At 38.0% G+C, this 72089-nt stretch overlaps 1 long non-coding RNA gene and 1 pseudogene across 2 annotated transcripts; both read right to left on the bottom strand.

Annotated features, from left to right (window-relative positions):
* Window positions 1-6182: 6182 nt before the first annotated feature.
* LOC309476831 lies at window positions 6183-7008 on the bottom strand. Its single transcript, XR_014198390.1, has 3 exons — window positions 6946-7008; window positions 6375-6449; window positions 6183-6284 (listed from the first exon to the last, which is right to left on the bottom strand). It is a non-coding gene; the product is annotated as an uncharacterized lncRNA (long non-coding RNA).
* A 40616-nt stretch (window positions 7009-47624) lies between these two features.
* LOC309477519 (DNA repair protein RAD50.L-like) lies at window positions 47625-68466 on the bottom strand (annotated as a pseudogene). Its single transcript has 17 exons — window positions 68269-68466; window positions 66835-66963; window positions 65583-65748; window positions 64932-65125; window positions 64331-64537; window positions 63165-63347; window positions 61614-61771; window positions 60817-60992; window positions 58360-58567; window positions 56197-56386; window positions 54801-54927; window positions 53377-53570; window positions 50914-51026; window positions 50646-50738; window positions 50436-50549; window positions 48744-48871; window positions 47625-47986 (listed from the first exon to the last, which is right to left on the bottom strand). The product of its transcript is annotated as a DNA repair protein RAD50.L-like (transcript).
* Window positions 68467-72089: the final 3623 nt, after the last annotated feature.

The following is a 72089-nucleotide window of genomic DNA, read 5'->3' as shown; positions in this document are numbered from 1 at the left end:
GTGAACACTAAAATGTTCAGGAAAGAAAAGAGGCAAGCGAAGTTTGAGGACAGCACCTGTAGTCTATACAGGTTCTAAACAGGCCGACTCCCAGCACATCAAGCTCGGAGAACATTGAGAGCATACAGAGGAACACTTACAGCCCACCCAGGCAGAATTTTCACCGGAGGAAAGGCAATATATGCGCCTGCCACTGCGTTATATGCACCGGCCACTCGACCAGTCACGGATATATGCGCCGGCCACTCGACCAGTCACGGATATATGCGCCTGCCACTGCATTATATGCGCCGGCCACTCGACCAGTCACGGATATATGCGCCTGCCACTGCGTTATAGGCGCCGGCCACTCGACCAGTCACGGATATATGCGCCGGCCACTCGACCAGTCACGGATATATGCGCCGGCCACTCGAACTTACACAATTTGTAAGGTTTAAAAAAACAAACAAATGCAGCGCGAGTCTCGTGGCTCTATTAGCATCGCGCCGGCCACTACCAGCCACACGATCTCTCACTGTTTACATCTATCAGACACTCCTATTGATACACAAAAGCACACATACAGTGCAATACATATCTTATTTACCTATTTCTCATCTTATCGTTTTTTTTATTTGCTCTTTTTACCCGTATGGGAGCGCGCTCGTGGCTAAGCGAAGCGTCGCACCAGCCACACGATCTCTCGCTGTTTATGGCCACTACCAGCCACACGATCTCTCACTGTTTACATCTTTCAGACACTCCTAATGATACACGAGAGCACAAAGACAGTGCAATACAGATCTTATTTACCTATTTCTCAACTAAATCTTATTTTTTTATTCGCTCTTTTTACCCGTATATGGGAGTGCACGCTCGTGGCTCTATAGCATCGCGCCGGCCACTACCAGCCACACGATCTCACTGTTTACATCTATCAGACACTCCTATTGATACACAAAAGCACACATACAGTGCAATACATATCTTATTTACCTATTTCTCATCTTATCGGTTTTTTTATTTGCTCTTTTTACCCGTATGGGAGCGGCAGTGGCAGGCGCATATATCCGTGACTGGTCGAGTGGCCGGCGCATATAACGCAGTGGCAGGCGCATATATCCGTGACTGGTCGAGTGGCCGGCGCATATTTAGAGTGTCCCAGTCATGAGTCACACCCTATGGCGTTATTTTTTAGTCAAAAGTTATGAGCGTGTAAGACATGCTCACGAGCACATTATGTTATTTCACACGCGCAAAAATGAACCTTCAGCTGGCATGATAAAAGTACTCGCGCACAAATTCAACAACCGAGAGGTGTACAGGTAGCTGCAAGCGAGCGCCTGGCATACTCTCATAGGTTAACTCTGCTTGTACAGTGGAATCCTGCTCGCGCGCAGCGGGCTTCTGCTCGCGGAGTGCTGTTTTGCTCGCGCAGTGGATTTCTGCTCGCTCGAGTCTACATGACTTTTGACAATTTGGGGGCGGAAACCAAGGAGGGCACTGACCCTCTTATGATTGGTCACTTTCATCATGGAAAATCTTGGGAAATCCTAACCCCGCCCACCTTCTGACGCAGCGCGCGTCACTCAGCTCGCTCTGCTACTCCAGCTATCTCTGTGTATATTTTAGACAACGAAATATGTGATAAAAAACATGATAGCCACACAAATGTGGTTCAGGCAACGCGTATTGATTATATTCACTGCACATAACGTTTGCCTATTTATAAAAAAAATATATATATAAAACACAAACCTGCCTCTTTTCGTTTTAAATATAATATAAAACCATTAAACATTTTAATATGGTCCAGGCAATATGTGCATTTGTACCAAACAACAGATTTTGCAGTAAACAAAATTTTTTTACATACAATTATTACAATTTAAAATGACACAACTCAACCCAGTCTCTTTTTGTTAAATTTCCGTTTTTATCAATAATAGCCATAATATTTTTTAAAAAGCGCTGACTTTGTATGTTTGACTGAATTGTTTGCTTTATTTGTATAGCTTCTTATTCCTTTTATAAGAAGCTATACAAATAAAGCAAACAATTCAGTCAAACATACAAAGTCAGCGCTCTAATCTAACCATACAACGGTAAAGATAAATAGCTTATATGTATAGCTTTATTTGTATAGCTTCTTATACCTTTTACTTATACTTTTATAATGGCTAATATTGATAAAAACTGAAATTTAACAAAAAGAGACTGGGTTGAGTTTTGTCATTTTAAATTGTAATAATTGTATGTAAAAATTAAAAAAACTGTAATGTTGTTTACTGCAAAATCTGTTGTTTGGTACAAATGCACATATTGCCTGGACCATATTAAAATGTTTAATGGTTTTATATTATATTTAAAACGAAAAGAGGCAGGTTTGTGTTTTATATTTAGTTTTTTTTTATAAATAGGCAAACGTTATGTGCAGTGAATATAATCAATACGCGTTGCCTGAACCACATTTGTGTGGCTATCATGTTTTTTATCACATATTTCGTTGTCTAAAATATACACAGAGATAGCTGGAGTAGCAGAGCGAGCTGAGTGACGCGCGCTGCGTCAGAAGGTGGGCGGGGTTAGGATTTCCCAAGATTTTCCATGATGAAAGTGACCAATCATAAGAGGGTCAGTGCCCTCCTTGGTTTCCGCCCCCAAATTGTCAAAAGTCATGTAGACTCGAGCGAGCAGAAATCCACTGCGCGAGCAAAACAGCACTCCGCGAGCAGAAGCCCGCTGCGCGCGAGCAGGATTCCACTGTACAAGCAGAGTTAACCTATGAGAGTATGCCAGGCGCTCGCTTGCAGCTACCTGTACACCTCTCGGTTGTTGAATTTGTGCGCGAGTACTTTTATCATGCTAGCTGAAGGTTCATTTTTGCGCGTGTGAAATAACATAATGTGCTCGTGAGCATGTCTTACACGCTCATAACTTTTGACTAAAAAATAACGCCATAGGGTGTGACTCATGACTGGGACACTCTAAATATGCGCCGGCCACTCGACCAGTCACGGATATATGCGCCTGCCACTGCCGCTCCCATACGGGTAAAAAGAGCAAATAAAAAAACCGATAAGATGAGAAATAGGTAAATAAGATATGTATTGCACTGTATGTGTGCTCTCGTGTATAATTAGGAGTGTCTGAAAGATGTAAACAGTGAGATCGTGTGGCTGGTAGTGGCCGGTGCGATGCTATAGAGCCACGAGCGCGCACTCCCATATACAGGTAAAAGAGCGAATAAAAAATAAGATTTAATTGAGAAATAGGTAAATAAGATCTGTATTGCACTGTCTTTGTGCTCTCGTGTATCTTTAGGAGTGTCTGAAAGATGTAAACAGTGAGAGATCGTGTGGCTGGTAGTGGCCATAAACAGCGAGAGATCGTGTGGCTGGTGCGACGCTTCGCTTAGCCACGAGCGCGCTCCCATACGGGTAAAAAGAGCAAATAAAAAAAACGATAAGATGAGAAATAGGTAAATAAGATATGAATTGCACTGTATGTGTGCTTTTGTGTATCATTAGGAGTGTCTGATGGATGTAAACAGTGAGAGATTGTGTGGCTGGTAGTGGCCGGCGCGATGCTAATAGAGCCACGAGACTCGCGCTGCATTTGTTTTTTTGTTTTTTAAACCTTACATATTGTGTAAGTTCGAGTGGCCGGCGCATATATCCGTGACTGGTCGAGTGGCCGGTGCATATATCCGTGACTGGTCGAGTGGCCGGCGCATATATCCGTGACTGGTCGAGTGGCCGGCGCATATATCCGTGACTGGTCGAGTGGCCGGCGCATATATCCGTGACTGGTCGAGTGGCCGGCGCATATATCCGTGACTGGTCGAGTGGCCGGCGCATATAACGCAGTGGCAGGCGCATATATCCGTGACTGGTCGAGTGGCAGCTCCCCCTGCCACGCAAAGATTTTACCCCTACAGCTATTTTCTTTAATCTTCATGAATCGCAACGGAGCAACTGTGTCTAAAGTGCTGGAAAAGAGAAAGTTAAAAGTTTCTGTCGCAATATCTAGTTCTTCTAAGCTATCCGGGATGCTGTGATGATGAAACTGATTAGGAAGATTATTAATAAAGCAATCTTTAGTGGCAGAAGTGATACGTCTAACATATTTGTAACACGGAGTCGGCTTTGCAGCCTTGGCTAAATGAAGTTTACACGAGACTAGATAATGATCTGAGATGTCATCGCTCTGCTGCAGAATTTCAACGGCATCAACATCTATTCCGTATGATAATATTAGATCTAGAGTATGATTACGACAATGAGTGGGTCCTGACACGTGTTGTCTCCAATAGAGTTAAGAATGTCTTTAAATGCCAATCCCATTTTTCATTATCCACATGTGTATTAAAATCACCAACAATTAGTACTTTATCTGCAGCCAGTACTAACTCTGATAGAAAGTCAGCAAATTCTTTGATAAAGTCTGTATGGTGCCCTGGTGGCCTGTATACAGTAGCCAGCACAAATCTCAAACGTGATTTATTATTTACACTATATGTTGCTACATTAAGCACCAACACTTCAAAATAATTATATTTAACTAGACTTCTTAGTAATTCTGAAAATATTACTATAAATTACACCAACACCTCCTCCTTTGCCTTTCAGACGAGGTTCATGTTTATTACAGTAATCTTGCGGGGTGGACTCATTTAAAGTAATGTAATCATTTGGTTTTAGCCAGGTTTCTGTCAAACACAGCACATCTAGATTATAGTCTGTAATCATATCATTAACAATAAGTGCTTTTGAAGTAAGGGATCTAATATTCAGCAACCCGAGCTTTATCATTTGCTGTTTTGTATTATATCCGTTTTTTATTTGATGAACATCAATTACATTTTTACCCTTAGATGGGTTTGGAAGTTTAATGTCCTAATTCGGGGAACAGACACGGTCTCTATATGATGATAGCTAGGTGAAAGAGACTCTATGTGTCGGGATTTATCTGACCTTGGTGACGTGAGACGGCTAGCAGACGGTCGGTTTAGCCAGTCGGTCTGCTTCCTGACCTGAGCCCCAGATTGTCATGTTTGAGCTCTAAGACTATGTGCCATATTACTAGAGAGAAGAGCAGCACCATCCCAGGATGATAGAATTGTGAAACCATGATATTGTTACTGTGAAGTAAAATTGAGATTTTGGTCATATCACCCATCCATATTCTTTGCTAGATAGCAGAAAAGGTTCCCCCAGTTTTTCATACAGTATGGATTTTTTAATAGTGTTCACCACAAGTAATATTGTGTCCGCTCAATTGTGCTCTTTCTTGCAAGAAAATGATATCTATGAAAAATTTCAGTCAGGATTCCCCTAGTGAAAAAAAAGTATGCTAAGTATACTTGCAGCCAGACTAATTGTCAGTATACTTCAAGTGTGTTAATAATTAGTTAACTTGAAGTGTGCTATTTTGGATACATTTTTTTTGTACTAAGTGTATTTTAGTTATAATTAAATTATACTAAAGTATAACTTTAAGTGTATTTAGTGTACTTTTTGATGCTAAATTGAGACAATTTTAAGTATACTTAGTACACTTTAAGTACATGCGTATTTTCATGCTTGATTAGTGATATTAAAGCGTACTTTTTTGTATTACAAGTACATTACAAATTAATTAAGAGTGTCTTCCAAACAAACAAGAAATATACCATAAATATATTATTTTTGAGTAAAAATATACTTTCTTCCCCAAAGCTGAATGCACTTGTCAGGGTCATTACAATAAATATGTGACTTGAATCAACAGTGTTAATAAATGGTTGTTGAGTATTCTCATGAAACAAGATAGAGTAGAGGCTTCGACCCGGAAACAGTATTAAGGTGCAGTAAAATTATCTGTTGTTCTGTGAATGTTCACTGGTGAATTCCAGTCATTTCAATAAGAATCCACATGATCAGCAATTTCGTTTGTGGTCAAATGTCACTATGGGACCAAGTTGGTCACTGGAATTCGCTAGATTTGACCAACAGAAAGCAGCTTGAAAGTGACTCCTGTGTGAGCTGTGCTTCATACATTACATCACTACACTGCTGACAATGGTCAATGGACTTTTTTGCCCGTGTAATTTCACAAAATTAATCAATAATAAAATCCTCACAAGGGACATGTTACAGGAATCATACTTAAAGAGTTAGAAAAGTGAAAAGGTAAAGGAGATTCATTTTCCGTTTATTTTTCCTCTTTTCTGGTGGATGGTCTAGGCACTTCAGTGATTTTCAGGTCTACAGGAGGATTTTTATTCTTGTTCAATCTTGTATTTCAGCTTACTGAGATCCCTGCAAAGTACAAAATGTACAGTTAGTAAGGTTATTAAAGTGATAGTTGTGACATTTAAATAATCTCTTCAGCCTTGTGACGTTCCAAACCTGTTTGACTTTCTGTCTGTGGAACCCAAAAGCAGATCTCAGGCATAATGCAACCCCTGTCACCATTCAATTTCACTGCATGAAACACAAGCAGAACAAAATTGTGTAAATCATTCATTAAACCATTCTTATGTACACTTGTCTAGTTCAATTCAATGCAACAATTTATGTAAAAATGGTTAAGCTCCAAAAATGTCCCAGAAAAGATCCTAAAAATAATCAATGAGTTCACAACTCATGTGTTATGGGTTGTGTTGTAAGTCTTCTGAAGCCATATAGCTTTTTCCTTTTTTTTTTTTTTGTCGAAAAAGACTAAACTTGAAGTTGTAATTCAGAGTTAAAATGTCTTACATTCAAATGCAAATGATAAAGATATAAGAAAAAATGCATAGCATTATTGGCACCAAACCTGTGATTAACATAACATTGACATACAGTAACATTAATAATATTTGAGAGCATGAGGGAAGATTTTCAAAGAATAACTGATTAAAAAACACAAGTACACAGTCAAACAATACAATTTCACACGGAGAAAATTCATAGTAATAAGGTAATATAGGTAACTTACTGTAATTCAATGTTGCCACTGAAATGTTCAGATTATTTTAGAAATGTACTGGTAGTTCTGGGGAAACAAAAGAACAAAGCTTTCCTGTAGCTCAGTGGTAAGAGCATTGCGTTAACAACGCAAGGTTGTGGGTTCGATCCCAGGGGATTGCACATACCTATGTATAAATATATAGGATAATGCAATGTAAGTAGCTTATCCAAAGCGTCTGCCAAATGCATAAATGTAAATGTAAAGCTGATTATTCACAACATAATATTTATTGACCAGTAAATGGCTTTAAAATGGTATTCGAGAGGATGAGGACACCTGTAGTAACGTTAAGTTAGGCTAACGTTAAACAAAAACAGACCAAACTATATTAACCTGCTTTTGTTATAACAAATGCCAATGACGACAACAGGAATCATCTAAATTATAGGCTATATCAGCAATTTGAAGACACAGTTGTACAGAATATGTTGAATTGAATGACTAAATCAATCTAAGACAATAAGTCAGTAATTTCCATTTGTTCATTGACGCCCGTGAAGAGACGACTCGACGCCCGTGAAGAGACGACTCGACGCCCGTGAAGAGACGACTCGACGCCCGTGAAGAGACGACTCGACGCCCGTGAAGAGGCGACTCGACGCCCGTGAAGAGACGACTCGACGCCCGTGAAGAGACGACTCGACGCCCGTGAAGAGGCGACTCGACGCCCGTGAAGAGACGACTCGACGCCCGTGAAGAGACGACTCGACGTCCGTGAAGAGGCGACTCGACGCCCGTGAAGAGACGACTCGACGTCCGTGAAGAGGCGACTCGACGCCCGTGAAGAGACGACTCGACGCCCGTGAAGAGACGACTCGACGTCCGTGAAGAGGCGACTCGACGCCCGTGAAGAGACGACTCGACGTCCGTGAAGAGGCGACTCGACGCCCGTGAAGAGACGACTCGACGCCCGTGAAGAGGCGACTCGACGCCCGTGAAGAGACGACTCGACGCCCGTGAAGAGACGACTCGACGCCCGTGAAGAGACGACTCGACGTCCGTGAAGAGGCGACTCGACGTCCGTGAAGAGGCGACTCGACGTCCGTGAAGGGACAACTCGACGCCTGTGTATATTTCTGAAATGCACTTTCTGTAAAGCTGCTTTGAGACAATGTATTGTGAAAAGCGCTATACAAATAAATTTGAATTGAATTGAATTAATTGACTACATTATAACCAGAAATAAGTATATAAATGGCTGCTAGAGAAAGACAGAGAGACAGAAAGAGAGAGAGAGAGAGAGGGTAGAGAGAGAAAGAAGAGAGGCGACTCGTGAAGAGGCGACTCGACGCCCGTGAAGAGACGACTCGACGCCCGTGAAGAGGCGACTCGACGCCCGTGAAGAGGCGACTCGACGCCCGTGAAGAGACGACTCGACGCCCGTGAAGAGACGACTCGACGCCCGTGAAGAGGCGACTCGACGCCCGTGAAGAGGCGACTCGACGCCCGTGAAGAGACGACTCGACGCCCGTGAAGAGACGACTCGACGCCCGTGAAGAGACGACTCGACGCCCGTGAAGAGACGACTCGACGTCCGTGAAGAGACGACTCGACGCCTGTGTATATTTCTGAAATGCACTTTCTCTAAAGCTGCTTTGAGACAATGTATTTTTTCAACCGAGTGAATCTAGGCCTTCAGAAGTCATAACTTCAGGGGTCAACGGTTTAGGTCAGTTGGCGAAAACACTGCGTGTTTAAAAATCAAATACTGTATTATAGGGGTGTGCATTGGCACTGCCCTCACAATTCGATTCGATTACGATAACGTACAATTCGATTCTACGATGCATCCTCATCTTTGACGTCGATGTTTCGTAGAAAGATGTTCTAAAATAAATATATTTTGTTTAGTCTTAAACACTCTCATGTAGAAGGACCGTCATTTAATTCTCTTTATGCAATATTTGTTCATGTTTTTCATACATTCCTATATGAACATGTTTGACCACGCTCAGAGACTATATACTTTTTGCAAACTGTACAAAAACAAGATCAATTACAGACATTCAAAAGCTAAAACTGATCACTATAGTGGCTTTTCTTATTTGTTTTAAAATGCTCATTTACTTTTAACCCAGTTGACCTCTAGAATTTACTTTTGTGCAATTTTATCAGCAGGTTTTACCAAAGTGTGGAACTTTGTTTAACAGCCTCAAGCTTTGATGAATATGCCTCTCTCGGTGCCATAGTCGGATGTGATTCTGTTGTAAAACAGCATGCACTAAATGAAGTATCAATTTAGTCAAACAGAAAGACTATCACTTAAATTCTTAATGGTCATTTTTTTCTATAAACACTGAATGTTGACGGCTCTCAAAGAAACGTCTTCACCTAAAACACATACAGTCCAACATATAAAATGTGAAACAGTGTCGTCTGAACAAGATGACTAAATCTAGCGAAGTAATAAAACCATCATTTGGAAACTTTTTATTATAAACGGAGCTTTTCTTAGTGATTTGGTCTTTTGAATCTTAAAGATAAAGAATAAGATGATGTTTTAAAGTTAGTTCATAGAATGTGGAACTTTGCATCACTATGGTGTGTAAAAATACACCCAAAGATTTAAGCACAACTATTTACACACATACTAAGAAGGAGAATATCTAACTGTATATTGTAGATTGTGAACATTCCACTATCAATTTATTTGGGGTCAGAGGACATCCTTAGCTCATATATCTCTTTAATTTTGTGCTGGATGTTGAAGTGTTAGTTAAAAGATAAAGGTATTAGTTAATAACAAACAAACAAAAACTTTAAATCATCATGAAGCCATAATATTAATAAATAAAATATGGTATAATTACAGTTTGAAAATGACTTCCATGATATTTTATTTAGTAAAAGTATGCCTGGATCACCCAACACAAAGTTGTGCGTTGGGGGTGAGACCTCGCAAAGATTACACCAATATTAGATTTCTCAAACATTGCATGCTTGCACTATGCCTGAAACTTGCGTTGTTGTTGCTTTTGCCTCTTTATGATGACTCGCTGAATTTTGTCCTAATCTGTAAGTCGCTTTGGAGAAAGGCGTCTGCTAAATGACTAAATGTAAATGTAAATGTAAACTTAGCAATCAACATGCAATCATCTGTTATCATGGTTTAGTTGTATTTTAAAACACTGTTTTTCTTAAGATGTTGTGTCAGACGTATTGGGTAGCATGATTATCTTGTTTACCATATTTATCAGGTTGATATTTGTAGAAATAAGCAAAATACATTTATGAAACAAAAAGAACAAGTTAATGGCCTTGTGTCAGAACACAACAGGTATGAAGATATGTTTGGTTTTTAACTTTTTATTCTAACTTTATAGCTAGATTATCCTTTGAAAAGTGTAATACAGTAGTGGTGTCAACAATAATCGATTCGGCGATGCATCGCAATGCGGGGCATGCACGATTCAGCATCGATGCGGCAAAGTGCCATAATCGATTATGTCACTGTTTTAGGGGTGTAACGGTACGCGTATTCGTATTAAACCGTTCGGTACAAGGCACGCATTTTCAAACCGAACGGTTATTTCAAATGTAAGCGCGTCGCGAGCGCGCTCATAATGTAGACGCTGGCGCGACCACAACATCAAATGGCAAACGCAATGTAAGCGGAACGAAACTGAGCTACTCGTGACGGACTGTTTATCAGTTTGGACCAAAGCAGCGCGAGCCGATCTAATACTACACAGCGCTAAGAGATCCAGTAAAGAAAGCATTTGAACTCGCCGCTAAAGTAATAATATCGCTGCAAGATCTAGTGAGAAACATTCACATTTCACCGTTATTAACGGATCAAACAGCGCTGACGTGGAAACCAGGAAGAAACATTGTGACATGAATGAACTATCCAGTGTCCACAGATCAGCAACATTCACCATGGATTTACTGTAGTAACACTAACTGCAACCATGGAAGTTTGGCAGGAATAGTGGGCTATAATGCTTTCAAGTAACGGTATGTCGGATTTATTTCGACATTATGAATAACATTGCTGCCCTCAAATGTTAATCTGAATTAAAATAAACATTTGTTTATAAGCACAAAATATTACATTTCATTTTTTCCAAGGAGCTGTTTTGTTTTATATGCTCATAAGAAGAGTCAATTATAGCTCCATCATTGCTCAAAGTAAAAAATATCACACTTTATGATGTTAGTTTTAATAAATAAAATATATTTTTTTTAAATCAAGGAAATTTCTCTGGCATTTCTTTCTTTTTGCTGTATCGAAAACGTACCGAACCGTGACACAAGTGTATCGTATTGAACCGAACCGTGAATTTTGTGAACCGTTATACCCCTACACTGTTTATTTTCTGGCCTCGAGTTGGACAATAAAGTTGAAATTTAATTTCAAATGGTTCTCAAGCAGAGAGAAGAGAAACATTTCTCATTCAAAGCACTGAAAGCAGTGATTTATGTTTTCTTTTTCAGGTTTGAAAATGCCATATCCAATACCCTGTACCATTCAATTTTATTTTATTTAATGACATTTATGTCAAAGATACAGGAGAGTGATAATACACACATAGCAGCCAATAAAATCTGTTGTTCAATATCTGACTGCTTGTATTGCCTCATGACTGATGAAAAATTTGCCTTGTTGTGTGCAGTAGAATTTTGATGCATCGCGATGCATCGTAGAATCGAATTGTACGTTATCGTAATCGAATCGAATTGTGAGGGCAGTGCCAATGCACACCCCTATAATACAGTATTTGATTTTTAAACACGCAGTGTTTTCGCCAACTGACCTAAACCGTTGACCCCTGAAGTTATGACTTCTGAAGGCCTAGATTCACTCGGTTGAAAAATGGTATTTTGTAATTTATAACTGTTATATTATATTTTACTGTTATTAAACTGTATATTTATATTAACAGGATATATTAATCTGTTATGTTATATTTATAACATTAAATAAATCAAATCAAACAGAGGTATATAGTAAATAAAGATAAGGACAGTAAAATGTAGTCAAGTATCATAAATGTACAACTAAGCACATGTATGATAAGGACAGCAAAATGTAGTCAAGTATCATAAATGTACAACTAAATAAAGACATTAACATTTCTTCCTCCCCCGTGCAATTCCCAGCAAATGGTATGTCCGGGCAGAACCAATAATGCTAAAATGTTGTTCCTGTCCGGACTCTAATCCTGCAGCGGACCATGTCTGAAGTTCATCACTGTAAACTTAATCTCAAAATAGAAACAAATATAAGTAACATTTACAACGTAACTAATTTGTGTGCACTTCAAATCAGTAACAATGTATATAAAAATGTGCTGTAAATGTAAACATATGAAAACCTAACAATAAATAATTAATATTGTTTTGTGTGGTTCTTATAATCCATCATTATACTGAAACAAATGAATGTGAATAACAAAATAAGAGTTTAAATAAAGATTATTCTTAAATACATGTCCTTCGTGTAAATGTACGCGCAACAAATGCTAACATTTTAAACTTCTACATATATTTTGAGTAGATAACCGATAGTATATTCTCAGTAAAGGGTTTCACCCTGTGTGTTTCCACACTGATTAAGGATAGTTCGGGAGATACAAGTAAAAATTATCTTATACGTGTAAAAGATCATAGCTACAAGTAAGGTCATGATTTGAATTAAGACGGGTAAAATTAAATATTCGCTCAAGACAAACTTTACTTATGCCACGCCAGTGGCGCCACGGACCACCAGCATCTCTGAAAAATGTGTGGTGATTTTCTAAAAGATACAACTTGATCTAAATAAGAGCAATGTAGAGTCCTCGGATTTCTTAAAACAAAACAACAACAACAAAAAACATTGTGACAAACTTTGATAACATGTTGTATGGACAAAACTACTGTTTGAAATATTTTTGTATAAATAAGATCTAAGACGCCTAAGCACAGTTTTTCAACATTCTAAAGTTTTTGAACAGACGCTGTTTAGTAACAATTATACCTTCGGTTAAAATCGAAGCAAAATCATTTACATCATACATAAGTCTTCTAAGAAGATATGATTTTAATAAAACTTTAAAGATTTGATTTAAACAGTCTTTTAATTTTAAAATATCTTATTGAAACTTTTAAGGTTATGCTTTTAAATGATTTATTTCGCACTGTAGTTTATCTCTGAAGGATCTGGAGCTGTTTTGTTTGACAACCTAAACTATTTGCTTTTTGGATTGTTGCATAACGAACTAGCGAATAACGAATTGTTGCTTTCCTCTCTGGAAATGTAAGGTGTTTTTATTTATATATTTATTTAGCTTAATTTTATTAAATTATTTATTTATTTAATTTTCGAAAATGTACAAATGTAGTTTTCTGTGATGGTCGTGTTTAGGTGTAAGGGATAGAATATGCAGTTACAGTACAAAAATCATTATGGCTATGGAAAGCCATAAAAATTGAAACTCCGCATGGACAAAAAATTATGATTGAATATTTTCATATTAATGAGATTTAAGACGACTAAGTACAGTTTTTCAACCATCGAAAGTTTTTGAACAGACATTTTCTCACATTATAACAATTATACTTTAGGGTCACCGTTAAACAAAATCATTACAGAAATCTTCTAAAAGGTAAATAGAAGATATGAATGTATTCAAACTTTAAAGATTTTTTTAAGAAAGAAAGTTAAGAACTTTAAACTTCAAACTAAAACAGTCTTTTACTTTTAAAAGATCATATTTAAACTTTTACGATTATGCTTTGAAATAAATTTAGTACGAACAAAACTTTGGCTCTGGAAAGGCGTTAGCAGACTAACATTACATACGCTGTGACATGATGCACATAGAGATTAGTTCATTTTTTTAGAACCGTGTGTGTGCGCGCGTGCAATACAGCTTAGAAATGATATTACATTATTTATTTTATAGTTTTCTGTGATGGTCGTGTTTAGGTGTTCATGATCGAATATGCAGTTACGGTACAAAAATCATCATGGCTATGGAAAGCCATCAAAATTGAAACTCCACACGTACAAAAAATTATGATTGAATCTTTTCATATAAATGAGATTTAAGACGACTAAGTACAGTTTTTCAACCATCTAAAGTTTAACAATTATACCTTAGGTTCAATTTAAACAAAATCATTACAGTAATCTTCTAAAAGATAAATAGAAGATGTGTATGTATTCAAACTTTAAAGATTTCATTTAAACAATCTTTTATTTTTAAAATATATCATTTAAACTTTTAAGATTATACTTCTTATAAACTCAGCACCTGATATCCTGATCACTGAATTTGTGTGACTCTCTGACACACACACACACACACACACACACACACACACACACACACACACACACACACACACACACACACACACACACACACACCCTTTGGCTGGTTCCGCAGGTCAAACGCTGGTGTAAAGAGACGCCAGAGGGCCCTGATTTCTAAACATGTAAGATAATTTTTTATTTTCGTGAACCCGTTTCATACATTGCGTTGTTTCATGAGCTGTATGTTTTTTCTTCAACTCTCTAAACATTTAACTGATTGTTTCATAACATGTAGGCCTATGTTGTTTTTGTTTTGTTTGTTTTGTTTTTTTTCTTCAACTCTATAAACATTTAACTCGTTGCAATTTTTTGTGAATCCATTTTATTTAAACTGGATAGTTCTACATTTATTTAAACATTTTGTGAGAGGTTTTAGTAAGATCTTTATTTTATATTATTTATTTATAATCATTTATATTCTTTTAAAGAACAGAATGTTTTATGTAAGATGATTTTTTTATTCTTTTGTTTATCTAAACCTGAAAGAATTGGTTTCAGTAAGATGCTATTTTATATTATTGTATATTATATTTTTTGTGTGAAATATACATTATTTTATAAAATCTCTGTTTCTCACTATCACTGTGCTCTGGAATGTGGAGGAGCAGAAGCAGGGGGATGTCAGAATGCGGAGGGCGCACGCACCACTCAGGCCGGGGCTGTGCTGGAGAGGCGCTTTAGTTATCTAAACATGTGAGATGATTTTTTATTTTCGTGAACCCGTTTCATTTATTGCATTGTTTCATAAGCTATATGTTTTTTCTTCAACTCTCTAAACATTTAACTGATTGTTTCATAACCTGTATGTTTTTGTTTTTTTGTTTTTTGTTTGTTTTTTAACTCTATAAACATTTAACTGATTGCAATTGTTTTTGTGACTCAATTTTATTTAAACTTTTGAGTGAGGTTTTAGTAAGATCTTTATAAACATTTCATTTATATTCTTTTAAAAGAACTGAATGGTTTTTCAACATTTGTGTGAGATAAACTTCCACAGTTTTTTCTTATCAGTTTCACAGTACAGCCCGGATACGCTCAGGAATATGTAGAGAGGATCGTGTGTGTGATACCAACTTCAAAAACACACACTAGCTGTCATGTTCAAAAGGCTTCAATAGGCTTCAAACAATTAAAACTAGCTGTCATATAGCCATGACGTATTATTTAATCACAGTGTCTTCAAACGATCAAAAGGCTTCAAAAACACTAACTGTCATGTTCAAAAGGCATCAAACTAGCTGTCAGATACCATGACATATTGTTATAACACTTTCTGTCAATATCAAAAGGCTTCAAAAGCCTTCAAAACTAGCTGTCAAAACATGATCAAAAGCTGTCAAACTGTCAATCAAAAGTCAAAACTAGCTGTCAATAACAACATGATCAAAAGTCATACTGTCAACCTGTCAATCAAAAGTCAAAAGCCCTTTGATACTATGCCAAAAGGGGCGGGACACCTGTCACCGGAAGGGGCGGGACACCGAAAGGGGCGGGACATGTCACCGGAAGGGGCGGGACCTGTCACCGGAAGGGGCGGGGCACCTGTCAATCAATCATTTTTTGACAGGTGGTCCGTGGTATCAACTACTAGTGTCCTCGATCTTGATCGTTCTATACATAATCTGAACTGAAGTAGGCTTGTTCTGATGTTTCATCATTGAGACAGAAGCGAAGTCCTACATTCTGATGTGTGGAGTCACATTTGATATTACAGTGGCTTAACAAAACGACAAAATTGTGTAATTACAAATTATTCTCAATTATATTTTATACAAATATATAATTTCAAAATCACTATGAAGTTTTTTCTTCATATTCTGTTTATATTCACATTCATTCGGCAGGCACATTTTTGGTTGTCATCACCACATCCTTCCACATGGTGTCGGCGTTTCGCTGCTGTTTGATAAGGATGTTGAGAGTTTACCAACTAGGCCCACTGTAGGGTTACTGTTTTGTAAGTAGATTTATAGAAAACGGAGATCAAGTCGCTCTTGATATGAAAAAAGAAGAAGCTTAAATGAGAATACAGCTCAAAAGAGAGTGAGTAGAGTCAGAGGGTGAGGATATAATAAAAACAACAATCTAGAATTTGGAAGAATTAAAACTATTTAAATGTTTTTGAACTAAGTGTCTTTCTCACCAATGGTGCATTTATTTGATGAAAAAATTAACATTGTAAAATATCATTACAATTTAGAATAACTGTTTTCTATTTTTAAAATGTAACTTATTCCTGTGATCCAAGCTGAATTTTCAGCATCATTACTCCAGTCTTTAGTGTCACATGATCCTTCAGAAATCATTCTAATATGCTGATTTGATGCTCAATTGTTATCAATTATTATTGTTGCTCACTTATTAATAATGGTTCTTATTATTATCAATGTTGGAAAAACGTAATATTTGTGGAAACTGTAAGGCATTTTTTTTTTTTTTTTTTGGATTCTTTGATGAACAGAGTTCAAAATTTGAAATAGAAATATTTTGTAACATTATAAATGTCTTTACTATCACTTTTAATGTGTTCATGCTGAATAAAATTATTATTATTATGTAAGCCTACTCATTTATTTTTAATCTTATATCCTTAATATTAAAAAGGAGGGTAGAGAATTTAGGAATTTAGGAAATAATGTAGAGAATGTGTTTTTTTCACTTAGCTCTATTACTAAACACAATTATTACATAATTGAAGACTTTACACTGTTGTTGGATGGATTAAATTAAAATAGCATACTTTTTAATGCATCTGATGGTGTTGACATGAGTTAAACTATGGAGTGAATAAATGTACGAAAAAAAAAAAAAAAATTTTCAGAAAAACCTGTTCCCTTAAATTTAGGATTATTTTGGTAACACTTTACAATAAGGTTCATTAGTTAACATTAGTTAATTTATTAACTAACATGAACTAACCACGAGCAATACATTTATTACTGTATTTGTTAATCTTTGTTAATTTAGTAGATAAAAATACAGCTGTTCATTGTTTGTTCATATTAATGGTTTGTTCATGTTCACTAATGTAGTTAACCAATGAACCTTATTGTAAAGTGTTACCATTATTTGAAATACATGCTCTAAACTTGGAAAATACATGTAATTTAACCTGTCCTCAGAAAGAGATCACAATGTAAAACTGCCAAACAATGTGTTTAAAATTGCAACAAATTCACAAATATACATTTAAATTGAGAGGCAGAGATCTGTAATATATCCAAAAATACAAAAAAGTAAATCTTGAATTATATTTTCCATAAAAAAAGGCCTATTAAAGTTGTGTCCTCACTTTTGCATCAACTCTGTCTGTCTGCATATTTTTTTTCTTATATATGTGTGAATAAATCAGGCAATGTCATGGTCATCTTTATCTCTTCTGACCCCTTTCCTATTTCCCACTAATTGTGGATCTCACAGTAGGGCACAGTTCTTAAAGTTTTAATTTTAATTTTATTTTATACAAACAAATGTTAAAGTCTCTGCAGTCACAGCTTTAACATCTGAGCTCAGTCATTCCTGTTTAATAGTTTCTGTAAATAGTTAAATCTTGGCATTTTTATGTTTTTTAAAACCGCTACAACTGAGGAAAAAAACTAAATTGCGATAAAGTTTTAAATATGGATACTTTTCTTAGACGAACGCATGGCTTCACTTCAGAAGGCCTTTATTAACCCCCTGGAGTAAAAATGGAGCACTTTTATCATGGATGGATGCACTTTTTTGGGCTTCAAATTTTCTCCAGCCATTCACTGCCATTATAAAGCTTGGAAGAGCCAGGACATTTTTTAATATAACTCTGATTGTATTCGTCTGAAAGAAGAATGTCATATACACCTAGGATCGACTTCAGGGCGAGTAAATCATAAGCTAATTTTCATTTTTGGGTGAACTATCCCTTTACAGTGAAAACATATTGGATGGATTAAAATAAATTAGCAAGCTTTTTAATGCGGCTGACGGTGTTGACATGAGTTAAGCTATGGAGTGATTAAATGTACATTTTTAGAAAAACCAATGAAAATTTAACCAATTTTCCAATCAACTAAAGATGGTATCAATCTGCCAGGAGGAGGACGTGTGTCTATATTGTCTTAATGCACGGTGAGGAGGAAGGTTTGAGTGGCCAAAGACTCTCCTAGGATCACAGATGGAGAATTGCAGAGATTAGTTGAGTCTTGGGGTCGGAAACATGTTGTTAGGGAGGGTTTCAAGAAAATAAATCCTCCTCGCTCATCCAAAAACAAACTCCAGCATATTCAGTTTTCAGACACAACTGGAACTTCACATTAACTAAAATTGAGCAATACACTTGTTGCAATATTTAGTTATACTTTAAATATTGTTAAAAATAACTGTTCATTGTTAGTTCGTGTTAGCTCAGGTCCATTAGATAAAATTGACAGTTAAAACTTTTTTATTTTTAAAGTATATTTTTAGTGTTTACTAATGTAGTAAACTAATGTGAACAAGTGGAACCTTATTGTAATGTGTTGCCATTATATTGATACCAAATGTTTTAACCTGTTAACTGTCACCCCCCTTTTTTTGAGTAGACATGAAAATGCACATTTCAAACTTAAATGGTTGTAATTAAAGAATGCTTTGGAGTATAGACGTATAATTGGTCTTGTTTTAAAGAAGACATTTGGCAATGTTCAAATGTTCAATACAAATGTTCATAACTCAAACAATATTAGTGAAGAGGGAAAGAGGAAGGGAAAGTACGTTAGAGAAGTGTAAAGAGCTAATACAGAATGAGGAATACACTAATGACCAATTAAATATGCCATTTACGAAGACAGAGTTAAATCGTGCTCTCAGAAAAAAACAAGAAATCAGCTTCAGGCATGGATCAGAATCAGATTAGCTATATAATGATAAATCATCTCAGGATGTTTTATTAAAAATGTACAATAGAATTTAGGAGGAAGGAAAATCCCCACAAAGTTGGAAGGAGGCGGTTATCTTCACTTTATGCATATTTATAATCAAACAAAATATGATATATAAAAAAAAAAACGAATCGGGAAATACATGCATACTCTGTTTATCTTTAATGTATATTTATAATACAGAGAATATAGTATATTTACACATGAAAATGAGCTCTTTTGGCTTTAAATGTAAACACCATTGTTAATTCATGTGTATCGTCCAAATAAATAAATAGTTTCATTTTTTTATTCAGTTCATTTTACAAAGTACAAATGTTGGTGATGCTTCGTTCCCTTGTTGATTCGCTGGTATCCTTAGGCATGCTCCGCTTTTTCCATGGACTTCGCTGACTTGCACCTACATTTTCCTTTTGAGGAAATAGACATAATCAGGTTTAATAAGCTGGAAGGAGGTCAAAAAGACATATCACTTCACTTGTTTTACCATGAGGGGTCTATGAATTTTACTGAAATTTACAAAGTATTCTAAATTGAAGATAACAAACAAAGTAGCTTAGTTGAAGACTGTGTTTGTTTGTTTTTAATAAAACTGAAAATAATTGATCATAATAAGAGATCATTTTCGACAATTACCCTGAATATCTGGGGGAAATGTGCGTCCCTCTCAATGTCTATGGTGGTTGTGGCCCTGGCTGAAGTTTTTACGGTGGAGGTCAGGAAACCAAGTCCTGCGTTTTCTCTTGAATTCAGCTTTCTCTTCTTCACTTGGTTTAGAGTCAGATACTGGAGGAATAAAAAATCATTAAGACACAATTGATGGAAATAATCAATATTAAGAGAGAACACATTTTTAAGAGAAATCGTCTCGGTTATGTATGTAACCCTCGTTCCCTGAGTAGGGAACGGAGACGTTACGCTGTGACGACGAATGGGGTTTCGCTTAGAAAGCCTCTCAGCTTCGAGTATTATAAAACGGCAGCCTTCTCTTCTTCACTTGGTTTGGATTCAGATACTGGTGAAATGAAAAATAATAATTAAGATACAATTGGTGGAAATAATATATTAATAATCTAAAAGAAAACAGTATCTTTTGTTGTTGTGGCGCTGGCTGATGTTCTTACCTTCAATGCCAGGAAACCAGGTCTGGTTCTTCTGAACTCAGCCTTCTCTTCTTCAGCGTGTTTAGAGTCAGAAACTACTGAATAAAACATTTAAAAAATCATTAAGTGACACAATTGGTGAAAATAATATACTAATATATATATATATATAAATGAAGGTGACTTGACTATAAAAAGAACATTACAATGAACAAAATTTTGAAAACCTCACTACAAATAATCCAGAATTGAAGACAAATGCTAATAATCCTACTCTGTCTGTTACACTTCCTCACTCCTGAAATCACTGATCGAGTGAATCTCCTGAAGTTCTCCATCCTACAGTAGATCATTTCTAATCCACTCATGTTGTAAGATCTGCTCTAACGTCGGGCGTTTAGCTGGATCCAGGGTTAGGCACTGGCTAATCAGATCACTGCATTCTGTACACATTTTATCAAGGAGAGAGAGAGCTGGTTAGTCATGACCATGTGACACTAATGTTGGCATCTATGAAAACAGCATCTGAAACATGATTAATATAAGGTAAAGTGTTCTTCATCTTTACTTTAAAGGTGAAGTATGTATTTTCTTCTGCACTAGTGGCACATTGCGAAATTACAAAAGAAAGCATATTTTTAAAAACCTACGTCATCCCCGACTCAAACATCACAAACGCAGCTCTTACTGGTTCTTGTGAAGGCATGTTTCAGGTCCAACATATTAGGAATACTTTTAACTGTGTTGCATTTGTCTTTATGAACATTTGTCTTTCTGAACGGATGCATGATGATGCTGTATGGTATTAAAGCATGCTTTATAGCGTGTAGCATCACAATGATCTGTTCACTTTGACGAGTTCATGACCTGTTTAATCTCCGAAAGTAGAAATGCAGTGAATTTTGGCTTTCACTTCTGTGACTAAAGCTACATTTCTTATAGTAGTTAACTATATATCAAGAATTTTACACACTTCAACTTTAACTGTGTCTGTACTGAGCCTTTTGCTGTATGTGTGTGTTTATTAATGTTATCAATATCATTCACTCACCGTTGGATAAGCTGGTGTTCTGAAATGTAACTTTGGCTTCTTTGATTTCCGCTGGATTGTGAAAAGGAGGACATGCGTGATGCGTTCACCATCTCGTACAGACACACTCCTAGAGCCCAGACATTTGCTGGGACGGCGTGAAATCGAGGTTCTGTGAAGACTTCAGGAGGGCAGTAATCCAGGACTCCTGTAAGAAAGACATTTGTGCATTGTTGAGCAATTTTTTCAAAGTGTCAAATAATCAGCAAGTCATTACATCCTTCTTCAACAGGAAATTGTGTGCATGAACATCATTGTGAAAAACGTCATGATCAATGCAGTGTTGCACTGCCAGAACAGCCTGTCTCATGATGACCCGTGCGGTTGTTTCGTCCAGTTGAGGATTCCGATTGATAAAGTCCAGCAAGCTCTCGCAGGGTTCGGGATACTCCATTCGTTAGCAGCAGAGCCACTTCTGTAATGAGAGGTTCAGGACGCCCAGGCTAGAGAAAAGAAAAGAAGACAGAAGAGTAGCTGGGTAAAAATCTGAAGAAAACTTCATTTTTAAAGGTACTTTTCTTTGATCTTTGTAGATACGATCAACAGAGCCTTTCCAGGCTTATTTGTCTATTACATTTACACCTAATGCTTCCTACAGGTGTATTGACTACAGTAATCAGCACTTAAACAACTAAATACACATTCAGCTTTTGGCCAACTTACAATAATAGCAGGATAAAGATCGTAGCAAGTCTTGCGCATCCGCTTGATGGCAACCTGCAAAAATGAAAAAAGAAACGGTATTCAATAACAGTAACAGCATTCAAGCGCCTGACCGTGCACATAACATTTACCATTTGAGCTTCTAAGTATTAAACCATGTGTATTAAATATGTTTTGATGCGTGCAAAGGCAAAATGTTTATACAATTCAGCAAAATCAGCAAAAACCTTTTTGCCATCAAATTTGCATGTTCCCTCGAACACTCTTCCGAATCCTCCGGATCCAATCATCTCTCCCGAGACTCAAAGGAGTCTGAAAAACAAACAGGAAAATATGAGAAATATATGAGCTTCCTTTGTTTTATATTAGAAATATCAGTGCAGGTCGAAAAAATAATATTAATATTCTCTGAAAACAAGCCTCAAGATATCTTTAGTGGAAAACAAGACGATAATACTGTTTAAAACAATAATGACTGCAGATTTACCATGATTTGAGTCCAGATCTAGAGGAGGAACGAAACGCTCCACAACATCCACAGATTTACTGCCAGAACAGCAGCGGGACAGACTCCTCCACAAGTTCCTGATGAACGTACTAATTCTTTCCATCTTCTTCCGTTTTGTAGGTTTTCCTGAAAAAACAAAAAAAATAATTAGAAACATCTCTGACCTCACATTTAACAATGATATAACTTCCATTTTACTGTTAAATTCTTATCTTTAATGTCACAAATCCAAAGTAATGCAAATATTTCCAAGCTATCCGCCTGACGACGCCCTGTTTCTGCATAATACCTGCATTAAATGTCCCTTAGCGGTGACCAACATTTTTTTCACAATATTAAGTAATAATCATTTTATTTCACGATAATGATTTTTTTGTTATTTTACTTGATCTTTTATTAAAAAGAGAGCATACATTTCCAGGCCTCATTTGGCACAGTTCTGGCAATGGTAAAGGTCATATGAGCCATCATGTCTTAAAATATATTTCACATTTATTTTTTATGAAATATAATATATTTAAATAAACATTGATTTTATTAAATACAGCAATGTCTTATTAAAGACATAACTTAACCGACTCTGTTTACATGAATACTGGTCACAACAGCCATTTTGACACATTTTTGTCAGTATTTGACCATGCAAACAGAAACAGTAAATGTGACCAGACCTTAACTTGTCAAACATTTTAAGCAGTCACCATTCTGCCTTATTTCAGTCTCACCTGTGGAGCTCTTGATCACATCCTCCATGGCACCCGGAGCAGTCGGGATGTTGGAAGTCTTCACTGGCTCGACTGGAACTTGACCAGGCAGTGGAGGACACATCCACTCTTGGCACATTTCTAATAATATTAATAATCAATGTCAGTGGTCTCACACCAAAAAAATGCAACTTTCTATTTTAAGCAGTCACCATTCTGCCTTATTTCAGTCTCACCTGTCGAGCTCTTGATCACATCCTCCATGGCACCCGGAGCAGTCGGGACGTCTGAAGTCTCGACGGGAACTTGACCAGGCAGTGGAGGACACATCCACTCTTGGAAGCTGTCGGAACTGGACGACGACCCACAATACCGCCGCACCACATCCCTCACGCAGTCGGACAAAGATGGTGTGGACATGATGCCCGGTGGAGAATCTGTGGGAGCATCTCCACTGGATCTGCCTGAGGCTGGAATATACCAGACATTTTTTATAATATTAATAATCAATGTCAGTGGTCTCACACCCAAAAAAATTCAACTTTCTATTTTAAGCAGTCACCATTCTGCCTTATTTCAGTCTCACCTGTGGAGCTCTTGTTCACATCCTTCATTGCACCCAGAGAAGTCGGGACGTTTGAAGTCTTCACTGGCTCGACGGGAACTTGACCTGGCAGTGGAGGACACATCCACTCTTGGAACATTTCTAATAATATTAATAATCAATGTCAGTGGTTACACCCCCCAAAAAAAATAAAAAATGCAACTTTCTATTTTCAATGACAAATAATTTATGAAGTTTAATAAAAACCAATTCTGACCTCGGCGAGAGCGTTTGGATGAAGTGGACGGACGTCCATCATCTGGCCTCTGCAACTCTCTCTTCCTCTGAGCCGGACCTGTGGACACAGAAACAAACTCACAAGACATAACGTTAGGTGTTAAATATCCAGGAATAATCTCCTGGCTCGGGCCTGGCATCCTCCTTCAAACTTTAAAAAAACAAACAATACAAATACAATACAATAAAATACAATTCTCCACAGAAATACCCCTCCCAATAAAACAACAACAGAAAAAAAACCCCTCCAAACTCCCTTTAAAATCAGAAAAGAACAATCAAATAGAAGTGTCCTCAGAAATAATATGATAAAACTATAAATAAAACTATGTAAATGATTATATCCTCCGATCTCCTTCTAGAATATAAGTCTCCTCTCTGAAATCCTCCAAACAGGTTCAAAATCGCAAGATCAGCACTACAAATATTCAGTCTCAACCAGCAGTAAGTGATCTAGCGATCTGTAGATATTTGCAGACAGAATTCATAACACGCCGCAATAACGAATTCAAATCACGCGTCGCTTTAGCAACACAGCATTATTCGAAATACCTGAAGTCGCGCGCGTGAGCAGAGCGCGTGACCGCACATCGAATCTGGAAACAAACTGAATCAGGACTGAATGTTGTAATAATAATGTATCTTAACTGCTTAGCTAAAAATTTGATATGTTAAAGCATGATGTGTGTATATTATTATTATATCAGTAATAAAAAAATAAATATATAAAAAAAGTTAATGTTCAAAAAAGTATTTCAGAGACGAATACTAATGTCGTCCACCAGAGGGAGCCACAGAACAGCAAATTAAAAGACTATGAAAATTGTTCAATAACTTGTAGTCAAAATAGCATACATTCATTATAGTTTCATAAAGTTGAAAAAAGCCCAAGGGTCCGTGTACTTTTTGTTCATTTGATTTCCTGTTTGGAATGGAATAACGAGAAATGAAAACCAGCTTGTTTATTCGTTTTTTTAGTTTAGTTTAAAAAACGAAAAATGAGATTTTGGCTCGATTTTTCGTTTTTCGTTAGTGGTTTACAAATCGGTTTATGGGCTCGATATTTCATTTGCACACGTGGGCGGCGCTGAAACGCCCCTTTCATCTGATTGGTCAAACCGCTCCGCCTTCAGTAAGCTACGATCTTTTCTTTCTTTCAGGCAGAATAAGAGTCAGTACGAGTGCGGCACTTTAATGCACTATAATCAAATAATGTCTGAAACCACCACTCACTGTTAACTACGCACAATATGTGAAGCAGAAATATGTTGCTGGTCACGTAATTCGTTTTGCTGAGACTTGCAAGTGTGACTCCATCTATATGACAGATTATTTTAGCATGATGTATTTCCCATTGATAAATACAGTGCAAATAGTTCAAATATCTCCTTGGATAAAAGGGAAGTGGAAATAAAAATCAATAATAGGCTGAACTGTGCCATGATAATATGTCCGTAATATTAGATGCCCGTAGATGACCTACCCATAACTGTTACATTAGAGTTAGGGGATGACACAGTTTGTACAGTATAAAAATCATTATGTCTCAAGTTCCCATTAAACATGAAAACCCAACAACCCAATGGGAATATATCCTTAATGCGTAAAACATCCAGAGGTGGACAGTAAAAAAGTACATTTACTTGAGTACTGTACTTAAGTACACTTTTTGAGTATCTGTAGGCTACTTTACTTTTACTGTACTTGAAACTGATTTTCATTTTCAACGTTGGGTTTGGTCTTCTAAATGTAAATGTTGTCTTTGTTTTGGCTTATAGATAACAGTAAGGCTAACATATTCATACTAAAAGCCAAAAAACATTAAATCCCATTACTGGAACTGTGTTCTAGAAATAAATGTGATGTTGATATGAGGGTAGAAAGGCAGGCGTAGATTCAGAGGCATAAGGTAGGCCTACTGTAAGTATTACACAAAACAATGCAACAATAATAAAACAATGCATTGACATTTACTTTTGATACTTAAGTACTTTTAAAAACGTGTAGGCTACTTCTGTACTTTTACTTAAGTAAAAATCGGTCTTTACAACTTTTACTTGTAACGGAGTAATATTTGACCAGTATATCTGTACTTTCACTCAAGTGAGGAAGTTGTGTACTTTGTCCACCTCTGAAAACATCTGTTCATAATCTGTGATTACACAACTCCAATACAAATAGCACCGGGAGGCGTCTGGAATAACTCTGCACTGATCAATACGCATTTTTAAGCCCGCTAATTTTATAGTAGCCTAGGCTCATATTCAGAATGTCCTTTTCGTATAACGCCAACAACCGCACAAATGGGCTTCCTTTGTGAAATATAGCAGACCACTGTTTTAAATAACAGTTTAAAAAAGGTGGTCTGCTATTTTTCTCAAAGGAAGCTCAGTCAGTCAGTCAGTCAGTCAGTCAGTCAGACAGACAGACAGACAGAGAGACAGACAGACAGATAGATAGATAGATAGATAGATAGATAGATAGATAGATAGATAGATAGATAGATAGATAGATAGATAGATAGATAGATAGATAGATAGATAGATAGATAGATAGATAGATAGATAGATAGATGCGCCTTTGTAAGATATGCGCTCGTCTTCACAAAAACTACATGCAGGGTTTTTAAACATCTCGTGTGGAGAAAATATTGTTTGTTCTGGGCAGTATGGCAAAGCCATGGCAAAAAGCAGGATAACTTGTAGGCTATAGCCTACTTGAAAGGAAAACAAATTTGCCAAGTAAAAACAGTGTTTGTGTTATTTTTTCTCTCTAGTAGGCTACATCTTTAAATATAGAGCTCATGACAAATAAAAGTTCCAGATGGACAAACATTAAATGCAAAAACCAGTGTGAATAACAATATCTTAAAATAAACTAGAGAGTGGATACCCAGATATGGCCTGTTTATGAATGAAATTAATGCATTTATTTGTCATTTAAACTGATGCAAACAGGGAAAGAGAGTAGAAAACACTTATTATCCTGTCGCCCCCTCTAGTGGACAGCATTAAGTATTACCGCCTTCATTGCTCAGATAACGCAAGTCAATGGATTTTTTGGGAAAATAAGTCTGACCAGTTAGAAAAGATATAAGCGAGTCAGACCAGTCTTAAGGTCTGAGCTGAATTTGGTGAAGCATTAAAGTTCTAGGCGGAGTCAATTTCTCATAATAATAATAATAATAATAAATAATAATAATAATATTCAAATATGCTGGCTTTCTTAAGCCAACATAATAAAGAAAATTCAGAGAAACATCGACCAATTCAGTATGTAATAAAATTTTATTAGTTTTATAATAAAACTAATAACATTTTAAAGGTATGCTGTGCTCTTCAATTTACATGATTTTAATTAATCCCAAACCTGGTAATTTTGTCATTATTAATGTACGTTCACTGATTCTAGCTTCTTTCTTTTCTGTCTCTTTCTTTTCATGTGAACTGAGTAGGCTACACATGCTTACATTCATAAATATAAACTTTATTTCTATTCAATTTTCAAAATGATTTATAGGCTACATATAAGCCTACACGCCTACCTGCCTTTTGATGTAAATAAAAGACGAGAGTGGTAAATGTTACGGACATATTATCATGGTACAGTTCAGCCTATTATTGATTTTTATTTCCACTTCCCTTTTATCCAGAGAGACGGAACTATTTGCACTGTATTTATCAATGGGAAATACATCATGCTAAAATAATCTGTCATATAGATGGAGTCACACTTGCAAGTCGCAGCAAAACGAATTACGTGACCAGCAACATATTTCTGCTTCACATATTGTGCGTAGTTAACAGTGAGTGGTGGTTTCAGACATTATTTGATTAAAGTGCATTAAAGTGCCGCACTCGTACTGACTCTTATTCTGCCTGAAAGAAAGAAAAGCTCGTAGCTTACTGAAGGCGGAGCGGTTTGACCAATCAGATGAAAGGGGCGTTTCAGCGCCGCCCACGTGTGCAAATGAAATATCGAGCCAATAAACCGATTTGTAAACCACAAACGAAAAACGAAAAATCGAGCCAAAATCTCATTTTTCGTTTTTTAAACTAAACTAAAAAACGAATAAACGAGCTGGTTTTCATTTCTCGTTATTCCATTCCAAACAGGAAATAAAATGATCAAAAAGTACACGGACCCCCAAGAATGAGTTTGCAAAAACTTACAGACCATGAATTTTTTTTATTTTAATGATATTGACAACATATTTGTCAAGTTGCAGACATGAATGTATGTCCAACTGAAGAAGAGGCACTATATTAACTGTCTACTTTTATATAGTAGGCCTACATATATTCATACTTCCATAAAGAGACACTTAAAAACTCATATTTTATTTGAAAAGAGACATGTCCATCCATTGTATAACTATATATCATCAGCACAAGCCATTGTGCTTGAACACCGACGATCGCCTCAAGTTAAACTGCATTGTTTCATTTACCTTCTGTGTCATTGCCCACAACGCTTACGTGACAGGACTTTGAAACAGCAAACAGCTAAAACAATAAAAGGCATGACTTACATCGCATCCTTTTTTATAAGCCCACTAAGATCCACTTATCATTTTCAAGAATTTATTTAATTTTTTTATTAAGCTGAATGATTAATACGGCCTAAAATTAACACTCACCAAACGCGAGTAAAAATCAACGTTGGCGAGTATGAAACGGTGTCAATCACCAGTTGGCCAGTAAAATTTTTATGAATTCTAACAATGCAGTGTTATGAGAACATGAGCAAACATGACCGACGCTCGGATTGATGGACCAGCGCTGCATCGAAAGTTTAAGGCGTGCCAATTTAAACATGCAAGCGCAAGAACAGTTTGAACTCAATTTGTTATTCGCAAGTGGTTTGGGAAGTTTCTGTGCGCAAAAGCACACGCCCAGAAAGCTGTGACTCAGACAGCGCGCAAATACTGAATTGAGCCGTTTAAAAAAAGTGCGTGTTTCAACGAGTATCCTAGTGAACATAGTCAAGTCAAGTCACCTTTATTTATATACAATACAGATTGTTTCAAAGCAGCTTTACAGTGATAACATGAAAATAATACAACAAAGTTTGTTTTTCGAAGAAAATGGCATCATCGTCCACCTTAAGTAAGGCAGATCAATAATATTGTTGAATATTAAATGTCCCCCAACTAAGCAAGCCATTATAGGTCAGAAGTCAGATTGGATCAGAACATTGAGAATATTTATCCAGTTCCATCTGGTTGAAGATCGGAGTCACGCCGGTATGGAGACGAGTTTGTTGAGGATCGGTGCCGATGAGGCCTTCACAGGGCTGATGAGGCTGACCCTTGAGGAAGGCGTTGTGGTCGTGTCTAGGCGCAGGTCCACCATCTGATCTGGATACGGCCCGGATCTGGCTGACTGCAGTAAACCTCATTAGCGTAGATGCCATTCTTCTTATGATGTAACGAGTACATCAGGTCAGGTCATCATAGTCAGTTAAACAGCTGAGAAAGAAAACACACATGTACAGTATAAGTAGGCTATATTGCATCAGTGCATTAGGTCTTAAAGTGACAGCAGCCTAATAATCCTGCTGCTCTCTCAAAGGACAAAGGGGAAAAAAACTTACTGCTCTTGACTGAATACCTTTTGTGACTTTAATGAAGATTAATCTGTTTAATTTAGTAATTAATGCAGTGTTATTTAACATTTGATAATTGTGATTAATTTATAATGGCCCTTTTGCAACTTTTCCCTGTATTTATTTCAGATATCTGTCAACAGGAGACTCATTCCGATCAATAGCTTTTAGCTACAGGGTGGGTTACTGCACAGTGGCAAGGGTGGTAAAAGAAGTGTGTGAGGCAATATTGTCTCTCTTGGTCCAGGAATACATGCTTGGTGTCTCACCAAAAGTGGCAGATGCAGAGGTGTGAAGGCCACTTGCATCCTTCACAATTTCCTACGTTATGAGGATGCTGATGCAGAGGAAGGAAGTTGTGCCCCCCTGCCATCAGAGCCACAGTTTGCCATGCAGCCCATCCAGCGAGCTGGCAGCAACAATGCCTCTAGGGAAGCACTGGAAATAAGCCAAAGGTACACCACCTACTTCTCTTCTCCAGCAGGTGAAGTTGCATGGAGGTATTCTGTCATCTAATGCCTTATAATTACTCCCACCACCATCAGGACCACTGCCATCAGTGCCATCCAGGACCACCACCAATAAAAAAAAAAAAAAGGCTCTTTTAAAGCGTAACTCTCTCCAAAATGCAACCTAGGCTCTTTTTGTTAATCTACCCGAGGCAAACTTTCGTTTAAAAGCATAATTAGAATGGAAACGCCACTTTAAGTTTGACCGTATTTTCGTTTTAGGTTAAAATGCCTTGTGAATGGGAGTGAATGGAGCACTTTTATGATAGCATCAAAGCCCGTCTACGGAAAGCCTGTTCACTCCAACGCCCTATTAAGTCCTATTGGTTGTAGTTCCAATCAGAGTTCCACTGGGGGCGCTCGCCATGAGTGCAAAATGAATGGGAGTCAATGGGGCTAGACGGCTAAATTTGTCTCTTTCACCCGATTGCCGTTGAGAAATCTCAGATTTGATTGTAGGTTTTATAAGTTCAACATGGGTTATAGGTCGAAAGTTGAATGAACGAGTACTTATGTCCTTTCGATTTCTTACAGGTTGAGTTGTTGTTGCCCATAACACACTAGCATTCTGCTAATGAACGCTGATTGGTCAGTGAAGGACTGATTACGACCAGAGATGCCGCTTGATGGCATCGTGGCATCCGAAGCGGGACCAGAAACAAACAAAACAAAAACTCATCTAGCACGTGTATTTACCTGTGTCAGCTGTGTTGTGTGTTTACCTGTGTCAGCTGTGTTGTTTACCTGTGTCAGCTGTGTTGTGTGTTTACCTGTGTCAGCTGTGTTGTGTGTTTACCTGTGTCAGCTGTGTTGTTTACCTGTGTCAGCTGTGTTGTGTGTTTACCTGTGTCAGCTGTGTTTACCTGTGTCAGCTGTGTTGTCGATGCCTCGAGAGAAAAGAAAGTGCAGAGCGCGAAAGCACCAAAGTGACTGAAGGATTGCCGTGAAGCAGTATCTCTGGTCGTACGATGTGTATGACGTCATTGACATTTTGAAAGACTTTTTAAAGCAAATAAGTGACTCTAAAAAATCTAACACCAAGCAATGTGTAATTTCTTTGCATCCCCTTTCGAAAACAACATTCAAATTACTAGACAAAAAATTATATTCTGAGAAAAGTGGATTTTGATGTGTATAGCGCCATAGACCTCCATTCATTCTGCACTCGTCCTGTGAGCGCCCTCATATGGAACAAGAGTGGAACTGCAACCGGAAGTTTATTGAGTGGCACTTCTCCCCTCATTAGACTTTCTCTGATAGCATCCAAAATCACTATTTTTAAAACACTAAGGAGGCTCGATACGACATGAAACTTTGCTCAAAGTATCACCAGGGGCTCTACACATGAACTCGAGCATTGAGAACATTGTTTGTGTACACAGAGTTTACTGAAAAGAAAGATTTTGAACAACTCACTGTAGCTGTGTCCACCGGGATTTTGACAGTCAAAAATAGTCGATTTCCGAATGCGAATGAACGGACTCTGAATTTTAGTATTGTTTCTTATATGAGGATCCTTTTTCAAATACAAGGTCAATATTAATTTTCACTAACGAGAAAACAACAAATTGTCCGTGAATTTATATTGAAGTAAGCTTTAGGAGCTTTCCTCCCTGTTACGGAGATTGACTATTTTTGACTGACAAAATGTCGGCGGACGGAAACACAGCGAGTTGTTCAAAATCTTTCTTTTTAGTAAACTCTTTGTAATTCCAGTTTACATCCGGTGTTTTAATCCGTCTCTTTTGTCCACTTCCAACCACTTCTGTCCTGATTTCTTCGAGGGGAAAGTCTATGGGTGGGTAAATGTATGGGGTTTATTCAGATCTTTCAATCTAATGGACAAAATAAGCTCACACAATTTACATATGAACGCGACCGGAGCCGACAGAAAACACAAGCAGAACATCAGCTTTAGTTTCTGATCTGACAGATGCAAGCCCAGCCGAACTACTGTGAGTGTGTGTTAGAAATCAGGGGTCCGTTCTTCGTACGTCGCTTAATACATCCGCACTGTTTTTCTCCACAGCAGAGCAAGAGCTACACTTATGTTACCTGTTTAAAATGTGCTTCCACTCGATCCAGCCCGATCTCATGAAAGTGTATAGCACGAATTTGATTTCTCATACCATTTATAATCTCTAACCACGACGCTCCGACTTTTAAGAGATCTGCTTCGCACTCCATACTCAGTTGGATAAGCTTTCAGACACCGGTTCACATGGAGGGCTTTCCCCATAGCGTCATCGACACAATGTCTCGTTCCCTGTTCTCAGGAAACATGTTACAGTCGTAACCTGAGACGTTATAGTTATCATCTTTAGATTAATCAAAGACTGAATTTAGTTACCTGAACCTAGATTAATCAAATCTTAACAAAGTGACCTAAACATTTTACTAGTAATCACACGTTTTATGTGTAATTTTACATGTAACGTTACAATAAATCGTAGGTATAATTTAATTATTTTCAATTTGAGTTAATACAGGTGGAGCTGGGAAAGGTGTAGTGTTTCTGAAAGCTGTAACTACAACAAATGCTGACAAAGTAATTGAAGGTTGAGCACGCAAGCTCATTGGCTACTCATACAGCAGGAACCAATCAGCTGTGCCCTACAGAGAATGATGGACCAATCAGCCTGTTTCATGACATCACTTTTTATTTGTTTTTGGGGAACTATTCCTATAAGCTTCAAGATTGACCTAAATCTTTCTAATAATACAAAAATAGCATCTTTAACTTAAATAACCAATGGGGGTGTCAGGCAACAAATTGTATTATTATTATTGCCCACAGACTCTAGTCTCATTTATTGTAGGGTTATGTTTTAGACAGGCTGTGTAAGTTTGCAACCATGTACAGTAGATGGAGATTTTAAACCTTTTTAGGAACTGTACGGTTATCCGGACCACACGTGTGTCTTTTAGTCCCGTATAGTCCGTATAGTCATCCCTGATTGGTCTTAACCCCAGTGACGGGTAGGTTTAGGGGCGGGGTTAGGGGTAGGCCATCGTGTGGTCCGGATAACCGTATAATACCCCTTTTTATTTCGGGAAGCACAAAAATAGGCTTTAGCCTTTTCACTTCAAAGTTTTCTCATAGGTTGAGACTTTTTTAAAGCATTTCTTCTTTTGTATTCATTGAAAGCATTTATTCAAAGGGGACATATATACAGATTGGTCATTTATAAAGCACTATATACATAAAGATGACTTGTCTTGACTTTTAAAACAAAGATGACTTGATGACTTCTTTCCAGTCTTCAGTCTCTCATGTTCTGGCTCAGACGTGGACAGGCTCTGATCTCTAGTGTGACGGCTTGAGTTCCTGTCAGGATGGGGTTGGACTTCAGGCTTCAGGTCAAGTCTCGAGCTCGAGCCCTCCACCGAGGACAGCAAGTATGTTATTTCCTGTCCAATACAAAGATTATATAAGCAAGTCATCTCATGAATGTTTTTTTGTTTTGTTTGTTTATTTAAAAAAAAAAGAAGAAGCTGATTTACACAACAGAATTGAATTTTTTCTTTTGAACAATTGAACAACTGATTCTGTTTATTACCATGAAGCTGCTTTGAAACTATGTGTATTGTTTAAAACGCAATATATATATGTTTGTGTGTATATATATATATATATATATATATATATATATATATATATATATATATAATAATCTAAGAGAAAACTATATTTTGTTGTTGTTGGCCTGGCTGATGTTCTTACCTTCAATGCCAGGAAACCAGGTCTGGAGCTTTCTTCTGAACTCAGCCTTCTCTTCTTCAGCGTGTTTAAAGTCAGCTACTAGTGAATTAAATGTGCTTCCTGGGGAGGCAGTGGACATGAGTGCTTCCTCTTGGGACGAGTTGGGCACAGGTACTTCCTTAGGGGACACAGTGGTCACTGATCCTTTAGGTACAGGTATTCCCTGTGGGGACCCGTCTGGCATGGGTGCTCCCGCAGGGGACTGGGCAGGCACAGGCTCTCCCTGCTGGTACCTAGCAGGAGTTGGGGCTCCTTGTGGGGCCTCCACTATTCCCCACTGGCCTGAAGTGAGCCCACACCCGTTCTTCTCAAATGATGAGCGTAAACGATCCTCTACCTCCATTATTGCCCAACACCTCCCTGCACGGAGGGCTGTGACGAGCTCATGCTCACCTAAGGGGCTTAAGGGTTCTGTTTCTCTGGAACAGGAGGGCATGGTGGACATGCTCAGTTTGATGGATAAGCATCTTTGATGGCTGTAAGACATGTTGTTCAAAAAAAAAAGTGTATAACCGAATGGCTGTTCGTGTGCAACAGTGAACTATCTGTGAAAAACTGTGAGAGAAAGAGAGAGGGAAGAGAAGAGATGACTTAAGTACACCCAGGAGCTCCGGAAGCTGGTTGCCTTAGTTTTATAACATTCATTAAATGTATCAATCTCTTTATTTATTATTATTCTTTACAATAAGCGATATGCCCAGTGGCAGTCCATCAGAGGAAGAAAAGGAGACAAAAATGATAAAAAATTTATATAACAACGAAGTTGATGAAGTTAACTTGTGTTGTATTAAAAAAAATTCTGTATTAAAAGTGTTGTTATTATACTTTTATTTTTAAATATACTAAAGTAATTAATTATACAGTGAAATATTTGTTTAAGAACTTCGGAAACTACCTTGACTATTGACAAGTTGTGTTGGTGCTCGACGTGATTATAACGCGTATCAAGACTTTATCTAGACTTTAATTATCAGCAAATATATACAAATTATTTGTCTTACTTTTTATTTGTCAATTTATTATTATATAATTGTATAATTAAGTAGGCTATAATTATCCCCAAAAAATTAATAAATATATACATATATAATATATATATATATATATATATATATATATAATGTCTTAAATACAAATATTTAGACATTTTATATAGATAATTATAGCCTACTTAACCCTAAAACAGGCAGCGTGACCTGAGAGTCTTTTTTGGGGCATAAGAATTTTTTTCCCCATCAAATCCTTTTTATCATTTCTCACAGCCTGGTCTGTCTTGAGTATGCTGGTCACATAATTTGCTTCAAATTTTTTGTGATAAATTAGTCAGCCTGACCTAAATCCAACATGGCTACCGGTGATGCAGGACATTCAGATTTTGAGGAAAGTAAATATATATTAAACTTACTTTTCTTCTGGAAAAATAATAATAATACTGCTAACATTAATTTTGAACATTGTCTTAAGGTGCTGAAGAATAAAATTAATTAATATGTTGTTCATGTTGTTATTTAGCACGTTTTGAAATATATGCGACTCCTGAGTCACGTTGCCTTTTTAGGGTATAAAAAAGGGATTCATTTTGACCATCTTTGTATTTTGAGTTTTTAATTCACTATATTACAATTAAATCCTAATCTAATCATGACAAACTATATATCGTTGGAAAGGTCTAAGACTCCTAAATATATATTTTAGCACTGTTTTTTGTTACAAACTATGTAGGAACAGTAATAGATAAATTTATGACAAGAGTGCACCTCAAAAAATCTACATCATAACAGGAGTTCTGGCGATTGTCACAAAAAAGTCGACGCACACACTTTTGATAATTGAAACTTTGGTTTTCATGCTAAAAGTTCATAATAAAACATAATCTAGTATTTGTCAATAAAAAATGATCAAATAATATTATACTCTATATATATTATCCTCTAAAATATAAAATTATCTTTTTTATCACTTTTTTATTACATCATATTTTAGTAGTTATCATAAATTAGGTATCATTTGAAAGCTTACAAACTCAGAATTCATCCTGTGAAAAACGTTGTGAAATTGGACATTGCGTTACCATAGAAACGGTACTCTAAATTCTATTATCGGGCTCCTCCCCTTTTGGGCGTAATCATGTTTCATAATTTATGATCAAAACCTTTTCTAATCTTGACAAAATATTGTCAGAAAGGTCTGAGTCTCAAGGTTCAATATTTTGTGATAGAAGTGATATTTGGACAGAAGTGTATTAATTTGTTACGGCAGAATGCATACAATTAAATTCAATGGAATGTATGTCACCTGGTGGCTATTTTTGGTATTACGCCTAAACAAAATCTCATGGGAACTTAAAGTTTTGTGATATCAACTTCAAATTTGGAACACAACTTGGTTAGATGAGTTCATAAGCTTTCCAATGATATATAATTTGTCAACATTAGATCAGATAGGCCAGTAACAGTTAACAGATTAATGACTTGGTCCTTACCCTAATCAGGCAACGTGAACTGGGAGTCACAACTCATAAAATCCAAAATATATCAAATATTTCAAAAATTCTTTTGGATATGTTTTACTTAAGTCCAGATGATACAAAAAATGACTCGATCCCCTGGTCAATAAAACAAAATGCATTTGATTATAATTAACATGACAATGTGTACAAAAGTAAAGTAGCCTAAATCCACGTTTATTTTTACGTTTCTGTCAATCTGAGGTCGGTGTCGTTGCCACAACGCGTTGCTATTGGTTGCGTCAAGTTGTGTGTGTCTTTCTTCAGATGAGGGTCTAAAACTCCAGAGTAGTGTGTGTGTGTGTGTGTGTGTGGACGGCAGGCGTAACCGTAGCAAAAGTTATGCGTTTTAAAAAGAAAAATGCACTAGTGTAAACGTAGGTATTCCACATTCTGCCCGGGAACCGATGCTCTCGAGCCAAATATAGTTATTTCAGTGGCCTATGTGGCTCGACGGCAGGAAGGAATAACCAAACAATTTTTAAATGTTTTTTTTTCCCATAAAAGTGTCGATTCAATTAAAAATCCACATATCGCATATTTTAAAATATGACATAATTCAATGAAGCCTGTTTGTCATGTATAATACACCGACCAATCGTTATCTGGCACAAGTTAAAATTTCATTGGACAATGTGAAGTGGAGCGGTAATTTTCCAGTCATTCATAAATCGTTTGAAAATTCGATGGACAGACGAATTTACATTTATGAAGCGATCTGAATCTGCGTCAATGGATGCTAAAATCAGTGGCGGAGCTAGACTTTTAAAACAGGGCTGGCAAAGGGGTGGCAAGGTATTATTTTGGGGGGTCAATATACAAAGTGTTCAATTACACTAAAAATAAATTATTTTCCACAAAATGTATATAGATTAAATTGAAGTTGTTTATTTTCCAAAATGTACACAATTATATATGTATTAAGTATACAGCAAAAATAGAACAAGTATTCAAAGTGCTCCTTGGACTAATCAAGTCCAGTAGTAAACAAAAACTGAGGTAAACTTGGACCTGTCAAAACAAGGCAGGACAAGGCAGTTGTACACATTCAAATATGTACCAAAAGAATAATAATAGAACAACAATACAAAAAAACATAGAGCCCTTTAACACTGACTCTAATGATAAACTTCAATAGTTGTACCAGGTATGACCTGCATCTACCCAGTGGTATGACATCACTAAGTTCACAAAAACAAACATTCAGAACAGCATAATTCTGCGGTTCTGGTGAGATGAAGCAAAATGTTTTACAAAGTCCTCCATATTAATGGAATATGCCCTCCTTGACTCAACACTGAGTATGCACAGGTGACTTAATCTATCATCTGCCATTGTTGTCCTGAGGTGGGTTTTTATTAATTTAAGGGCAGAGAAACTTCTTTCGCAGGATGCAGTGCTAACTGGAATCGCAACCGAAATTTTACTAAGCCTAAAAAGTTCATGGAAAACCTCTTCCAAAAACCCCACAAACTCAAGTAGAGAAGCTGGTCTCTCTCCACTTTTCTCCCTTCTTAAAAGAAGCCGTCTCGTTTGATGAAGCTCATGCTTAAGGTCTTCTAAATCTGACTCGAATGTTTTCCCCAAAGCAAGCAGGGGTTCCTCTTTTAAGAATGATGGGCTTTTGGGGTCAAGAGACTGCACTCCTTCCATTATCTCACAGTTAACTAATTACAACTAATTACAAAGCACTGCACAAAACCAGCACCAAAAGTCGCATTAATGGGTATATTATAGCTCATTTATAAAACAATAAGCTGGTCTGTCACAGGCTGAGGGACATTGCGATTTAAGAGACAGATTTTAAGATTGTCTGATTTGAATGTTTTTTTTGTTTTGTTTTTACCACTGATTGATTTGTAAGAATGCCTCATGTGAGATTGACTCTGAGATTGTAGCTGGTTTTCTACTCTCAGAATATGATGTTGATGATGATGATATTATAATAAAGCTAATAAAAGATTTTACAGGATCCACCTCTTAGTTTCTTCAGCTGTTTTAATTCAGTGATGTATAGAAGCTTGTTTCCGCCACAGAATAAAAGGTAATTACGCCTTTTTAATCTCACAATTCACATTTCTAAACTCCTTATATCCTGCAATTCTGATTTTTTTCTCATTATTTCTAGCCTTGATTAATTTGGACAAAAATCATCCCTGCACAATGTCCATTGCATTGTGATGGTGGGAGTGGTCCTATGTGTGTGTATATACAATGCAGTTTTCTCTAAGCGGTTCTCAGAATTGCGTCCTTGGGACGAGGGCACGTTAATATATATATGATGTGCATGGATAAATCATTTATAATAAATTATTTCTTTATTGCAATATTCAATAAAAACAAGAATTGTCCATTTGTCCATTTCATGGTGACTATAATATGTTGTTCAGGCAACACGTGCATACTATGATAGTTCCAATACGCAAACCAGGGAAAGATTGCACAAATCCAGGAAATTATAGACCAATTGCTTTGACATCTAACATCTGTAATATAATGGGGGGAAAAAAGGTAAATGAAAGGTTAATGTATTATGTGGAAAATAATTTAAAAAAATTCAAATATCAGAGTGGTTTTAGGAGAGGGAGAAATACCATGGATCCAGCTGTGTGTGTCTTTACATGAAATAAGAAAAGCACAAATAAATAGAGAGTGTAGTTACCCTGGAAATCCAGAGTTCTCACGAGAGCACAAGTTGAATTTGCTCAGCAAATTTTACTCTGGCGTCGAGTAATGATGCTCATTAAATATGCCCTTGTCTCCGAGCTGCACCAATCACATCGGGTTATCTGATATAGGCGGGCCAGAGGTGAGCTAAACAGATGACGACAGCGCTGTGACGTCGAAGTCATTAGTTAACATTGCAAGATGGCTATGGATGAACACCAGTTGTTTGAAACGGCTTTGGCCGCTACAATGAACGAGTTAGACTTGGCTTTTCATCTAAAACAGGAACAGAAGACGGCGCTCGAATCGTTCCTTTGCAAGAAGGGCGTTTTTGCTGTTTTGCCAACCGGATACGGCAAGAATCTAATCTACCAGTTAGCGCCGCTGGTAGCTAAGCGTATGGGGTTTATTGTTGTGATTGGTCGTAGTGTTATCTTACGTGCAGTGAGATTTTTAAAATGCATGCTTGGTGCCGCCCCTCGAGCTGGCCGATTTTCATTAGTCGACGCCAGACCATTAATCTTTCAGATTTAGGTCTGGATTTCCAGGCTAGAGTGTAGTGGCATTTTTCTTTGATATAGAGAAAGCATACAACATGATGTAGAGAGAGAAGGGCGATTAATCAAATTAGGCAAGTTAGGAATTAAAGGTCAAATGTATAGATGGATCAAGGATTTTTTATTAGGGAGAGCAATAAAAGTTAGAATAGGAAACAGATATTCAGAGAAAAGTTTATGATCGAAAATGGAACTCCACAAGGAAGTATAATGAGTCCTTTATTATTTGCTATAATGATAAATTATGTATTTGAGGATTTGGAGAATGGGCTGGGGTTTTCACTTTTTGCTGATGATGGGGCAATCTGGAAGAGGGGAAGGAACATTGATTTTATTGTAAAAAAAAAAAAAAATACAGGAGGCTATTACAATAGTTGAAGAATGGTCATATTGATGGGGTTTAAAATTCTCAGTTGACAAGACAAAGATAATGTTTTTTTACAAGGAAAAAAAATGGAGGTGAGGTAAATCTAAAATTATATAATAAAGAACTGAAAAGAGTGAAACATTAAGTTTTTAGGGTTGTGGTTTGACGAAAGAATTACATGGGCGATGCATATCCAGAAAATATTGGACAAATGTAAGAAAGTGATAAATATAATGAGGTGTTTAGTAGGAAGTGGATGGGGAGCAGATAGAATGGCATAAAAGGCCATATATAGTGGGCTGATTAGATCTGTAATAGATTATGGTTGTGTGGTGTATGGATCAGCAGCAGATACGTCTGTCTCTTAGACAGTGTACAGCATCAGGTATTGAGACTATGTACAGGAGCTATAAAAACTACACCAATTATAGCACTACAGTAGAAATGGGGGAAATGTCATCAGAAATGAGAAGGATACAGTTATCACTGAATTATTGGGCTAATTTACAAGGCCATAGTCAAGAGCATCCAACACAAGACACTTTAAAGCCCTGTTGGGAAAAAGAGAGGAGGAAAACAAAAAGCTTCGGATGGACAGTCATACAGAAAGCAACAGAACTTAAAGTTAATCAGTTAAAAGTTAGTTCAACTAAACCACTACCAGTAATAAAACCTTGGTTACTTTCAGACGCCACAGTAGATTTTACATTGTTAGAAAAGAGAAACAAGAATAAGGAATGTAATTCATGTAATGTGCAGACATATATTAATGAGTACCACAGCTATGTTCAGATCTACACAGACGCATCAAAGAGTATAGACAATAAGATAGGAGTTGCTTATACATTTGACCGTCAGTGCTGCTAGGAGGCCTGCGGGGACCAGGCCCTTCATCAAATTAGTTTCCCTCACTCCTAAATCCTCATGTGATGTACAACATACTTATGCTTAAATACATTTTTGATAGTATTTGAACTAATAAAATGAATTATGGAAAATAAATAAATAGAACCTTTTCTTCTTTTCGGTGTGGCAATGTGCAATTTACCCTATACGTCACATCATGTAAAATCACATGATTTATTTAATCAGCAGTTGGTCAGTTAGTTAGAATCTAACTCTTCTAATGGAGAGTTTTATGTTTTTATATATTACTGTATGATAAAATAATGCAAAGCCTATTTTCATAGGCTTAGTATTTTAATTAACGTTACTTCAGGTTATCACTGACCCAAATAATTTGATCCCAGTGGTGGACAGTAAATATTTTTACTTCGTTTTTACAAGTACATTTCTCAAGTATCTGTTCTGTATCAGAGTATTTTTCTTTTGGGAAACTTTTACTTCACTACATTTCAAAGCATATTATTGTACTTTTTATTCCACTACATATTTTTTTTTGTACTTTTTATTCCACTACATAAAAACATTTGCTCCAGTTGAATTGTGCTTGTATTGCACATTGCACCACTGATCTATATAAGTGGTGCAACCATAAAGCTGCCTCTCAATCCGCTCGCGAGTGCCACATTTACTTCTTTTTCGTGGCTTTTTGTGCTTAAACGGCCAAATACATACAAAATTGGCAAAATGCCCATCTTGCTATTCAGGTAAATACGGTCAGTCTTGGAACCCAAAATAGGTGAGAGAAAACGCATGTTGTGTAACAGTATATTGGATCCGTGCATAAGCTCTTAAGTGTCAGCAGCCTAATAAACCTGCTGCTGTCATGTTAATCATGCATTCAAGTTTTACAATGGAAACTATCCAGTGTTATTTTACATACAATTACTTACATTTTTGTAGTATTTCTTACCAGAATGCTACTGTTAGACCCACCTGAAAAACTTAAATCCATGTTTATTTCATTTGTCTTTTTATTCTATTGTATTTATTTGTGCTATCATTTGCAATTTGTTTATTTATTCTTATTTTATTACTGACTGTTTACTTGTCTTTTTTTGTAAATGCAGTTCAACAATTCAAATAAAGCCTCCCTGTGTTGTGTGTAAGCTATTACACAAAACTACCCCAATTATCAAACAATTATGAGAACAAATTATCTGTGGTGGTGGTATATGGCAGTTTTCCCTGTGGTATCAAAAACGGTATCGAATATTTTTCAAGGTATTGTATCGAATTCCAGTCCCATGACACATTACTACGTGGTATATTTTGTTATTGATTAATCAGCAATTATCAGTAGTATCAATGTATTACAAGTTTAGGTAATAAAATAAAACGTTTTCTTGCTTGCAGATCAATACATATTAAAGGTACTCTAAGCGATGTTGGGTGACGTCACTTCTTGTTGACGTTAAAAGTATTGTCAAACAAAACGGAGGCTAGCTCGACCCTCCCTCCTCCTCATCCTGTCCTCGGGCGGCAGTCTAAGGTGGGGGCCTCGACAACCCGATGCCTGGACACGGAAATTAGCTCTAGGGACGTGGAACGTCAACTCGCTGGCGGGGAAGGAGCCTGAGATTGTGCGTGAGGTTGAGAGGTACCGACTAGAGATAGTCGGGATCACCTCCACGCACAGCTTGGGCTGTGGAACAACACTCCTTGAGAAGGGACTCTTTACCACTCTGGAGTTGCCCATGGTGAGAGGCGGCCGGCTGGTGTGGGTTTGCTTATAGCCCCCCAGCTCAGCCGCCATGTGTTTGAGTTCACCCCGGTGAACGAGAGGGTCGCTTCCCTGTGCCTTCGGGTCGGGGATAGGTCTCTCACTGTCGTGTGTGCCTACGAGCCAAACGGCAGTGCAGAGTACCCGGCCCTCTTGGAGTCTCTGGGAGGGGTACTGTAAAGTGCTCCGACTGGGGACTCCGTCGTTCTACTGGGGGACTTCAACGCCCACGTGGGCAGTGACACCTGGAGGGGCGTGATTGGGAGGAACAGCCTCCCTGATCTGAACCCGAGCGGTATTCTGTTATTGGACTTCTGTGCTAGTTACAGCTAGTCCATAATGAACACCATGTTCAAGCATAAGGGTGTCCATCAGTGCACATGGCACCAGGACACCCTAGGCCGGAGGTCGATGATTGACTTTGTGGTCGTTTCATCCAACCTCCGGCCGTATGTCTTGGACACTCGGGTGAAGAGAGGGGCGGAGCTGTCAACTGACCACCACCTGGTGGTGAGCTGGATCCGATGGCAGGGGAGGAAGCTGGACAGACCCGGCAGACCCAAACGTACTGTGAGGGTCTGTTGGGAATGTCAGAGAGATCTTCAATTTCCACCTCCGGCGGAGCTTCGACCGGATCCCGAGGGAGTCTGGAGATATTGAGTCCGAGTGGACCATGTTCTCCACCTCCATTGTCGACGCAGCCGCTCGGAGCTGTGGTCATAAGGTCTCCGGTGCCTCCCGAGGCAGCAATCCCCGAACCCGGTGGTGGACACCGGAAGTAAGGGATGCCGACAAGCTGAAGAAGGAGTCCTATCGGGCCTGGTTGGCTTGTGGGACTCCTGAGGCAGCTGACGGGTATCGGCAGGACAAGCGACCTTCAGCCCGGCTGGTTGTTGAGGCAAAAAATCAGGCCTGGGAGGAGTTCAGTGAGGCCATGGAGAAGGACTACCGGTTGGCCTCGAAGAGATTCTGGCAAACCATCCGGCGCCTCAGGAGAGGGAAGCAGTGCCCTATCAACACCGTTTACAGTGGAGGGGGGCAGCTGTTGACCTCAACTGGGGATGTCGTCGGACGGTGGAAGGAATACTTCGAGGATCTCCTCAATCCCACCGACACGTCTTCCATTGAGGAAGCAGAGGCCGAGGGCTCAGAGGTGGACTCGTCGGTCACCCAAGCTTAAGTCACCAAGGTAAATCAAGAAGCTCCTCGTGGCAAGACACCGGGGGTGGATGAGATCCGCCCTGAGTACCTCAAGTCTCTGGATGTTGTGGAGCTGTCTTGGCTGACACGCCTCTGCAAAATCGCGTGGCGGTTAGGGACAGAACCTTTGGGCTGGCAGACCGGGGTGGTGGTCCCTCTTTTAAAGAAGGGGGACCGGAGGGTGTGTTCCAACTACAGGGGGATCACACTTCTCAGCCTCCCCGGGAAGGTCTATGCCAGGGTACTGGAGAGGAGAATTCGGCCGATAGTATAACCTCGGATTCAGGAGGAACAGTGCGGTTTTCGTCCCGGTCGTGGAACACTGGACCAGCTCTATACCCTCTCCAGGGTGCTGGAGGTTTCATGGGAGTTTGCCCAACCAATCCACATGTGCTTTGTGGATTTGGAGAAGGCATTTGTCTGTGTCCCTCGCGGTGTCCTGTGGAGGGTGCTCTGGGAGTATGGGGTCCGGGGCCCTTTGCTAAGGGCTGTCCGGTCCCTCTACCACCAGAGCAGGAGCTTGGTTCGCATTGCCGGCAGTAAGTCAGACTTGTTCCCGGTGCATGTTGGAATCCGGCAGGGCTGCCCTCTGTCACCCATTTCTAGGTGCAGCCAGGGGCCAGAGGGTGTCAGGTTTGGGGACCACACGATTTCGTCTCTGCTTTTTGCGGATGATGTTGTCGTGTTGGCCCCATCAGACCAGGACCTTCAGCATACTGGGACTGTTTGCAGCCGAGTGTGAAGCGGCTGGGATGAGAATCAGCACCTTCAAATCCGAGGCAATGGTTCTCAGTCGGAAAAGGGTGGCTTTCCCACTTCAGGTTGTTGGAGAGTTCCGGTCTCAAGTGGAGGAGTTCAAGTATCTTGGGGTCTTGTTCACGAGTGAGGGAAGGATGGAACGGGAGACTGACAGACAGATGGTGCAGCTTCTGCAGTAAAACGGTCGATGTACCGGTCTGTCGTGGTAAAGAAAGAGCTCTCTATTTACCGGTCAATCTACATTCCTACTCTCACCTATGGTCATGAGCTGTGGGACATGACCGAAAGGACAAGATCCAGGATACAGGCGGCCGAAATGAGCTTTCTCCGCAGGGTGGCTGGGCGAGCCCTCAGAGATAGAGTGAGGAGCTCAGTCACTCGAGAGGAGCTCAGAGTAAAGCCGCTGCTCCTCCACATCGAGAGGGACCAGCTGAGGAGGCTCGGGCATCTGTTCCGGATGCCCACTGGACACCTTCCCAGGAAGGTGTTCCGAGCGCGTCCCACCGGGAGGAGACCCCGGGGAAGACCTAGGACACGCTGGAGGGATTATGTCTCCCGGCTGGCCTGGGAACGCCTCGGTGTATCCCCCGGGGAAACTGTCATCGCTAGTGGCCCATGCATGCATATCGACTGTCACTAAAAATCAGTGGTAAAACGTGAGGAAATGCTAGATTTTTTTAATAGCTGGCAAAGTTAAAATCTAATGAAATACACGGACACCTTATTTTTGTCCTTTTCAAAAGTAACTGAATGCCCTGCTACATATTAGCCTACTACAGTAATCATAATTGTATTTAAAACATTTAAATGTACATGTATAATTATGTCATTATAAAATAAATATTTGTTTATATACACACTATAAATGCATATATTTGAAAGTAATACATTTTCCGCTTAAAAAAAAACAAAACAAAAAACGCTCCGTACATAGCCTATATCTACGCGTCCCCTAAACCCACATAATAAAGATGGACAGTGACATAGAAATTTGCACAGACTAAGCATACGTTCCATACAATTGAGGTATTATCCGAAATATCTACATTTTAATAACGAGTGATTATTTAACAAAAGGCATAACGGTCAGGGTTACGTTTTAGACACACACACACACACACACACACACACACACACACACACACACACACACACACACACACACACACACACACACACACACACACACACACACACACACATCTCTGAAGCGATAGAAAAGTCCTCGGGACCGCATCACTCGCAAGACGAAACCTGCATTGGTGTACAAGGCCGAAGTCCACCATTCTCCAGTTGAATGGTTGCTACACACACATAGTTTAGATGTGTCCGTGGTTGATGGCCGGAGTCTAGCCCTGGCAGCATCGCGGGGAAAGATGTACTGGAACTTTTGCACCACGAAAACAAACGCGCGTCCCATCATTGCCTCTCTCCTCTACTACGCGATATCACAGTTTGACATGTCTGTCATTGGAAAGTTCCACGTGGTGTCATGAATAATTAAGAGAAAGTGTCTTCTCATTGGATAAGAAAACTCAGTACATGAATAATTATGAGACACCGATGAGTCATCAAAGTACTATAGTGCTCTGCCACGTCACTGCCTGTGACGTGGACACGATGAAGATTTTAAACCCGGAAGACGAAAATAGCAGAAAAAAACTAAAATTTAACCATTTTCCCCATACTATTAAATCTAACAGATGCTAACATTGTCTTCAATGGTGCTCAACACACATACCTCTGTTAAAATCTCAGAAAATTTGGTTTAGGGTTTCATGACCCTTTAAATATTTGGAGTGACATGACTATACTGACAACTGTGATCTTTTATAAAGTAAAGAAAAGTCATTGACAATTTAAACTCGATATCTTAAAGAATAAGAATAAGAAATTGAAGAGTAACGGCTGGAAAGTCAGGATAACGCCTCTGCACTGTAGATAGGCTGATGACTGCAGAACGATTCAGACAACCACAGGCCTGCTGATGTAACTTCTGTGAAGACGCAGGACGATACCGATCTAAACCAACGATAATGATTTGTGACTTCCTCTGTATATTCCTCAACAGAAACCATAATTTTTTGTAAATTTGATTTTAAATTTGTGCAGAACAGAGACCAATGAAAATGAGATCAAATTTGGACGAGTCAAATGAATGTAAATTGTACACAGATCTCGTAAACTATAAATGAGTGGTCAGTGCTTGTGCATCGAACCACTTAGCCAGGGTCTTCATGCAGGAGAGAATCAACATTAAAATATGATCTGAACCAGTATAGTTCCACAAGGACCTGAGTTTAGTGTTAGTACTAGTCCCACAATTGTGTGGAAAAATATCATATGCAAGTGTATTTGCCCATGTGACATCACAGACCCCGTAATATCCTAACAAACTGCTTTTGTAGCTCGGTTAAATGCTTTTGTTTTAATGAGGAGGATGTTTTAACAACTTCTAGGGTATTTTAACGGTATAAAGACCTTTTATGTGTCAAAAGGTCAAGGGAAATTTGATTTCTCATGTCATGAGCCCTTTAAAGTACAATAACAATCAAAGGCATTTCCTGCAAATAAAATGATGCTTTCTTTATTACTTTTCTGCAATTTTACCTATGTTGTAGCTTACTCTAACTTTACTGGGTATTGCAGTGATTATTGTTTGTTCTTGTATGAAAAATTGCTTTCTATGTTTCTCTTACATAAAGCGCTTTGTATAATCTCATCTGCTGAACAATTTCTTAGTATTTTCTGAATAAATATACAAAAATGTGTATAGTGTGTAATATAATGTTTTGGACCAAATTTTGTATACATTACACAATTATTTTACATGGCAAGATCACCATAGCAATGGTTATAACATGTTAAGCGATTTAGCATCTTTCTGTGGAGTCCTTGTGATATTAAGCCCACCAGTTAGTGATGATTCAACTACACCATTAGTGCTAAAAGTTGAGTCAGACTTTCTTCAGTCTAGGTCATCGCACACATGGGCTGTTGCTGATTGTTGATTCTTGTTCTCTGCCGAACCACATCAAAACCAAACCTACACACTCTGACAAACCGCTACTTGAAATTACCCTTCAGAAAACCCCTGATAGCAAAACCTACTTACTGGTCTAGAGCTTTATAGTAGATGTCCAGGTCCTTATTGGCCAACTCTGTTGTTCTCATGACAATCATTTTGTCTCTGTAGAGATCCTCAGCCCGGCTATATTGATCCTCATTGAGCTCTTTACGAAAACGGAGGATCTCGTCCTCGTAGCCTTTCTGCCGACCGACAGCCACACTGCGGTTCTTTTTCAGGTCATCCAACTTTCGCTCGACTTCTCGCCGCTCACTTGACAACAGAAGATACACTCTTTAAGATACACACTCATTTGAACTCTCACCCTTTGTGAACATTTAAAGCGGCGCTATGCAGTTTTGGCAATTCCTTCGTTGTTTTCTCGCCAGTTTCTCTATGGAGCTCCCCCTACAGCTTCGGAATAGATATTTGACAACACTGTCGTCAAAACTCATTGGTGACTCTCCCCCTCCCATCTTCTAACCCTGGTCATGTACATTTGTTTTCAAAGAAGCCGGCGAACGCATGGAGCCATGTCCACTGAGGTCTGTATGATACACAGAAGGCCAGCATATAAATGTTTAGATAGTGTATGTGTGCAGTGCCGTAAAGCAATTCATTACACGCGAGACCTGATATCACACGATACTTCCTGACGCTGAGGTCAGGCCCGCCGGCCCAAAGTTGCAAGGGTGATTTTTTCCGCTCACAGGCGCTAGGGGGGTGCGAGAAGACCACCATTCAACCCGAAAAAAGTCATATAACCATTCCAATGACTCCGAAGCCGTTCAGTTATGGTAAATTAAGCTAAAAAAAAACTGCATAGTTCCCCTTTAAACAAACTAGGTTTCATTAAAGTAGCAAGGAGTAAAATCTATGAGTTGGTGAGAGAGATTAATTTAGAGTTATGGTAACCAAAGAACATACTCAGCATATAAAGTCTTCTGAGCTTCAGAAAGTGTCAAACATCATCAGGACTTCCTAACTGGCACTTGGTAGTTGTATATAAGAGGTATAAGTTATCTCATACTTGCGCAACTGCACGACTTGCATGTTTCCCATCTCCTTAAGCAAAGCCTCAAGTTTTCTAGACACCCCTTTCAGCTCCTCCGCACGCTTCCGTAAGGTCAAGTTATCTTGTAGGCAGCGTTCTTGAACCTGTTAAAAATCACAAAATCATATATCATTAAAAATGGAAATGAATAGCTATATTGTATAATTAAATTATACTGTAACGCTAAATGCCTATAATTAATGGCTAAAATTGTGAAAAAATCTATTTCATAGAGACATCAATAGCAGTTTTGGTATCGGTGATATTGGCCTTCTTTCATTAAACAAATATTTAAAATATAGGCTACTGTCTTTATGTTGTTTCTGCATTGATTTGGAGAATATGAAATTATTACAAATAAAAAATATATTAAAAAAAATGAACGTTAGGTACGATTAATCCAGTAAATGAACGCACTTATACAGTACTGTACAAAAGTCTTAGGCACTTTAGTATTTTCACCCCCCCAAAATTTATTTAAGCCAGTTATTTCGATCTTTTGCTGTAGTATGTCAGTAGGAAATATCCATTTACATTTCTAAAGATTCCTTTTGCCATTAATTGTAATAATCCAGTGATATTTTTAAATGCACAAGGAGTCTGACAACAGCCGGTGCTCCACACGGAGATCTGATCTCACCATCATCAAGTACATCTGTGATTACATGAATGCAACTTTAAATTACTTCTGCAGTCTCAAAATTATCCAACCACCCGAGTAGCCCTAACCCTAACCCTAACCCTAAACCCTTGAGTGACCGCAAAAGACCTGCAGCAAGACTTGGTGGCAACAGACACTGAGGTTTCAGCTTGCACAGTAAGGTACGTACTAAACGCATGCGGTTTTCATGCCAGAACTCCAAGACGTACACCACTACTAACCCAAAAGCACAAGAAAAGTCAGCTCCAATTTGCTCAAAATCATATAAATAAGCCACAGAGGTTCTGTGGAGCGATGAAACAAAACTTTTCGGCCCTGTGGATCAGCGGTATGTTTGGAGGAACAAGAATGAAGCATTTGCTAAAAAAAATAAAAATAAAAAACTCTGCCAACAGTTAAGCATGGTGGGACTCTGTGATGCTCTGCGGCTGCTTTGCATCCTCTAACACTGGAAGCCTGCAGTGTGTGGAAGGAGAGATGGATTCATTAAAGTATCAGGAAATCCTAGTGAGGAAGCTAAAGCTTGGGCGTCATTGGACCTTCCTTGGTGGGATTTGAAGACGACGGTTGCAGCACGCAAACCCAAGAATATTACTGAAAAATATTCTAATATTCAGAATTAATGAATATTACTGGGGTAATATTGCTCATGAGGAATGGGCTAAGATTCCTCAGAATCGCTGCCAGAAGCTGCTGTCTGGGTAAACATCTTGTTTGCAGCAGATCAAACAGCATAAGGATGTTCTACTAAGTAATAAAGATGCTTGCCATTAAAGGGTTGAATAATTTTAGAACTGCAGAAGTCATTAAAAAGTGGCATTTTCAGTTGAATTTGGGGAAACCACTTGAAAGATACCTTTGTTTGATTTGTTCATTGCAAACAGCTGAAAGTCTGTAAATGTTGCCAATAAATCTGATTTGCAATGGGGGTTGAATAATTTAGATTACAACTGTATATATAGGCCTATGCAACAACAAAAGCAAAAACACATAAAGCTTTGCTTGACCTTCTGAGTGTCAATATCTTGTCGGATGTTGCCCATGTCTTTATTGGTCTTCTCTCGCTGTTTTTCAGCCTCGTGTAGTTGTTTGTCAACCTCTTGTAGCTCAGTTTCTTTTTGCTAAATAAGAAAAAGTAAAAAAAGAAAATAAATGAGAAAACATACTTGCATTTATTAGGAAACGAGAGCTAAGAGATGCACATTATTTTGTCGTACCTCTTTGTAGCTGTCTTTGCCCTCTTCAATGTACTTGGTGGTCTCTCTTTCAAGGAGGGTCAAGTTTTTAACTTTTTCCTTGAGTGAATTTATCTAAAAGAAAGTATAAAGTTTTAGTCAACTCTGATGATAAGCAATGACTTTGGCTTGCATTAAAGTAAAAATCCACAACCTTTCATGTAATACATTGTGGGGAATAATTTCACAGTAAACATAAATAAGTCACATAAAACCTAAAACACAAATGCAAAAACAAATTAACCAACACCTTTTCTTGCCCTTCTTCCCGTTTCTGCATCCTGCGCTTTCAACAATGTCCTGTTTCTCCAGCTGGAGCTTCTCCAGAGTTTCAGCTAGAGGAGACATCTGCTCCTTTGCATCCTAATAAACACAAATCATGACACACCAGTAAAAATATGATTACATTATCGTTCAAAAGTCTGGGGTCTGTAAGATTTTATGTTTTTGAAAGAATTATCTTATGCTCACCACAGCTGCATTTACTTGATAAAAATACAGTAAAAAAAAACTGTTGTGAAAACTGTTTTTCTATTTAAATATATATTTAAAATGTAAGTTACTCCTGAGATGGCAAAGCTGAATTTTCAGCAGCCATTATACTATTATACTAAAATGTATATTACTGTCATTTTTTATCAGTTTGATGCAATCTTACTGAATAAATACATAAGTAATCTATAGATGTTCCCTTTTATGGGTTCATATAACGCTGAGTCAGGAGCTGAAGCTATGGGAACAGTAAACCACAGCACTACACTACGAGATAACTGCTGGTTTATCAGTCTGTGATTGCAAAAACACAAAACACTGACAAACATGAATAAATAACACCCCGCTCAAGCAAAAAGCCAACAACAACAACAACAACAAAACTGGGAACCTGGGGTCAGGTTAATATCAAGATTATAAACTGTTATAGAAGTGTCCAGAGGTGAAGATAACCCACACGCCTCATAAGCTTTACAAATAGCATTTCTCACCCAATGCAACATCAGCTACTCAGACCTACACCATTATGGTCTTGATGGTCAACTTAAACCTTTAACTCTCTGGGGTCGATAAACGAACCGGTGCATTCTGTAACTGTTGGATTTTTTCCACATAGCAGCGAAATCGACTTAAAATACTCTTAACTGGGAAACACCTATGCAATCTTTTACATTATCCCAAGACTCAAAGGGTGGAATAGAAAAGGGCAACACTGCAACCTAGGAACGAAATTAAGCTGATGCAGCCTTGGGTATATATATTCTAAGTAACCTAGGTCATAACAAGACCTTTGCCAGGCCTGTAAATCTCTGATTCTCTCAAGAGAGGACAGAGCCAATAACAACACTGTCTTAAGTGTCAGACTCTTCTCTAAAGCTGATTCCATTGGCTCAAATGGAGAATCTTTTAACCCTTTCAAAAAGATAAATCCAATGAGGGAAATTGTACAGAGCAGAAATGTCTTGGCTGCCTCACACCTTGATAAAGCAGAAAACCAGAGAGTCAATCCACAGACAGCGAATCAGATCCAACTGTCAGTCTCTGCACCACGATGCAATAAGACAACACTTGAAGGCACATATGTGCCTCGTAGAGGGTAATCCTCCCCTTTCTGAAGGTTTAGTCTCAACTCAAGCCCCCGCAAATCAGAACCAAATTAAAATACTTAAATGAGGGCCAATTGAGAAAAAACAAAACAAAACTGGTAAAATCCAACCTGAGGAAATTCCTGTGCCTCTGGGACAATTTTAAAACAAAAATACTCATCCTTCAGATAGATCGTAACAAACCAATCTTCGGTTTGAATCTGAGGAACAAGTGTACCTTCAACCACCTACATCTCAGACACAGTTTTACAGATAGTGGTGAACTCAGAAGCATCTGAGATTGTGATTGATATACCCTGATGGAGATCCTAGAAGAAGGGCAAAGGCCTGCAGGGCAGATATGGTTTAGGTGGCCTAGAATCGGTCTGATTCTCCAAACCGAAATATATTGCACCACGAGCTAACAGATCTGCACACAAATCATCATGTGCAAACTCATCCGGAGAGGCTTTCAGCATGCAATTTAGAGAGCGATAGGGAAAGCATGACAGAAATTCATGGGCTCACTCTCCATAGCCTCCACTCTCCCCTAACTCAACAATCGGATCCCTAAGCTTTAGGACATGCAGCACTTCAGCAATAGCAGAACTAGTTATAGAGGGATGTCCAATCATTGTTTCCTCAGAGAAAAAAACTAAGCACTTTCATTTTAAAATTCTTGCAGTGCTGACAAGTCATTAAAGGCGGCTTGAGCATGATGATAGCCCAAGCACTTATCATGCGAGTCCTCGCTCGTAATAAAAAAGGACACAGAGCCACATACTTACGAAATGCCATTGTGTTCACCCAGAGGATAATAATCTCCGTGATGAAGGCCACCAAACATGATGAATCCATTCAAATCAGAAGAAACACACTACATGGCTCAGATTTCTGAAGAGCAGAAATCTGAGGAGTGATGCCATGATAACATCCTGGTGACACATGCCTTAGTGACCGGTGCAAGCACAATCAGTCAATGAATTGGTGTGATTCTATACAGGTTTCAGACAATCTTCATACCTGGAGGGTGTTTCGATAATGTCAGCTAATGACGCTGCATCGAGTGAACCTATGAAAGGGAACTTTTCTCATTATGAATGAAAGGCACATTAAAGTGGAGAGGCGCTCCTCACTCGAATGTCTCGTTGGAGCGTCTGGATTTCAGTGGAGAACTCCACACACTGCTCCTCCAACTGTTGACGCTTCTGCATGTTGCTGGAGATCAGGAGCTTTTCTCCACGAATCTCGTTTACGCTGCTTTTCAAGGCCTGGATCTGCTCCTGCTGGTCCTGGATCAGTTTCCTTTTCAGCTCGATCTTACTGCAGGCTAAACACGAGGAGCATCACATGGAGACACAGTGATAAACAGGGTCATATACAGTAGGTGTTAGAACTTATTTTACCAGTATTTGGGTATTTGACATAAAATACTTAGTTAACATTTGCTGTGGTGTGACATGCTACATTTAAAATAAATTCCAATAGCATTTTGCTAATACTTCTTTTATATTAACAATGCATGCAGTTTCTTTTATATTACATTACTTTGTTTAGTCAGCCACATATTTTAATTTTATGTGTTTTTATTTTATTTTATTATTATTGTAGGTGCATTTAAACCTCTCCTGTAAATTTAAAGATTATCCCTAACTGAGATTTAAATCAGAGTTTAAAGTAATGGAGCAACAAGATTAAAGTTAATTTATCTTAAATGTAAAATAAAACTAGGATCAAAATGATAGTTTAAATGAGAGCATGCTTATTTTTAAACAAATTTTAAAGTTTGGTGCAACAGAATTACTAGATACACATAAGCGTAATCCCTATTGGTGCAACCTAAGTAGTGAAAGTGATTAAAAGTATCGAAAAAATACCTTTTCCTATTAGCATCTATCTATCTATCTATCTATCTATCTATCTATCTAGTTGGTCGTTCTGTCTATCTGTTGATACAGTACTCAGGATATACAATTTCCCTTATAAATTTATATAAATATAAAATAAGAATATCAAAGAACAAATGACACATGTTTAAATTAATGTACATGGCCATTCAAAAGATTGGGGTCAGTTAATGAATACTTTTAATTCAGCAAAAGACTATTTAAACAGATTAAAATTGACAGTAAAGATATTTATTATGTAACAAAGGATTTCAAATGCGGTTTGAAATGCTGTTCTTTTGAACTTTCTATCCATAAAGACTCCTGAAAAAAGTATCATGGTTTCCACAAAAATATTAAGCAGCACAACTGTTTTAAGCAGTACCAAATGAACTGAAGGATCATGTGACACTGAAGACTGGAGTAATGATGCTGAAAATTCAGCCTTGCCATCACTGGAATAAATTACACTACTATTTTTGTATATATTAAAACAGAAAACATCATAAATTGTAATAATTTTCCACATGTTTTTACTGTATTTTTGATCAAATAGATGCAGCCTTGGTGAGCACAAGAGACTTCTTTCAGACCCCAAACTTTTGAACAGGAGTGTACATTCACATGAGATTCACAAAAAGTGTTTTGTATTCTACATAAAGAGCTGAACGTACTGGTGTCCAGGCGGTGTTGGGTCTCTTGTTTCTCCTGGCTGACCTGCGTCATGGTTCGGCTGAGGTCAACTCCCTGAAGCTTGGCTGCATGCTGAGCGATCTTTCTCTCCACATCCTTCAGGTCAAGCTACATATGACAGGAAACATTCTGATTACCCACAGTTCAATAAAAATACTGCGTTGTGCTAATACTAACTTGTGCCACATCAATTACTGTTGCGTCCAAGTTTATACTCTATTTCAAGTGAGAATAATATATCGAAAGCCATTTATGAGAACTATTCATTTATAGCACACCTTTAAGCTAAGCTTTTTTTAGAGCTATAGAACACTATAGTCTCTAGACTCTGTCCCGGACACCAAAATTGTAATGATTCATAACAATTTGTTTTTAGATTTCTATGGAGATAAAGGTTAAGATCGTGATTTTTTCAGGAGTAGTACAGCACACCATGAGAGTATATTAGCACAGTTTGTTTGCTTTTGGGATCCAAAGGAGCATTTGGACCTGGAAACTGTAATGTATGACATCAGACTTAAAGGTGCACTTATGCAGGATTTTCGGGGAAAAAATTGTGTATAGACTAATACAAAAATAATGCCTCTCAATCACGGTTTATGGTCCACTAGAAGTGTGCAGCGGTGTTTGTGTCTACAAATACACTACTGCCTATATTTTCATATTTTCTTCCTGAATTCCTGTGGAATGTGTAGCCCCAGCCAATAATGATGCGTGGCACAGGTGAGTCTGAAGCTTGGTTAAGTTGTCCGGTAAGTTGCTATTGCCTTGTTGACAGCTATCTGTAATCCGTCAGAATACTAGGCATTATAATTATGTTTTTATGATGACACGTAATTATTGTTTATTAGTGAGCTAGACTGATGATGGCTAAACTCGCTCGCAAATTACAAGCAGTCATCTAATTATTTGCGGATGATTGACACAATATTTGATTTTTTTTTTTTTATAACAAAACAGCTTATCGCTCATGTTCCCGCTGGTGTTCTCTTGAGTCGTTCGGCTGCGTGTGCAACTGATAGACAGGGAGAGGACTTGTGCCTCTGGCGGTTTTCAGCCTGTGAGGAGGGGCCAAGTTTAAATGTTGTGTTTACAAACAGTAACTGAAAATCCTGCATTGTGCACCTTTACAACCGGATAACAACTTTTGCTCTATTCTTCATAAAGCTACTATATGACTTCAGAAAACTTGAGATTTAGTACATAATAAACTTTCAGTATTGTGTATTTTTAATAAGAATCCCAAATACTGCAGTTTTCTGAATGTTCTATGTGATAAATAAATAAGTCTTTAAGTAAATGTTGTGTTGTTCTGATGTGCTGCATGTTACTGGATTTTATTTTCTGCGTTTGGACTGGCTGGAGATGAGCTTAGACCTGATAGCGATCCATGAGGGAGACGTCCTGCAGACAGGCCTTGGCGGTGTCCTCCTCAGACATCAGTGTGCACAGCAGCGTCTCCTGCTCCTCAGTGTCTCCTTTCAGCTTCTCAATGTCTCGATTCACACGCTGGAGTTTATTTCTGAGCTCTGGCAGCTCTTTCTCCTGGAGCTCCACTATGGACTGCCTGTCAAGACAAAAAATATTCATCAATATCAATATAAGGGGTGGATGGAAGGAGGGGTAAACTGGTGGATGGATGGAGGATGGGGAATGAAGGGGTAAAAAGGAGGAAGTATGGATGGAGGAATGAAGGGGTAAGTAAGTGGATGGATGGATGGATGAATGGATGGGGGAATGAAGGGGTAAACAGGAGGAAGGATGGATGAGGGATGGAGAAATGAAGGGGTAAACAGGTAAAGAGAGGGGGGAATGAAGGGGTAAACAGGAGGAACGATGGATGAGGGATGGAGAAATGAAGTGGTAAACAGGTGGACAGAGATTGCTGCTGTCATTGCAATGCAACCATGCACTGCGCTCTCCACAACAACAAAGAAGTTTTAGTTGCTAATGGATTTCCACCTCCGAAAAACGCTTGCTGTAGCTCTGCTACAAGATTTATTTACGGAGAAGAGAAAAACACCTGTAGTGTTTGGGTGCACCCCCCATCCTTCATGCTAACAGAGATTTTAATGTTGTTACGGAAAGGGTGAAGTTGATTGGTTGGTTCTTGTCACGTGACCTGCGGTGCGTTTGCGGCATTCTGAAAAGTAGATATTTTTTCATCTCGCTGTGCCTGGAAAAAATAAGCGCATCGCTTTAATTATGAGCGTGCTTGCCGCGCGCCTACATTTGAACAAACTTGAGCGTGCAAAAGACGCGATATGTGAACGGCCCATCGGCGAGCTACCTCAATCAAGCCACGAGCTACTGGTAGTACACGAGCAACGTGTTGGAGACCCCTGCTCTAGAGCTCTGCTTTGTAGACTACGACTCAATATTTTTTTGCTACTTTGTAACTTTCTGCGGCCAGCATTTCTGGAAATGAACAAGGGTAAAACCTTTTTTAGACCTGACTAAATTACATTTAAGACCTCGGATGAAAATCTGGCCCTTTTTAAGACGTTTTAAGGCCTTAAATTTAAAGGTCAGAATTTTTTACTTTTTAAGACCCCGCAGGAACCCTGGATAAACAGGTGGATGGTGGATGGATAGATGGAAGGATGGGGAATGAAGGGGTAAACAGGTGGATGATGGATGGATAGATGGAAGGATGGGGAATGAAGGGGTAAACAGGTGGATGATGGATGGATAGATGGAAGGATGGGGAATGAAGGGGTAAACAGGTGGATGATGGATGGATAGATGCAAGGATGGGCAATGAAGGGGTAAACAGGTGGATGGATGGATGGATGGATGGATGGATGGATGGATAGATAGATGGAAGGATGGGGAATGAAGGGGTTAACAGGTGGACATATGGATGGGGAATGAATTGGTAAATAGGTGGATGGATGGATAGATGGAATGAAGGGGTAAATAGGCGGACAGATGGATGGGGAATGAAGGGGTAAACATGAGGAAGGATGGTTGAATGGAAGGATGGGGGAATGAGGGGGTAAACAGGAAGAATGATGGATGGAAGGATGGAGGAATGAAGGGGTAAATAGGCGGACAGATGGATGGGGAATGAAGGGGTAAACATGAGGAAGGATGGATGGATGGAAGGATGGGGGAATGAAGGGGTAAATAGGCGGACAGATGGATGGGGAATGAAGGGGTAAACAGGAGGAAGGATGGTTGAATGGAAGGATGGGGGAATGAGGGGGTAAACAGGAAGAATGATGGATGGAAGGATGGAGGAATGAAGGGGTAAACAGGTGGATGATGAATGGATAGATGGAAGGATGGGGAATGAAGGGGCAAACAGGTGGATGGATGGATGATAGATAGATAGGGGAATGAAGGGGTAAACAGGTGGAAGGATGCAGGAATGAAGGGGTAAACAGGTGGATGATGGATGGATGCATGGATAGGTGAAGTAAAAGATGGATGTATAGACATGAAGTAAAGGATGGATAGTTAAAGTGATAAACAGATTGAGGAATAGACAGATAGATAGATAAAGTGATAACTGAATGGCCAGAAAAGTGTTATTGCCTGATGGGCTTCAGTGCCATCATTTCATCACGCCTGCGCTCTTTCCTCTTCAGGTCCTGCTCGGTGTTCTTCAGTTTGTCTGGGACGTGCCGCAGCTTGGACTGCATGTCATTAATGACGTCCTGGAGCTCGGCCTCTGAGGGGAACACACGCTGACACACGGGACAGCAGGGCTCGCCCTCCTCCGTCAGCTGACTGATGAACATGGCTGCCAAGAGAAGACAAAAAGATAATGAGAATCAGTGCTGGGGGGAACTCATTACAAGCAACTTGAGATATGTAATCAGATTACTTTTTCAAGTAACTTGTAAAGTAAAGTTTGAATTTTCCAAAAAATACCTCAGTTACTTTTTAAAATAAGTAACGCAAATTACTTTGTTTTCCCATTTATTGACTGACAGCTCTCCTGTCCCCATGTTGAGAGAATCATGAGTAAGTGGAGAGGCGTTGTGTGAGTGTGTTTGTGTGCTTTGTGAACATGATGCTTATTGCAGTTCTAGACTAAAAGTGAGCGTGCATTTACTCATCTCACTTGCACAAAAAAAGATTCAATATTTCTCAAAATGAATAAAATCAGTGAAATGCAGAATCAAAATACTATGCAAACCTTCAAAAACTAAATATGTTAAATAAAACATACATTTTTATGCATTTAATCTCACTTTATTGACCAATGTACTTGTTTCTGACCTTTGATAATGTAGAGAAACAAGTAGAGAAACTTGTGCATGCTTTCATCACCAGCAGGGTGGATTATTGTAATGGACTCCTCACTGGCCTTCCCAAAAAGACCATAAGACGGTGTCAGCTCATACAGAACACTGCTGCCAGGATTCTGAGCAGAACCAGGAAATATGAACATATCACACCAGTCCTCAGGTCTTTACACTGGCTCCCAGTTACATTTAGGATTGATTTTAAAGTATTATTACTGGTATATAAATCATTCAATGGCCTAGGTCCTCAATACATTGCAGATATGCTCACTGAATATAAACCCAACAGATCACTCAGACCATTAGGATCATATCAGCTAGAAATACCAAGGGTTCACTCAAAGCATGGTGAGTCCGCTTTTAGCTATTATGCTGGAACCAGCTCCCAGAAGAGATCAGATGTGCTCCTACAGTGGTCACATTCAAATCCAGACTCAAAACACTTCTGTTTAGCTATGCATTTACTGAATGAGCACTGTGCCACTGTTCGTCCGACTGATTGTACTGTACTGTATTTTATTTTTCTGTATATATAACTGTTTTAATTATTCTTATTTACATTTATTTACATTTATGCATTTGGCAGACGCTTTTATCCAAAGCGACTTACAGTGCACTTATTACAGGGAGCAACGTTGAGTAAAGTGTCTTGCTCAAGGACACACTGGTGGTGACTGCTGGGATCGAACCAGCAACCTTCGATTTACCAGTTCAGTGGTTTAACCCACTAGACCACCATCTCCACATTTATTTGTATTATTTTTATTTCTTCTATGTAAAGCACTTTGAATTGCCATTGTGTATGAAATGTGCTATATAAATAAACTTGCCTTGCCTGCCTTGCCTTGCCTTGATGATTCAGTTAAACCATAAGCAAAAATGACTATAGATTTTTTTTGTTTTATTGGTTAAAGTAAGTGTTAAACTTTTAAGTTTTAAGTTTTATTGGTTAAAGTGTTAAACCTGCATCCTATTCTTCCGTTATCCAGAAATGGCAGCAGAGCTGATAGGTTTGTTTGAGCTGCGCCCTCTACTGTACAGCCATGAATTTCCTTCAGCCTGAGGCTTATTATTTCACTTTTGGTGTGAAAGGGTCTTTACATTTGCCCAAAAATATAACTTTTTTGTTATAAAAAAAACAAGCCCAGCCCAGGTGCAAAAAAAGTTACGCAAAATTAACATAACTCATTACTTTAAAAAAAAAGTAACTAAGTAGCACAATTAGTTACTTTTTAAGGGAGTAACGCAATATTGTTATGCATTAATTTTCAAAGTAACTTTCCCCAACACTTCCGATAATCACATTCAAAACACGGAAGACTGAGAAAACCAGGAATGTTCTGAATTCACACACATACTGGGTTGTGTAACTGCTGTGGACTTCATAAACTCAGCTGTGTGGGTCCCAGCTTGATATCTTATCAGACTTCATATCAACAGTCATTGCTCTACTTGGCATAAAGAAAGTCTATATCCTGTTTACCAATAAACAGTAATTTACCGTCAAGCAGGCCCACACAGAATCTGCATCTGAAAAGCTTCAAAGACTTCAGCAGAATTCAAAGGCCATCATACACAAAACGCGTCCCTCGACCCTAACGGGCTCATGTATGATTTGTCCATTATATTAGCATTTTCTACCAAATGTATATGATTTTTGGCATTATTCTGAAGATTTGCCGACAAAATGAGCACAGTATGTAGATTTAGTGTGGATCTGAAATGTTTTGTGAGAGCATACCTCTCTCTTTAGAGGACTTCTCCAGCTCATCCTCCAGTTTACTCAGGTCTGACTGGAAGTCCTGACTGCCGCACACGTTGAAAAGTCTCTCTTCATAGTTGACCAGCTGCTCTTCCTTATGTTTGATTTCTGCCATGATGTGAGTCTTCTTCTGTTCTCCAGATGCAAGCTCCTTACTATGAAAAATAAAAATGAAAAGTCTTGTCTAGTAATGCTAGTTAATTTATCTGAAGGCTGTAAAGGATGTATTAACATTTATTGGGAATTATTTCAGCACTGTTAAAGTTAGAGTAAGTTGGAGGATAATTACATTTTATTGTGTAAATATAGCATTTGGAAAATTGTACATTCTCCGATATTATTTTGCACATAAACATGTATTTTATTGATGTGTGTGAACTTACGAACAGTTGATGTACACTACTACAAGTGCAAGTCATATCTGCCATATTTGCTAGACAGCCCTATTTTAGACATGTCTGTGTAAGCTAAACGTCACCATTTGAAAACTACACTGCATGTTCCACTGACCTGAAGATGACCTGTTCCTCAGGAACCCAGAAATCGAAACCAAATAAGTATAAGATTTAAGTATGTGGGTGGTTGTACAAAGGCCAGTATTTTCTGTTACATCAGTGTCAATGCATGTGTGTATGTCGCTCATCACGTAGACATTTCAATTATGATTAAAACTGCATGAAACATTATAGGCCCTCACACTGAATATCATCATTTATGGCATTCTCTAGCTTATTATAATAAACGTTTGCGGAAAAACAAATCAAAGGGCGACAGACTTCATTTTGCTGAGCCGTTCTCTGGTGGAGTTGATCTCTCTGGTTTTGGAGTGGATCCAGTCTGCCAGCTCGCTCTTGCTTGGAAAGTGTCCTAGCAGAGACACCAGCTCTTCATTGTGTCTCGACTTGATCTTCCTCACTTGCTCCTCTTTCTCCATCTGGAATCCGAAGCAGAGATGAACTATTTATTTTCTAGTTGGATAAAGCTGTCTCTTTGCAAGTCTCTGTCTGGCATAAGCACTGATCATAAAACTGCTATATTAGAGTCTATAGATCACACTATCCAGACATTACTGTGCTGTATATTCTGTATACTGCCATAACTGCCTAGAAAGAATGCCTTTTGGCCTAATGACGTCCAGTTAATATCTCACAGTTTGCTCTGATTCAGCACATTTTGATAAATGTAATAATGGGAATAATTTGGTTCATCCATATACTGTATATAAAAATCTGCAAACTTCTAAAACATAAATAGTAGTATATATTGTCTTTGCTAAAACACTCTTGCTTTTTAAAAAGAGTATGAAAACATAGCCTAATTTCTGAAGGAACTATTTTATAGATTGCACATGACCTTAATAAATAATTATTTAAAAGCAATCTATTCAATTAAAGAAATTAATCTGAAAAATTATCATAGTAAGAAATGGATGACCAATGTTTGTAAAAGATGATGTGTTTGATTGACCATTCATTTTTAAATTCAGATTTCCAATCATATCTTGCTTTAGGCAGCATGGAATGTTATAAATTATTTTGATGTCCCATCAAACATTTTAAAATAAACCTAGCATTAGTTTTCATTTTAATAGGCATCAATTCAACTTTTTTTGTTGAAACTGAAATTTAACACAATGTACAATTGTAATAGTGTACAAATGTACACTATTGTTATAAATAGTTAATTTTTTGTGATGTAAAAATGACAAACTGAAGTGTTTATAAAAGACTGGAGGATATTAGGCGGTCAGGAAACTGCAGAAAGACTGTACTGACATCTAGTGTTACAGTTATTTACTGCAAACATTGTGCTGGCAAACTCAAACACCTCTAGAACTTAACACATTTTGTAGGATATATTGTGGTATCTCGAGATTATTAGCAGAATTCTGATGTCATCTCTGCACCCCTTTATTGTCCAAAGACATTTGTTTTGTTTGTTTGCTGCATTTGTTTCGGAATTAGGCATAAAGGTGTTATCACAATGGATGGATGAAGCATTTATAAAGCACTTTTCTAATGTACTAATGTACAATACTGTACATACGGTCTCTCCTCAACCACAACTGGAGAGAGTATGGACTTCGGTTTAACGTCTCATCTGAAGGACGTGCTTTTTTTGACAGTATAGTGTCCCCATCACTATAGTGGGACATTAGGACCCACACAGTCCACAGGGTGAGCAGCGCCCCCTACTGGCCTCAACCTAGTTTTCCCAGGAGTCTCCCATCCAGGTACTGACAGACTCAACCCTGCTCAGCTTCAGTGGGAAACCAGTCTTGGGCTACAGGTGATATGGCTGCGGGCGAGAATGATGTGTGTGTTCACCTTGGTCTTCTTGAGCATGTCCATCTCTGCATGTGCCCTGGTGTGTGTGTTGAGCAGTTCCATCTCCTGGTCCAGTCTGCGCTGGGCCTGATCCAGTTCAGTTTTCTCCTTCTGTAGATCGATTACTTCTGCCTTCAGACTGTCCACAGTACAGGCCTGCGTGGCATTATCAAGCTCACGCTCCTATAAACACACATACATTAAGAAAAACACATACAAAAGCAATGCAGGGTGTCAATGATGGTAGTTTTGTTGGTTGCGGTGTTAGTATTGTTTTCTTTCTACAATTTATTTTCAGATTTTAGGCCAGATTTATTAAACAGGGCAAATTAGCGTGAGACTGTAATCCTGACTGACATTAAAAATAATGTCGCAAATATCAGTAAATTGAATACCGCAGATCTTAGTAGATTACGTTGTATAATTTATTTAAATACACTTCTCACATAAATTTTACATCTGAAAGGGAAACTCCTACATATGTATGCAATAAGGTCAGCTGCAAAAATGACTGTGTCTGTCTTTTCATCGCTATTTTCTCACTGTGTGTCTTCAGTAAACCTCAAAGTAGTTTTTTACCCCAAAAGAGGGATTGAGCTGGTGCAAGCTGTTAGCTGACATGAACGCGCTATATACATAAATGTTTTCCATAGTCATTTTAGTTAAAGGTTCAGTTGGTGGAAACCAACAGAACATTGACAAATGAAATACGTTTTGTATGCGCAGGTCGCACAAGCGAACTGAATTTGTTTTGCACTAATCAGTTGTTCCATAAGGTGGCAACACTGGCCCGGCTGTTGTTTCACAGTAGAAAACGAAACTAAAAGAGACGGAACAACAACAACATAGAACATACTGAAGACTGCAACAACAACAAACATACATTGACAAGCGTTTGTGTGAGGGGTGTTATGAGAAAGCCGCAACTTTATTTTAAAAGACATTTTTATCAGTCATAACTTCTGGAGAAAAATAGGGCAAACACTGGACATAGATGAAACTTTCTAGAGTGCATGTGTCGACCGTCTGCATGCTATCAAATGGAGTATATTTTGAAAGGCTACGAGTTCGACTGTACGCATATGCTAGCGCATGCGTTAAAAAAAACTAAGTATACTTTGGGCTTAATGCTTAAAGCAAGTTTAGTGGTGTAGTGCAGATCTAACCGCTTTCTGAAGCTCAGTGTCCAGCTCCTGCAGTCTGCTAGAGGAGCCCTCCAGTTTTTGGAGATCACACTTGATGTTCTTCAGTTCCTGTTGTTTCTTGGCCTGTATGTCTCTCTTCAGCTCAACGGTTCTCTCTAGACCGGTCTTCTTATCACGGAGATCATTGATGCTTTGCTGCTTCTGTGCCTCTTTCTCCTGCATATCTTGCTGAAAACAAGAAATTATTATTAAAAATGGCAACATGCTATATACTGATACTAATACTGAACTTTTGAAAATATATGAAGTTTCAGGATATTTATAAATATCTGAATTAATATTATTTAATAATTTTCTGTTAAGCATTGAATAATACAAAAATAATATAATTAAAGTGTTACCCAAACATTACATATGTCTCTATATTGGATAAAACACTTCATAAAGTGTATAAAAATTGGCAATGCAATATATATATATATATATATAATATATATATATATATATATATATATACAGTGTATATATATATATATATATATATATACTGTATATATATATATACATACATACAAAAGAGCGTGAACTGGGTGGTAAATGAACCTGCAGTTCAATTATCTACCATAGTTTGGTTGAGGGCTTCAGTGTCCTGGTCCAGTCTCTCTTTGACTTGTCTGTGGAAGCTCTGGAGTTGTCTTTCGTTAAGAGGAGTCCGATCATAGCCCTCCAACTCCAGGGAAGACGCTAAACTCTTCACCTGGGTGTCCCTCTTTTTAATGTTTTGTGTGTGTCTATCTGCCTCCAGCTGCAGACGGCCTTCAAATGAACAGAAACAATGACGATGAACAGCTCTGAGAAAGAATAAGCTTTTTTCCTGCTAAAAATGCATTTTGAGCAAAATCACTCGATGTGAAAGTATTAGCCTAGTTATTAGTGCATGTCTACAAGTATAGTGTACTTTAGGACTGGAATAACTAATCTATAAAAGCAAAATTTCTTAAGTGAAGTAACTTTGCAGTAGTAGTTATTTCAATTTAAAAAGAGGATAAATGATGAAGGCCACAAAGTGGGAGAAAAGCAAAAATATATATGTGTTTAACGCCAAAAGCTCGAGACGAGAGCACTTTATATAAGAACTTAAGGACGTCACTATTCTTCTATTGACTCTTTTAAATACTACAATCAACGAAACAACCATTTGATCATATATAGAGAACACATTTCCACCACCACCACACAACAATAAATTAATAGCAAAGGAGCAAACGACTACCTTGCTCAACTAGCAAGTCATTTTTGATGCGGTCCATCCTCTTGCACTCTCGGCCGGCCCGTTCTAACTCGCGCTGGCACTCCGTAAGTCTCCGTTCCTTCTCTTTGACAGTCTGCTGGTGGTTCTGATACATGTCCTGCAGCTCATCATCTGAGCCCTGAAACACCTAAAAACACAGCACAACACAGAGTCAAGGCGCCCCAAGGAATGAACACACGGTGTGCTGCAAGGCTCTGTCTTAGGCCCTTCGTTTTTCTTTACGTACATGCTCTCTTTAGGTGATATGTTTTGAAAACATGGTATTACGTTTCATTGTAATGCTGACAACTCTACATTTCTCCAGACTCAAGACATGTTTAATATTGATGATTGTCTCTCTGTTTTATTACAATTTAAGAAGTAACCTTTGGGGAAAGAAAGAGGGGAGGAATAAATCGAGACATGACTCAGGTTGAACTCAAATCTGTCACTTGGGGACATTTAATTTAATATTCAACAATATTATTGATCTGCCTGCATTGACACCATTATCTGAGAACTGAGGTGAGCTGGATGATGACATCACTGTTTTCACCAGAGCTGCTATATATATATATATATATATATATATATATATATATAAATTAACTAAATTACTAACTTTTTTTTTACACCAAAAATGAAACATCACTGAGCTTACTTAAGCTGGACTGTGACGCTGTTTTCTTCTGGAAACAAACTTTGCTGCACTATTTTCCTGTTATCTCTGTAAAGCTGCTTTGATAACAAACTGTATTGTAAAAAGCACTATATAAATAAATGAGACTTGACTTGACTACCAGTGAACCAAAGCATCAACACTAATGTGACTTCAATGGGAGCACTGTTGAGAACAAACACATAGTATAACACTAAGAGTTTATTTGGATCCCCAATAGTCCAGAAGAACCCTTAGGTAAATTAAGAAATTTGAATGGCTTTTAGTAAGAAAACTTAGTGGATGGACCTCTTTTATTTTCAAACAATATAAAACAAATGACAAAGATAAGCAAGCAAATGCAAACCCCTCATTCCAACATCAGATGAAAAACAGCAGCAGTTAATATACCAAAACCATAAATTACTGAACATCCTGTACATGTTTTCTATGCAAAACACTTCCTCTGCTTTCGCATGATCCTTATCTGGCATTTATGACTAATACTGAGAAGCAGTGAAAGCTTCATAACTGATGACTGATATAAAAAACAAAAAAAAAAAAACCTTGGGTTACCTGCTCCATCTTTTCCTCTAGTTCCCGGTTATCATCCTTCATCTGTTGCTTCCTGCTGTCCAGAGCTTTGATGTCATTATCCAACTTCATTATTTTGCTGAGGCTGCTGTCTATGTCATACAGTCGGTTCTGAAAACATGGGGAAAGTGTGTTTAGTGAATATACATCACATGACTGCATTAGTGTATGGGCTAAAATTCAACTGATGTGCAGTCACAAGCACACATTTGGACTATTTTACAGTGGGGCTCATCTATCTTTTGTTTTTAACTCAACTGATCATAATGTGAAGCTTCTGTTTTTGCACTGATGTCAGACTTATCAATAATTTAGAATCAATTTTATATTTTAGTTTGGTATCAAAATAATAAGTATAAGTAAATAACAAGTATAAAAAAAAATAAAAAAAGTATTAATCTTGATGACCTTTTTATTAATAAATAATTTAAATGACTGGATTATTTAAAAATACACATTATTACATGTTTATGTAAATACATACATGTAAAACATATATTTTTGGGATGAATTTGCTGCCAATGACAACAACGATATGAATAAAATCTTATATCACGATACAAGTAATTTATTTCATGATAACGATATATATCACCATATATATCATTTTGCTTTAAATTAGGTTATGATTACAAAAATGTTGATACCATAGAAATGTCATAATTCCTGTCACAAAAAACGAATACTAGGCTTAAAATGTTTTTTGTTTTTTTAACTCAAGCTCGAAGACATGTAAACAGTCAGCGATAAAATAAGAATACGAAACCAATTTCCAAGATATATGACCAAAAAAATTTATAAATAAAAAATAAAAAATGCAGAAGAATAAATAAATAAGAAATGCTACATAAACTGTATAATAAAATAATAAAAAAAAACACTATAGTCTTCAATGGGGAAGTTAAACATAAATTTCTTCTAATTAAATGTACAAAAGTGATTTAGTCAGGGAGAGATTTTCTCTCTTTTGTAGTTTGATAATCATGAAAGACAGACAGCAGGAATATAAGGCACTTTAAGACCGAATACCCTGACCCAATATACACATGTGTTTTCTTTCTCAGCTGTTTACTTTCACATAAGACATAAATGAATGTTTTGACATACAAGTTTGTGTATTTAACCATTCAAGGCCAATGCTTGAAAACGCATGCAAATGATACGTTTTCGTGACCATGTCGCACAGCAACGTCACGTGAGCGTGTAACTGCGATAGAGACGATAGTCCAAAATTTGTACCGGTTAATCATGTCTACCGGCCCACCCATACACCTGCCTCTATTAAATACAATTTTAAATATTCATTATCCAAAACAATCAACTGCCACAGATCTCAAAAATGGAAAACCTCTATTCTAAAATCCCACAGAAAATAAAAAGAAAACCGGATCAGCCAACAAATTCTTGGTGTCTCGCCTTCAGTGGGTCAATCTGATTCTCGATGCGTTGGACATTCTCTTTGGAGGAAGAAAGCTGAGCCTCTTTAGTGGACAGCAGCTCTCTAATCTCTAGGGCTTTATCTTTGTACTGTTTTAGGTACTTGAGGTCCGTACTGCAGAGAATAACAGTCCGGGCCTGCTTCTGTCTCAACTTCTTCAGGGTCTCCAATACCATAATGTACCTTTAATCAAAAGGTTTTGGTTATTTTCGGCCATTCATTTGTAATGCCAGCTTAATATGAGTAAATGACACCACAGGACAAGCCAATATGCAAAAAAGTCTGTTTAAATAGACACTCATTTATCGCCATCTACTGGTGTAGGCCTACAGAATTAGACCCATAGTGTTCAAAGCTTCTCTGGCATGATTGTTGAGAATTTACAGTATTTACAAAACATATATTGTGTAGATAATACACAACAGTCCTTTATAGGGTAATAATATGCATTAAATGAAGGGGAAAAGGGGAAAAGAAATAATTATATACACATATCAAACTTCTAAAAAGACTTTGGAATGGGATGATGTTTTCTTGTAGGTTATATATATATATATAGTGGTGTGAAAAAGTGTTTGCCCCCTTGGTAAATATGATCAAATATGGCTGTAAAAAATAAATCTGCATTTTAAATCCTTTTGATATCTTATTTAAAAAATGTGCAAAAATCTAACCTTTCATTGAAGTAAAATAATTGAAAGTGTGGGGAAAATCACATTATGAAATAAATGTTTTTCTCCAAAACACGTTGGGAACAATTGTTTGCCCCCTTTTATTAAATACTTTTTGCAACCTCTGTTTTCCAAGATAACAGCTCTGAGTTTTCTCCTATAATGCCTGATGAGTTTGGAGAACACCTGACAAGAGATTAGAGACCATTCCTCCATACAGAATCTCTCCATCCTGTTGGTATTTGATCGAATCCGTGATGCCATGTATCTGAACAAGATGTCCAGATGGTCAGATGAAACAAAAACATTAGCTTTTTCGGCAGCAAACACTTAAGATGGGTTTGGTGCACACAGGGATAAAAAAGTACCCCATGTGTAAAATGAAATACTCTGCTGTATCTTTAATGCTGTGGGCCTAATTTTCTGCCAGAGGTCCTGGACATCTTGTTCAGATACATGGCATCACGGATTCGATCAAATACCAACAGATAATAATCTAAACCTGACAGCCTGTGCTAGAAATCTTATAACGGAGAACAGGATGGAGAGATTCTGTATGGAGGAATGGTCTCTGATCTCTTGTCAGGTGTTCTCCAAACTCATCAGGCATTATAGGAGAAAACTCAGAGCTGTTATCTTGGAAAACAGAGGTTGCAAAAAGTATTTAATAAAAGGGGGCAAACAATTGTTCCCAACGTGTTTTGGAGAAAAACATTTATTTCATAATGTGATTTTCCCCACACTTTCAATTATTTTACTTCAATGAAAGGTTAGATTTTTGCACATTTTTTAAATAAGATATCAAAAGGATTTAAAATGCAGATTTATTTTTTACAGCCATATTTGATCATATTTACCAAGGGGGCAAACACTTTTTCACACCACTATATATATATATATTTTATTTTTTTATTTTTTATTTTTTATTATTATTATTATTATTATTTTTTACATATTAATGATTAAAACTTAATTTGAATTCTGTTATGGGGATGATATATCTATGCAGCAAGAATACCTTTTCCTAGATCTTTTGAGATAAAATAACTTGATGAACTCATAAACTGACTGAAAACATCCTTCACACTCCAAAAGCATTATTGCTATAAAAATTACTAGACAAAAATTAAAGGCATTCAGTGCTGTTGCCCATTAAGCATTTGTGAAGGGGATCGTCTAATTCTAAGTTTCAGAGAGAGGATGTAAAATGAAAAACTAAAACATATTTTACCAAAGAGTCATATGTGGACCTCAAAAAAAAAAAAAAAAAAGAACAATAATAAAAAGTACAATATGACCCTTTTAATGAATGAAGCTTCAGTGACAAAGCCATTGTCCAGATAAAAATACCTTGTGGCAGAGAAAATCTCATCAAACTTCTGCTTGAGGTTTTACTTCACTGTGGACTGTCTTACTCATTGGCACTGTAAATAAATTACACCCTGCATAGGAGTGCTGTGTGAGTAAGCCATGTTTTTTTTTTACGGACTCCAGTTACTTTTTCCCTTCCCCCCAAAGTGGTGTCAGCGGTGGGATATCAACTCACAAAACAGCGCTAAAAGGACGAAAAACCAGGGCTGGGTTGCGGTCACAGATGAAGAAGGCGACGATGGAGAATGTGGCTTGGAATTCGGCAGAGACTACAGAGGAAGAGGAAGTGATGGCAGGGCTTCCTGATACCTCGAGAAAGTCCAGGTCACTACGGACTGAGCCAATGACTCCAGACGCTACAGCTGGTGAGGGAATGGTTTCCGAGCTGAAAGGAAAGCAAACAGTAGCAATAACAATTGCTGTTTTTGGTGTAGAACTCCTAATAGCAATGCAAATTGCTGTTTTGCTCTCTTCATTTTCTTTAGAAAATTTGCACTCTTCTGTGAAGGTGATCTAGAAATGAGCGATCACTTGACAACCACTCAGCTTAGAAGCAAAGTATGTATGAATTGAGTATACCGGTCCTATTTATAACCGTATTGTCTGGGTGGGTGTGATTCGACATGCATATCTCACTGGCCAATGTCCATTGGCTCGTTTTGTTACCACTTGGAGGTGATCGGTCTCCCAGGCGAGACCCCATTACATCAGTATCATCGTAACGTCAAACGTGACTGACTGAATGGGAACATAATATTTTTACAGTATTGCTACTTTTACTGAATTTTTGCTCAAATAAATGAAGCCTTGGTGAGTATAAGAGACTAGTAAAAGACAACTTACTTGATGAAACCCTCAAGGAATTTGAACTAAGTTTTCTTTCCCTTCTGTGTACTTTGCATAGACTTCTGGACTACCACAGCATCGCCATTCACATCTCTAAACTGGAGTCTGATCCGGGCCTGTACATCCGTTTCATGAACATCCTACAACAGACCAACATTATCTATAATTAAAACTCTTTAAAAACTAAGTGTCATACTGCCCAGCTCTTGCATTGACAATACGAAACAATGTTTGCAAGTTTGAAAAAGTTGAATAAGACAAGCAAAAATATGTGTAATTGAGAACATTTCTATAACAGCTTATATTTGTTTACTTGAATTACTCCTGTCAAGGACCTACTTTGGGATCGTGGACAAAGGTGTTTCCTTTACTTCCTGGTGGAAAGTCTCCTGAAGTGATGTATTTGAGACACTCAATGATGGTCTGGAAATTCATAAAAAGAAATAGTTAATAGCCACCTTATTCCTGCGCCCCATGGCGAAAGGGTTACTCTAAAAACGCTGTAACAAGGTATGTTGCTATGGGAAGAAGGAGGTGGGAACCGGCGAATGTTCACACACTTTATATTTGTAGAAACTACAAATGTAGTTTTTTTGTTGTTGTAAAAAACTACAAAATTGTAGTTACATAATTCCTGTTACACATGTGTACTTACACATACCATTCTGTGGGTCGTTACATGTGTAGTTACACATACCATTCTGTGGGTCGTTACATGTGTAGTTACACAAACATTACAGCTGTGGATACTATGTACCAGTTTGTAATTACACTGTAGTTACATACTATGTACACATGTAGTTACCATGTACGTTCACAGGTATTAGGGCCACTTAATGTAAAGTGGGACCACACTTTATTTTACAGTGTCCTTGTTAAATAGGTTACATGTACTTACCATAGTAATACGA

This window comes from Leuciscus leuciscus (genome assembly GCF_965113295.1).
Source record: "Leuciscus leuciscus genome assembly, chromosome: 16".
Lineage (NCBI taxonomy): Eukaryota > Metazoa > Chordata > Actinopteri > Cypriniformes > Leuciscidae > Leuciscus > Leuciscus leuciscus.
Note: the sequence above shows the minus strand (reverse complement) of the source record. Positions and strands in the feature narration are given on the sequence as shown.